At 49.3% G+C, this 70,352-nt stretch overlaps 2 protein-coding genes across 3 annotated transcripts in view; both read right to left on the bottom strand.

Annotated features, from left to right (window-relative positions):
- The window catches only part of SASH3 (SAM and SH3 domain containing 3), a 13,422-nt gene extending 3,726 nt beyond the window's left edge, over nt 1-9,696 (bottom strand). Inside the window, exons 1-7 of one of the 2 annotated variants that reach the window (XM_032330343.1) lie at nt 9,399-9,696; nt 5,411-5,496; nt 5,156-5,299; nt 4,270-4,337; nt 2,494-2,589; nt 1,685-1,831; nt 140-281 (exon numbers count right to left, since the gene is read on the bottom strand). In XM_032330343.1, coding sequence (XP_032186234.1) covers nt 140-281; nt 1,685-1,831; nt 2,494-2,589; nt 4,270-4,337; nt 5,156-5,299; nt 5,411-5,496; nt 9,399-9,433 — 718 coding nt within the window. In that variant the 5' untranslated portion in view covers nt 9,434-9,696. The remainder of the gene's footprint in view (nt 1-139; nt 282-1,684; nt 1,832-2,493; nt 2,590-4,269; nt 4,338-5,155; nt 5,300-5,410; nt 5,497-9,398) is intronic. The other variant, XM_032330344.1, reaches the window with a different exon arrangement.
- Nucleotides 9,697-18,100: 8,404 nt separating this feature from the next.
- Nucleotides 18,101-45,112, bottom strand: XPNPEP2 (X-prolyl aminopeptidase 2). Its single transcript, XM_032330342.1, has 21 exons — nt 44,822-45,112; nt 42,487-42,563; nt 40,927-41,037; nt 39,737-39,800; nt 38,696-38,800; nt 38,360-38,446; nt 37,297-37,443; nt 34,346-34,447; nt 33,616-33,697; nt 33,128-33,323; nt 32,295-32,384; nt 30,986-31,095; nt 30,151-30,228; nt 28,961-29,032; nt 26,874-26,934; nt 25,487-25,556; nt 24,939-25,043; nt 24,438-24,497; nt 23,887-23,963; nt 20,034-20,123; nt 18,101-19,470 (listed from the first exon to the last, which is right to left on the bottom strand). Exons 1-21 carry the CDS (start codon nt 44,868-44,870, stop codon nt 19,276-19,278), a joined length of 2,028 nt encoding a protein of 675 aa, XP_032186233.1. The 5' UTR covers nt 44,871-45,112; the 3' UTR covers nt 18,101-19,275.
- Nucleotides 45,113-70,352: the final 25,240 nt, after the last annotated feature.

Below are 70,352 nucleotides of genomic sequence, written 5' to 3'. Positions count from 1 at the left end.
GAAGAGGGCTGGAAAGTTCCGAGAAGGCAAACTGTGAAGGTCCCTTTCTCTTAGCTCCCTCCCAGACAGCCCCCTGCCTCGCCTTCGCCCAGTCCTTTTCTCCAGACTCAGCAGATGTCCCCTTCTGTCCCCTACTCACCTGTGGATGCCTGGCGGCTAAGTGCTGGGAGTTCACGCTCTTCCTGCTCAGAAAAGGCCAGTGTCATCTTCTCAGGGCTAGGGCTGTCCAGGCTGCAGTCTGGAGATGTCGGGGAGTTTGAGCCCTCCTCCAGAGTGTCTCCCTGCGGGGGGTGGGAGGCAGGGAGCCCTGAGCAGCCTTGGCTGGGATGCCCATGGGGCAGCGCCGAAAGCAGAGGAGATGGGCCTGGACTCTCTGGAGGACTGGGGCCCGGCTCGAGCCCTCGCTCTGCCGCTCCGAGGCTGCCCCACAATCTCTGAGCCCAGGTCCCTGCTTCTGTGAAGTGGGAATGACCGTCCTCAGCCCGCCGATCTCACGCAGTGGGGCTCGAACAGGATGCTGCTTGAATGTGCTCTGTCAGCGTAAAGCACTGATGTCCACGCACAAAGGGCTACCGTGCCAGAGCCTGTACTCAGAGCCGCTGCTAGGGCAGAGTCCAGCTCGCAGGGACGCTGGGACGAACTACCTTCTGCTGCGCTCCTCCGTGCCAGGCACGCCTGTCCGTTCACTGCACCCTCACAGCGATACTTGAAGGTAAGCGCTATGCTCATCCCAAGTTTATAGAGGAGAAGTCATGGAGGAATGTTCCCAAGGCCACACAGGAACCCCAAACCAAGCTGGCCAGACTACAGAGCTCCTCCGCCTCACCACGCACTTCAGGGCGGTGGCCACCCTTTCACAACCTGCTCTCTAGGAATCTACATCGGGCTCTCTGCTCAGCAGGGAGACTGCTTCCCCCTCACTCTCTGCCTGCCTCTCTGCCTACTTGTGATCTCTGTCTGTTAAAAAATAAATAAAATCTTTAAAAAAAAAAGAATCAGGACATTATGGGTTTTGAAGATTGCCTATAGTCTCTTTATTTTCAATAGAATTTATTTAATTCTAAATTTATAGAATGTAATTTTCAGTAATGGTTGGGTTTCACACCTGGCTCACAAAGTTCCTGAAAATTTGACCAATTACTCTCCTCAGCAGGTAGGAGCCAGTACGAGCTGACTCAGTCACAGCACCCCTGGGCAACCTTCCGTAAGAGCCATGAGCACAGCCGACTCACTGTGTGACGTCAGCTACTTGCACGCCTGCCCCACAGCTCTCTCTCTCCCTGGGCCCAAGCCAGCCTTCTCTATTTTCTCTCGTAGGGGCCCCTCTTCCAATCCAGTCTTCCCAATCCCAGAGGCTAGTTCCAAGTGAAACTTTGAGGTGGACGAATTTGCTTCCAGCAATTGCAGCTCCCTTTCAAGCGCCACTGGTCCTCCTCAGGCCTGCCTTCCTCAGAGGCTTCTGTTACCCAGACTTTCATCCCTCCTGAGACCCCACTCCTGCTCCCTTAGGACCATGTCTTGCTGCCAGGTCCATGGTGGAGTGAGCTCTCCTCCCATATGACCTTCCTTCTCATAGTGAATCAGGCCCTCAGGCCCAGGACCCGAGCTGCGGCCGTCAAGGCCATGCTCACACCGGGCCAGAGCCCTGCGTGTCCTCCCGGCCCCCCTAGACCGCAGGCCTCACCATCTCTTCTGACAGCGCCTTCACCATCATCTTGCCCATCTTCCTGTTCATGGTTCGGGAAATCACGGCCCTCCACTTTTTCCCCAGCTTTTTGCCGCTCTTCCCAGCATCTTCTGGGGTAGGGACACCTGACTCATCTTCTGGAATCTGTGACAACAAAGGAGGAGGTCCAGGATTTAGGGGTAGAAGGAGGCCTTCAGGTCCTGGCCGAGGATGGGGGAGGATATGGGAATGAGAGGCCCTCATCTCCTTCCCGCTTAGCCCCCAGTCCCGTATTCAGCCCTATTAATTTGTGATTAATTTGACAATTAGAGCTGACCCTTGAACATGTGCAGGTTAGGGGTGCCAACTATCTCCACCCCGTGCAGATGAAAATCCGTGTATAACATTTGACTCTCCCAAAACCTGATTATTAATAGCCTACTGTTGACCAGAAGGCTTACTGATAACAGTGGATTAATACATATTTTGTATGTATTTGTCTTATATTCTATATTCTTACTACAAAGTAAGCTAGAGAAAAGAAAACATTATTAAGAAAATGATAAGGAGGAGAAAATACATTTCCAGTCCTGTACTGTATTTATTGAAAAAAAAATCCGCGTGTAAGTGGACCCATGCTGTTCAAACCCGTGTTGTTCAAGGGTCAACTGTAATTTGTAATTGAAAATAATGTGGGTGATTTCTCGGGGCCCAGAGTTTTGGCTGGCCTTCTGTGTGTAAGCAGGCTTTCCTCAGCAATGCCCAGATCGCCTCTTCTTCCCACCCAGGGCCGCAGCCAGATCCCCCTGGGAGGCTCTGCAACTCACATTCTCATCCAGATTAAATTCCTTCTCGCTCACCACGGGGGAGCCGGGTTTGGATTTGGCGAAATCCTTGAAGCTGCTGGAGCGCTGGAGGGAGAGCTGGAAAAAGCAGAGGTGGGGCCCTCAGTGGCTGGAGAAGGGCTGGCGGAGCCTGGAGCCTGGAGCCCGGAGCCCTCCTGAGCAGCCCCCCCGGGGCTAGGCAGCACCACGGGTGCCCTGCGGAGCCGGGGCTAAGGAGCTGAAGCGTCAAGGTGTACTCGGAGCCCCCTGGCTTCCTGCTCTTCTTCATCTGAGAGTAGCCCCCACTGTGGGCCCCCAGAGCAAGCTCTGGACCTCAGGAGCCTCCAACGTCAGCTAGGCCTCACACAAAGCCCACACGTCCACCAGCACCTGCACTTTGGTCCCCAGAATTCTGGAGGCAAACACCAGATGAGTCTGAGCAAAAGTGTATCTCCTGCTAGAGACGCACCTCAGCATGACGACAGCGCCACCTTTACCGACAGTGTCACCTTTACGTCACAGAGCAAACCTTCCCCAACCCTGCAGCTGCCTCTTTGCTCTGGCGCTGAAGCAAGAAGAGCAAGGCAATCCCCCCAGAATCAGTAAGACCTGGCATTCTGCTTTCTGGAAACCCTCGGTAGAGGCTTCTTAAGGAAAGGGGCCAACAGATTTCGGACATGGATGATTGGAGCTCATTTAGGAAAAGAATGTTGCTGTTTTTTCTTCCTTCATCTCGGCCTTTAACCTTAGGCACTAACGTGATGATGACTGCTGATGACGTGTGCCAGTGTTTGGACTTTTAAACCCGGCCGATTGTTTGCACTGATGAGACTATTTTCAGGAAACGAGCTTTCTTAACTATCTATGTATGCTCAAGGCAAGATAGCAACCAGAAGCCAGCGCCTGGCAGGTAAGGAGTCGGGCTTTACACACAAGAAGTAAGGCTGAGCCCTGAATCAAGATCAACAGTCAAGACCAGAGACATACACAGGAACCAGGGTTCACAGATGGCCAGGAAGATAGAGCGGGATAGACTGCAGACACCAGAGATAAGGGCTTGAGGAACTGAAGCCCCAAACCCACACAAAGCTGAAAGTTTCACATCCTCTTTCCTATGAAAGGTGGGGGGGGGGGTCCACTGACAATAGCACCTGCCCCCCAACACACACACAATTGGCCCCAACTCCTGGGGACTCCAGTGGGGACTCCTGGGGAGTTTGGTTCTCCTGGTAGTTCTTGACCAAGGCACGTCAGCCATCAGGGTCAGGGGTCACACCTTCCTAGAGGTTGCAGCAAGCTAGTGCACCAGAAACTAGGTCAGCGGCCAGGCCATCAGACACTACCGCCACGAGGGCTGCCTGGATGCGGCACCCACGGCCTCCATCAGAAAGCCTCCTCTGGGGGCGCCTGGGTGGCTCAGTGGGTTAAAGCCTCTGCCTTCAGCTCAGGTCGTGATCCCAGGATCCTGGGATCGAGCCCCGCAACGGGCTCCCTGCTTGGCGGGGGGCCTGTTTCCCCCTCTCTTTCTCTCTGCCTGCCCCTCTGCCTACTTGTGATCTCTGTCTGTCAAATAAATAAAATCTTAAAAAAAAAAAAAAAAGAAAGCCTCTTCTGTGCTACACTGGGGAGTTGGGAAGGGGGCGGCCACCGCATAGGCAGGGGACGGCATGACCATGACCACTCGGGTTCCCAGGCATCTCCTCCTTCCTCCTTCCTTGGTTTCACCCACCCACTGTTCTTTCCTCTTTTTCCCCCTTTCTTTCCCCCTCTGTCCTCCACCTTTTGTTTATTTCCTCCTCTTGAATGGCTAGGATGCAGCTGCCTGGATAACTTCCTCCTCTTATTGCCTGGAAAAGAGGGAACAGAGAGAGAGGGTGGGCACCAGGCTGGCCTGGGCCCAAGCAGGGCAGGCTGGGCTGCTATTTATAGATCGATGGGCCCTGTTACGGCCTTCCCTTCACTGCCCCTCAGTTTGGTCTGCAGACCGGGAGGCTGAGAGTCGCCCCAGAAGCCCCAGGGACTGCGAGCCTGGAAAGCATGACAGAGGGCAGGCCCAGCGACGGAAGTGGGCTTTGTTGGGGAGAGAAAACTCACCACCGGGCCCCAGTTCTTTCCTTTTCCTGTCATTAATCTGCAGTCTGGGGGCTGGGAGGGGGGCCTGTGGCCCCCGGAGACCTTATGTCAGGGCACCTCTGTCCCAGGTTTAGCTCAAAGCAGGAGGAAACAATCCAAAAGTGCCATGGGGGTGGCGCTGGGACTTGGGCCCTGCTGGCCACTCCTCAGCCCAGGGACACGGGCTCCAGGTACTCCAGGTGACTAAGGGTGAGGTTCTGCCAGGGTGGTCTTTTGCTCAGCCTACCTCCAACCTTGGGGCCAACCCCACATATCCTGAAAGTCTCTGGTGACCCTGAAATGGTCCCCTTCCCGAGTATGAGGTAAAATTCTTGAGTGCCCTTGGATTTTTCCACCTGGTTTCCCTTTGGGGCGAGGCCTTCTTGGGGGTCCTGTGCCAGGCAGGAGGTAGTGCCCTACACTGGTGGCCCCTTTTCCACGTCGGAGGGGAGTATTGTGGGCCTCTTGGAAAAAGCTACTTTTCTGGCATAAGACGTTGGTGAGTTCAACTCTGAGATGTTATTTTATTAATGAATTATTTAAGCTCTCCGACCCTCAATGGCTCTGAGCTGGCAGGTCGTCACATCTTGGTTCTGCCGTTGACCAGCTGTGTAAAGCAGGGGTTTTTCTTCCACTTCTCTGGGCTTCCGTGTCCTTGTGAGTAAAATGAAGACAAGAGCGCCTGCCTGGTTGGTTGCTGTGAGGATAGAAGGTGTGACTGCTAACACAGCAAGCCCTCAGCAAATGTCCACATGTGCTTAGCCTTTCCTCTGACCCCCTCCACACTCTCACCCAGGGCGTGCCCCACCTGGAACCTTCCATCCTTCTCCGTCAGCCAGTTTCTCCCTTCCTTCAAAATCCAGTGAGACTGGAAACAGCCCACATGCCCACCAACTGTAGAACGGATACAGGAATTGTAGCAGTCATCAAAGGGAATGGTACATAGCGATGAGCCAGGTACAGCTCTCCCTAACAATACGGATACACTGTAGAGCAGAAGGGGCCAGCCACCAGAGCACTTTATATGGTTCCTAGAAACCATAGAAAGTTCAAAACCTGGCAAAACTAAGCTAGTCATTGGAAGTCAGGATAGTGGCTACCCTTAGGGAAAGGGAGCATGTAGTGACTGGCAGGGACATGAGAAAAGCTTCTGGAGTGTTGGAAGCACTTTTTGTTTGTTTTAAGTAAGATCTATGTCCAAGTGGGGCTTGCACTCACCACCCCAAGATCAGGAGTTGCATTCTCTACCGACGGAACCAGCCAGGTGCCCTGAAAGTTCTTTGTTTCTTCATCTGGGTGCTACCTATGAGGGAATGTTCACCTTATGGAAGTTCATTGAGTCCAACACTTGTAATTTATACACTTCTTTGGACAGATATTATACATCCAGAGAAAGGTTTTCCAAATCAAGTTTCAAAGGCGCTGCCCTCTGTAGGAAGACTCCTCTGACCACCCCCTCAGAACTTCACACTGCTCCCCATCAGCATCTTCTACCCTTGCTTCCTGAGCGAGCTTGTCTTTCACCAGGTGTCTCGGCAACTAGCCCGTCAGCCCTTCAGCGTACCAGTCACATACCCGGCACCCTCTGGGCTCCAGACTCTGGCCTGTGCATGTGTGGGAATCCGGTAAGAAAGGGGCTAAACACCTCCAACTTGCCCTGCACCCTGTTCAGCCCTTCCTGTGTGCCGGCTCACTCCAGGCTTACCACAGCCCCATTTTAACATCCCTACTGCCCAGCCAAGGAGATGGAGACTCAGAAATGAAGTGTCCAAGGCAGAGTTACACAGAGGACAGCAGCAAGAACAGGTGTTTGAACCCTGGTCCGTGACTCTGGAAGCTGTGTGTGTTGCTGTGTTCAGAGCCCAGTAAGTTACCTCCTGGTATAGAAATGCATTGAGTGTAATGGAAACTGTCGGTGGTGTTTGGAGGGAGCTTCCAGGACAGATGGAGGAGGAAGGGTTCAGGAGGGCTTCAAGGAGGAGGAGGCATATTTAAGCTGGGCCATGCAAGGGAGCCAGGATTTCTCCAGGAGGAACTGGGAAGGGTTTAAAGAAGAATGATAGAAACATTCTGAGCATAGCTGACTTAGTGGGACGTGGAGCAGAAAAGGCCATGGAAGGCCCCAGCAAGCTATGCCAAGGAACTGGGGCATTAGCCTGAAGTCAACGAGGAATCACTGGAAATGCAACGTGTATGCTGGTGGGGGTGTCACATAGAGGTGTGCTTTCCTACTCAGGGGTAGAGTCTCTTACACTCTTCAGATTCTTCTAGTGCTTCTGGGATCAGTAGGGGGATAAGAGAGTAAAGGGAGAAGGGATTAAGACTCTGGAGACTGACAAGTTTTGGCTTAGATCCCTGCTCTGCAGTTTATGAGCTGTGTGAACTTGGGTAAGTCACTTTATCTCTCTGAGACTTGGGCATAAAATCGAGATAGGGGTAACATCTGCCCCTGCTTCACAAGGTTCTCATGAAGAGCCAATGAGCTAAGATACAGGCAGAGTGCCTGACACCTGGCGCCTGGTGAGTCCTCCCCCAGTGCAGGCTCTGAGTGCTTTTAAGTCTTGTTTCCTCCACTTCAGGGCTGGGATGGAAGCTTGGTCTTCTCTGCAGTGCGCACCCTGCGCCCCAGCCACGCCGGCAGTGTGCACTCTGTCGTGTGCACACGCGTGTCCATGAGACAGCGCTCCCTCATTTATTGTCCCAGGCCCTCTATACAGCCTCCTGAGATGTGCAGATCAAGAGCTCACCTGCTTTTCCAAGGTGAAGGAACCGTGGCCCGAAGAAGGTCAATGAACTGTCCAAGGTCCTACAGCTAGGACCTGATGGAATTCAACTCCACTTTCTGGCCCCCTGCCTAGCGCATTCCCTTCTGGCAGGCCTGAGAGGAGGAGCAGGGACAGGAGAGAGAGGCCTCACTTGCCTTTGTGCTTTCCCCTCCACCGTGTCACCTCAGCCACTAAGAAGAAGGGACTTGCCCAAGGTCCCAGTGCTGGAGCTGGGCTGCTGTCTCTGAGCACGGGGAAGATGCTTTCTCTACCTTCTAGAGACTTGGCGTCTCCAAGGCCATTTCCATGGTATTGAGGCTTGGAGAATGGCTCTTGAGGCTGGCCCAGTCTCAGACAGGGGTGAGGCAGGGTTTGCTTTGATGATTTTCCCTAGAGGGATATATATACCTCAGAGTGCCACATGGGCCTTGCTTCTTCTGGGAGAAGCCACCAAATACAGAACCCGGATAATGGAAGCCAGAGAAGAAGACAGGGACTTCCGGCTTCTGTGTGTCCCTGGGCACCTCTGTCTGAGATGGCACAGGGTCCCAGTGTCAAAGTGTCAGCTCTTTCTCAGGCTGTTTCCCCCAGCTCAGCTCCCCTGTGGTTTGGGGCCCAGCATTGTCTACAGCGGTCTCTGCTTCTCACCCCCGTCAGCCAGAGAGCAAGGGGAAGTGGGACCTGCTCACCCAGGAGCGGCAGCCAATGGTAAATCTGCTGGGCCTAGCGCCAAGCAGGGCTCGGATGGGGGTGACGGAGCCTGTGTGAAGACTTGTGAATCTCTACCCACCCCCTCTGCCTACCTCCACTGCAACTTAGAGAAGCACCTGGGGTGGGGAGAGTACAGCCGGAAGTGGCAGCCACCCCAGGACCTGAGATGGGGCAGGATATACACCCCAGTGCCCAGGAGCACAGTCCTTCAGCTGGCTTGGTCTCCACTTGGGAGATGCTCCACTGACAAGGGGGCTCCCCCATTGGGCACCTGGGCTGAGCTCCTGGGGAAAACAGCTGGACACAATCGGGGCCTGGAGGCCTTCCGAGTGGGCTCTGGGGCTAGGCCTAGATCTCTTGGACCTGGTTCAGGCCTGCTTGGGGATGGTCCTAGGATCCCACAGGATGTGTGGAATGTACCTGCTGGTTGCTTGGGAGAGTCCTATAACCAATAAGTCTAGCAATCCTCAAATCCAACAAGAAAAATCTAGATCTGGCAGTCTTCAAGGAACCTTCTGGTCTGGCCTCTGCTCCAAGAAGAGGAATATTTCAACTTTCCACAACAGCTGCTTTTCCTCTTGGCCTTTAGAATCCCGCCACTGAATTTTTCCTCCTCAGCCCCTACTTCTATCTCACCAGCTTCATTTCTCATTCTTCACAATAACTTCTTCCCGCCTAGGAAGAACCTGTCGAACCCCTGTATCCACTGCAGGTTTGGAGAGCCTTTTCCTGAGTCTAGAAATCACCTTGGGCCCCCTCTCCAGGTTGGCATCTTCTCCTGTGGGCCTGGGGAGCTGCAACCCAGCCGAAACAAGTGGGCAGAGTCCGGCTATGGCCAGAGGGCAGGGGCCCCAGGAGCATCATGGCGCCTCTCGGGGTGGCCCAGCAGGGCCCTTTGAGCGAGATGGCTCCTGAGAGGCCAGGCTTGGGCAGAAGCAGCGCCAAGACCAGCGTAGGGGAGAGAGAATTGGGTACAGTCTAAGGATGTAACTCGAGAAGTGAATTTTATGAAATCTAGTCTAGACTTTTGGCCCCTGATTTTAGATCTCTATTTTAGATCTCTATCCCATGATTGTAGGGTCGAATTCTGTAACTCTAGACTTCTAAGGGTCTGTAACCCTGATTCTCTAGATTTTGAAAGTCTCTTCTGTACTTGTGTTACTCTAGTAACCTTTGGGCCCCTGTACTGTTGTCCTTGGGAGAATGACCCTTGCTGACAGACACAACGTCTGGCCTTTGGTGCTTCCCACTTCTAGGAGTCCCAGAGGGCTGAGAGAGCAGAGGGAAGGAAGAAGCAAGCTCCCGGAGGTGCCTCCTCACCTTTCTCTTCTGAGTGGGCTCCTTATCGCTGGCATTGGAGGGTTTGCGGCGCAACATGGTCCTCTACCTTGGTGACGCTCCGTCCCTGCGATCCTAGATGTCGAGATGCCGAGGCCTCTTGCTCAGCCTCGCGAGCACCGTTCAGGGTGCACGGCATGGACTGAGCCTCTGGCCGCCACTCTGAGTGCTGTGGTGGCAGCTTGGGGGTGCGGGCCATGGACACCCGGCGGCAGCATACAGGAAGCTCTGCCACGTGACCTGCTCTTACAGCAATCGCGGCCCCTGCCGGCCCCTAGGGAGGAAGGAAGTCCCAACTTCGGTCTCCAGAGATTCTGATACAGACTGCTCTTAGGTTGAACAAGCAGAGAAAAGTCCCTACCCTGCCATCTCACATCAGTCATCACCCGTCCTGCTCTATCTCCTTGGAGGTGACCAATCAGCTTGACATGACATGGCCTCCTCAAGCCGCTGATCCCGCGGACCAGAAGCCAGAGCCAGGAGTGGGGCCATCTCTGTCTGCCCGTTAGGCCGATGCTTCTGGTCACCTTGCATCACCAAGGTCATCACTATTACCACTACTGACCCCACAACCATGACCCTACAGTCATCCCCACCGTCATCAGCACACCGACAGCCATCATCTCTCTAACAAGCACCTTCCGGCCAGCACCCTCTGCTGTCACCCCCACAGTCATCACTGCTTTAGCACCCTCACTGTCATCAGCCTCCTGGCTGTCACCCTTATGGACATCCCAGCTAGTCACCGACAGTGATTGGACCCCTACAACCATCAGCCCTATAGCCATCACCTTTATGGCTGTCAAGACATCCCCAGGGGTCACGGTGGCAGACATCCCCACTGCCATCAACCACCACTTGCTAGAGCAGCCACCCTTCCTATCAACACCGCTCAGCTGTCTGCCTCTCTCTGCCCCACCACTGCTGTCCTGGTCACGGCCATCTCCCTATAGCATTCATCCCCGCTGCCACCAGCACAGCTAGAGCCATCCTCACCAGAGCAGTCATGCTTGGAGTCAAAACACCTTGGCTCCCCTGCCCCCACCCTGTCTATCATCACAACAGCCAGCACCATGAAAAAGACAGGCTTCTGCAAGCAGCTTCAGACCATCAGCAAATGTCCCGGGTGAGAGGTATTTCTTAAATGCGTGTGGGGTTTAGAATTTTCACTTTGTGGGTTATCTGTGGCAGGTATTTTAATAACTTCAATGATCTTACAGAAGCGATTCATATTCATCACATATAATTTAGCAAACACAAATATACAAAAAGAAGAACATTTAAAATTTTTCCATAATTACAATGTTTGGATAAATATCGTTTTCTTTTTTTGAGCATTTAACTACCCCCCCCCCCATTTTACAAAAATGATACTTCACAGAAAGCCCATCTGTGGTTTAAGGGGATATGGAGAGGAGGGAGAGGTCAGAGAGAGCACAAGGACCCTTTTGGGGGTGATAGATATATTCACTATCTTGGTTGCCATGGTGGTTTCATGGGTGTATATGTATGTCAAAACAAATCATACATTTTAAAAACGTGCAGATTCTTGCAGGCCAATTATACCTAAACAGAACCATTTTTATATTTTTAAAAATTAAAAGAGGTCACACTTCACAAACAGTGTTGATATCTGCTTGTCCAACTGAATACAGTATCACTGAGATTTTCTCAAGCTATGAGATATTCTTCAACTCTGCCATTCGTAATGGCTGCCAAGCAGCGCATCGTATGCATGTACCATGATTATTTCAACACCCCATGGATGAACTTAGGTTGGCTTCATTTTTTTTTTTTTTCTTACTCTTCGCGGTACATCCTTAAGGTAAATATTCACATCCACAATTTTTCCTTTGGATAGATTTCCAGAAGGGGAATCCTGGGGTAACAGGTGCGCATCTTTTTAAGGCTTTCCTTTCTGTGGCATTTGTGAAATCCTGGGCTGCCCCCCCTCCCCGGTTCCCAAGATCTTCTTGTGACTTCCTCCCCGCTGTCCCCCAGCTTGCCCCACGCCCTTTGACCATCGTTCCTTCGGGGTGAGCTCAGTGAAGACAATCCTTCTCCCCCAAGTTGAAACCATACTTCTTTGGCTCCTTCCTGCTCAGCACCCCAGTTCGCTCCCCAACGGGCCACGCTCCCCTCGCTGGGAGCCAGAGGGTGCTAGCGCTCCCACCGCCCGGGTTAGAGGCCTTGGAAGGAACGCGTCCACATAGGGGACCTAGCCGGAGCTGGGGCTGGGAGGGTGACCCCGTGAGTCGGGGGCCGGACACAGGACTGCAGGGGCTCTGGGCGCTCGGAGCTGGCTGCGCGAGCCGTCGGAGGCGGAGCCCACCGCAGAACCTTCAGGGCCTGCGTGCGTCCGCGGACCGGCGTGCAGGATGTGCCCTGCTTCCTGTTTGCTCAGCCCCAGCGGCGAGCCGAGCTCACACACTAACCGCAGAGCCTTCAAAGACAGCCAGCTAACCAGGGTTCTAGGCGGCCACCTCGCCTAGGCCTGGGAAAAGGCGGGGTGGTGGTGGTGGCGGTAGTGGTGGAGGGGAACCTCTAGCTTGTGAAGTACAGAGAGGCCACCAACACCCCCCCCACTCCCCCCAACCCCGGGACAGAAGGGGGCGAGTGTGTTCTGTCTACGCTGCCCTTCTGTCTCCTTTTCAGATGTGCCTCTTCTGGTCAGCAGCTCCTCCCCACCCCCTCTCTGGGGACCCAGGGCTCCCCTATTTGGACTCGCCTTCCCCCAACGTTTCCCTCCCAGTACATTGCCCTGGCCCTAACACATTGCCCAGTCCCCAACTGGCTAATGGGCCCTAAACACCTTTTAAACAGGTTTCCCTTCTGGGCAACACATTACCATTGTATAGGTCACTTCGCCAGGTACACAGATCCCTCAGCTAAAGAGGTGGTCTAGATCCGTAGGGCAGTGAACAAGGCCGCCTCAGTCTTGATAATGGGCTGTCAACAGGACCTAGGACTAGTTCTGGGCAGAGAATTGTACTGAGCACTGTGAAGAGATGCAAAATAAATAGTTGTCCAAGTCCCTTGCACCTGGGAACTTCCATCTAGGCCGGGAGGCAAGCTCGCATTTGCCCAGCACTTGCTCTCCGCCAAGCACTATGTTAAACCCAACACAACCCCTGAGGTAAGCAGTTTAAATTGGAATTACTAAAAAAAATAAAAAAATAAAAAAAACTGGGATTACTATGGCAAAAATGTGCCCAGTATAAATGTGGGGTGGGAAAGCCCTGATTTAGCAGCAATATTGCTATTGTGTGTTTTGGGGTAGGCGGTGGCACAGATAAGTGAGATGCGTCTGAACCCTCAGAGGGTAGACAATAGGGCTATGAAGACACGATGGTTATGGTCAGCTGCGTTCACGTAGCGCAGCCCACCCCCCACCTACACTCCTGAAGAGATTCTAATTTGGTAGAAGATCATGGGAGGGATATTGAGGGCAGTTGGGACCCCGGTATGTGTGAAAGCGTCCCTCCCTCGAGCTCCTAACGGGTACAATCCTGGTTTGAGAGAGTAAGGGTTTGGGTATGGAAGGATATCTATATTTGGATAAACCTCCCAAATGATTCTTATTCTCACCTCTCCCGGCCACACACGCACATCCGGTGGAAAAGAATACTCTGTGGCAGGCGGTGGGAGTGAAGAGAAAGGGGAGGGCATCTGGAAGTCTGATCCTGTGCACAAAAGCTGAATAGTTAGGGCCGTGTATGTGTGTGTGTGTGTGGGGGGTATCTATAGGGGAGTCCCATCAACCTGGGGGGTACTCAACACCTGTAATATTTGGCTTAGAGGTTTGGAGTGGAGAAGCAAGTTGACTTCGAACAGCTGTCATGTAGAGGAAAGGATCTATTCTGGGTGGCCAGGAATGGTTGGAAACATAAATGGAAGGTTTGGGTTTCTTCCCAGGAAGACGTTTTCGGGGTGTGTGTGTGTATGTGTGTGCGTGTGTATGTGTTTAGAAAGGGAGACAGTGAGTGGGAGGGGAAGAGGCAGAGGGAGGTAGAGAGAATCTTAAGCAGGCTCCAGTGTGGAGCCCCACACAGGGCTCAACGCATGGCTCGACCTGGCGCTTATTCTCACAAACCTGAGATCGTGACCTGAGCCCGTAGCGAGAGTCAGAGGCTTAACTGACTGAGCCAGGCAGGCGCCCAGACATTTTCAATATTTAGATGGTACTAGTTCAGCCCTGGTTAAGTAGTAGAGCTTCCCATCTCTGGAAATGTTCAAGCAGAGACTACATAGTTGCCTGGAAATACTTGGACATTTCCAAGGTGAAGTCCACTTTGGAAAGCCCAGCCCATTAGCAGATTTCATGGTGGTAATCTTAGGCAAGGAGGAGGGCAAGAGCCTGGACAGGAAGCATCCATTCCTCGGGCACATACACAGTACATGCAGAGTGTACAGCTCTAGGAGTGTTCGGGAGTCCCTGGTAGCAGGGGCTGATGGGAGGGAAAGTCATCTCTGAATCTCTGAGCCCATGATAAGTCTTGGTTTAAAACAAAGAACACCTGCAGGCAGCTGTGGCTATGACCGCAAAGAAGAGGCTGGGTTTTTTGTTTTTTCTTTTTTCATTTATTTGAGAGAGAGAGAGAGTGAAAGAGAGCATGAGAGGGGAGAAGTTCAGAGGGAGAAGCAGACTCCCCACGGAGCTGGGAGCCCAATGTGGGACTCGATTCCCAGACTCCAGGATCATGACCCGAGAAAGGCAGTTGCTTAACCAACTGAGCCACCCGGGTGCCCAAGGCTGAGCTTTGGTGCTCTGATAAAAACACACTCACTACTCACTGTAGGGCCTTTCTATGGGAGACTGGGATGAACAGGCTACTCTGCCTAGGACTGTGTCCTGAGGTTACAAGGACGAAAGTTGCTGAGCTGTCTATGGGACAATTATCTAGGGAAGAGGAAGAGCAGGAGACACCTCCCAGAAATGGGGTCCGGTAGGACTGGATTCAGATTGCCATATATCACAGGTTGCGTGATCTTGGGCAAATGACCTTGGGCAATGCGGTGACAACAGTGACAATGTGGGCCTTGTTTGGGGAGTGTGTATATATGTGTGTGTGTGTAAATAACCAGAGTTACCCAGATGACATATTAGAGAGAATGCTGTCAGTCCAGTGCACAGCTCATGCAAAATGCTTGGTACTTGGGGGCGAGGGACTCTCTCAGTTCACTCCAGGCTCCACCCACAGTGTCTCCTCTTGCCTTGGCACCTGCTTCTACATCTCATCTGGACCCCATCTGAGTCTCTGCTACTGAGACTCTGGCCCATATCCTGTGTGTCTCCACCTTGCCAAGGGCAGGGTCCCTCAGCCCAAGTTAGTCTAGGACACAGAAGGTGTGACAAGCAAGAGAATCTAGAACTACTCAGGACCACTGGGAGGGAAATTAAGGCCTTGGCTATGGACCCCTGGGGTTTTCTCAACCACCCATCCTACCCTGCTTGAGCTGCCAGCTCAGTTCCTGTTTCACGAAGAAACAAGGAAGTGCGGAGGTGGGCCAGCCTGAGGGCCAGGGCTGGCTGGGCGTGGTCAGGGAGCACCTCCTACTTCCAGCTTAGAGAGCCCTGGAGGGCAGGGATGGACATGGAGGAAACAGTCGCTATCGAGTCTTTCATATTTCCGCGTATTTTTTGGCACCAAGAGCACCCAGCCACTGATTTGAGGAAGTGCGTGGTGAGTTGGTAAAATTCGCTGCTGACGTGGTTTAGCCGAGTGAAGGCAGTCAGCTCCACCCCTTCTGTGGTCCCTGCTCACGAAGCACTGGAGCCAGCTGGCTGGCAAATGAGAGAGGATTGGCTTTATTATTATTTTAAAAATGAACCATTTAGATTCTTTGTGTATATACATAAGTAAGTATGTATGTATGATCTCACCCAAGTTCTTTCCTATTCCAAAAAAGTTTTAAAGCATCAAAAAATGTAACTCAGGCCCATCATCACGCATGTGTGACCGGCAATTAACTGGTCTCCTTTGGCCTCAGTTTGCTCCTTAGAGGCAACAGGGAGTGGCAGAAGGACACACTGAAAGTCCGAGAGGAGCGAGCACAGTTGAGTCAGGATGCTGGGGATTAATCCTCGCTTGGGCCCCAGTGGGCTGTGTGACCTTGGGCAAGTCCCTCCTTTTTCTGGGCTGCTGTTGCATTTCCCCATCTCTACATCAAAGTGATGAAACCCGCTTTTTCTTAGTTTTATTTGGTTTGTTTGGTTTGGTTTGGTTTTGGTCATGGAGCTCCCAGTCCAGGCTGGCTGTGGGATTTGTGGGACCTGGTAAAAGTGAAAATGGAGGGCCCCTTGTTCAGACATTTTTTAAAAAAGATTTTACTTATTTATTTGAGAGAGAGACAGTGAGAGAAAGCAAGAGAGGGGAGGTCAGAGGGCGAAGCAGACTCCCCTTGGAGCTGGGAGCCTGTGGGACTCGATCCCGGGATTCCAGAATCATGACCTGAGCCAAAGGCAGTTGTTTAACCAACTGAGCCACCCAGGTGCCCTGTTCAGACATTTAAAAAAAATCTCAAAATGATGACAGCAGAGCACAGGGCTCTCCTTTAAAAAAAAAAAATCTATTTATTTATTAGAGAGAGCACGAGCAGTGGGAGAGGGGCAAAGGGAGAGGGAAAAGGAGATACCCCACTGAGCAGGGAGCCCAACATGGGGCTTGATTCCAGGACCCTGGGATCATGACCTGAGCTAAAGGCAGATGTTTAGCCAACTGAGCCTCCCAGGCGCCCCTATACAGGGCTCTTCTAAGCACACGGCCCTACATGATTGCACAGGTCCATCGCCCAGAAGTTACCCCTGCAACTACTTCCAATACAATTTTAAGGGCAGCCCATGCAGGCTGCTTTTGGCTGGAGCTCTGCTTTTTGTGGCAGTCCCTGTGGCATTTCTAAGGAACCTCGGGCTCTTAGGAAGCATCGCTGGAAAAACACAAATTAGATACTTGGTCGAAAGCCTGTGTAGTTTCGATGATGTAGGTATAAAATTTGGATCCCCAGTTTTTTCCTTACCTACCTCCGAAGGTGAGGCAAGAGTTGAAGTTGTGCTGAGCGCGTAATAGCATTATCATCTCCCGTCTGTGTGGCTTCCTGGCTCACAGAGTGCAGTCACATCTGGGTCCTATGAGCCTCTCACTGTAACCTCATGTGGAAGGTGGTATAGGTAGTTTACGGAAGAGAGAACTGAAGACCAGAGAGGTGAAGTGACTTGCCTATAGATACACAGCAGGCCCAGCTAGAACTAGAACCCTAGAATCTGAACTCCTAAGTAAAGGGGCTTTTCCAAGGGGGCATTTCTTTCTCTTCAGTTCCTAATGATGTCTTAACTGCTCCTGCGTGGGTCGGCCTTGCTGTGTATGCTTGAGTGTTGCCCTGTCTGGTGCAGCGTGAAGCCCTTCAAGCAGGCTGCTCAGTGTGCTGACAATCCGGGCCCCAAGGAGGGATGAGCTGGGGTAGCAGCAGCCGCCCGCCCCCCGCCCCCGCCGCCGACCCAGCCATACTTCTGCTGCGCTCCACCCCACCCCACGTTGGTGGCTTGGAAGGGGTAGGTCAGGGAAGCGGTGAGGCAGAGCCCCGGGTCCTGCACTGAAGGGACGAGGAGAAGCACGTGAGCTGCCCTGGGCCGAGAGGCCTGTGAGCAGGTCCCTGTCAGGCTTCCCAGGCCCGCCTGCTGCCTGTCAGAACCCCAGGAGCAACGTCAGGGATCAAAGGGAAAGATCTGGGGAAGCGGGATGGTGCGGAGAACAGCAGCTGAGTCATCTGACTGGTTTGGGTCCTGCTTTGATCATGTCCTTGAGGAGTGACCTTGAGCAAGTCGGTTAATCTCTATGAACCTCACTCGTTTTCTTCTCTTGTAAAACAGGAACAATAAAAGGACCTTCTCAGAGGTTGTGGACATTGAGAAAATGAGATAATGTATGGTGCACTTGAAAATATATGAAAGGGTAGATCTCGTGTTTACCATTCCTATCACAGTAAAATAAAAAATATTTTTAAAGTGCATATAAAGCACAGTGCCTCAAATATACAAAACACTCAGTGAATGGTAGTGTTGATGACGACGGTGTTAACTTTAATTTTATTAGTAGTAGCTGTCTTTGTGGGGTGACCTGGTGAGAGAGTAAATGAATCAGCAAGTTGAGGCCCGCTGTTGGGTGCCGTAGGCTTGCAGTGAGGATGGCTGCGGCCTCTGGATGCGAGCCTCAGTGGTGATAACTGTCACAGGTCATCATCACTCAGTAAAATAGGCCTGGTGGTCCCAGGCGGGGGGATGACTCTGCCTGGTGCCTTTGCCCAGCACTCGGTCCCGGAGACCTGGTTCTCTCCCCGCGCAACCCTGCTCAGCGGAGCACAGGCATTGCTTCCAGCTTTCCTGGACCGCATTTGCCAAGCCCTGCAGCATGGGGCTCCCTTCCATCCTCTCCAGAAGGCTGTGACCTTTGGCACAGGCAGTGGTTGACTGGACATGGCATGCCTGCGAATACGTGAATGGTCACACACGTACGTGCACGCAAGCTCACATGCCCATCTCAAGCCCGTGTGCTCCCCAGCGGAGCCTCTGAGAGCCTCACATCCCTCCCCGCCCCTCTCCCCCTCCCCTTCCTCCCCCACCACAAAAGCCACAGGTGACAGCAGTCCCCAGCAACACAGAAGACACAATGTAAAACCCAGAGGCAGGCTTCGTTGCCATGCTGTTTTAAGTATCTAGCAGGATGTGAGCCCAGGTGGCTAACGGCAGGGCTGACCAAAGAAAACTCCCTCCCTCCCCTCCGCCCTGCCCCCAGCAGCAGGCTCAGTGAACTTGGAAGGGGCTGGGAGGTATGCTAAGGGATTTTACACGGTGCCAAAGGGCAAAATAGCTGGACTGCGGGCCCATTCTGACTCCTCCATGTCCCAACCAAACACTGTATCCTTGGAGAGGTCCCCCGTGTCCGGAAGTCAGTTTTCCTATCTGTAAAATGGGAAAAGCAGAGTCCCACAAGTTGAGCCGGCCCACACAAGTTAAAGACCATCTGAGGATGCTGGAGGATTTGTTGGCATTGTCATCGTAGCTGCATTTTGGAAGGTTAAAATGGCCACACACGTGCTGGGGAGTCTGGGAGACTGATTGGGCACTGCTGCTGAGGCTGTTCCCAACTTTGGGTAGGGTCATACTCCAAAATGCACCCCACATTCCCTCCTACCCCACGGCCCAGTTCCTATGGCTGAACTCCCTGTCTTGTGCCTTGGCATGGAATCCACCCAGGGTTTAGAAGTGACAATCTCACGTTGGGGGCAGGCTGGTGTACGGACGTGCCCCTTTCTGGCTGGCCTCCCTGGTTGCAGAAGACTCAGCCTCCTTCCCTTCCTCTCCCTTCACAGGTTCAGCAGGGACCCTAGGCCGGAAGGGCGCTATAGGGCCAGGGGCGGGTTGGGGATGGTCAGAAGCAGCTTCAAGGGTGTGGAAAGACCAAGTCAGGAGCCAGTGGGGGTGGAAAGATCTCCGAGTATATCCAGCAGGGGGCTATAGGGTGGGGCTCTGGGGGGGTGGCATGGAGACCCTGGGGATAGGGTACTGCCTTACACTGGTTTTTGCGGGGGTGGCGGTTATAGGTTAGGCCTACTGGGCTCACAAGAGGAAAGGTGCCAGCGGACTCTCCTATCCCAGGGCTAGGGGTTGGGAGCCTAGGGTGAGGTGGACAGGCCCACCGGGGACATGCCAGGGCCAAGAAGCCCTGGGTCGCTGGGGTTTAGTCCTGGAGAAGAAAGCTGAGGGCAGTGGTTTCCGGGCAATGGGCTGGCGGGGGCTCTGGGAGCGCGGGTGGTGCAGGGTGAGGGGCGATGAGCTAGAGCGTTGGCCAGGGAGTCTGCGCGTCTAGACGCTCCAGCTGAGGATGGAAAGAGAGGAGACTGCCAGCAGAGAGGCCAAGGAGGCAGTACACGGGGCCCTGGCGGACAGGGGCTCTGTGTGCCGCTGCAGCCACTCGAACTCCTCTAGCAGCAAGCGCTGCTGCAGCGCTGGGCCCACCTTCTCGCGGATGGTCTGGTAGTAGCGGTTCAGGTACTGGAGCTGCAAAGGGAAGGAGGGCTGAGGGCCTCCGCAGGCCAAGTGCCACGAGAGGAGGTCTTTGTGCCAGCCAGTCCACTCGACGGTATTCCGGCTGCCTACCCTGGCGCCCAGCCACCATCAGGCCACAGACATTCTCTGGGGGCTTTTCAGAGGCAGTTTGCTACAGTGACCATTTAGTGTCACGGTGACTTTCTTGGGGAGGGTGGGGGATGGGAGTGGAATGAACGTTGGGCAAACATTATTATCCCCATTTTATAGAAGAAGAGACTGAGGCTTATATTAGGATTTCAGGTGGCAGAGTCCAGAGACTCAGTCTCAGACTCCCCAGGAATTCACTACCTAGGGTTGGGCAGGTTGGGCTGACCAGAGAGTTCTAGAAGCTTTGGATTCTCTGGGGATCCCCCAGTGTGTGCCTACAAGCCAACAGTGTGGACTGTCCCAGGGGAGGGGAAGTGGCAGAGGGTCTTGGGGTAGGGAAAGCAGAGGTGAGAGAGGCCCAGGGTTAGGAAGAAGGCAGTCATGGTTCATGGGCTGAAAGACGGACAGTGCTGAGGGTCACTTACGTGTTCGGGAGACAACAGGCTGACGTCAATGAGGTTCCGGTCATAGGGTACCAAGGACACCACTTCAAAGGTCAGGTAGGACCCTGGGTACTGGAATGTCAGAGGAAGGGAGGAAAGCAGGAGAATGAGTGAGTAGGAGGGGCTTGGCTGAGGGGCCCCACACAGAAGCCATGGGTGCAGGGAATGGGCCCCCGTCAAGCCCGAGACTCAAGGTAGGCTGGACGTCCTACAGCCCCCATGTCCAGCCCCCACACCCAGTCTGCACTCAGCACCTCATCTTTGGTGCTTATCAGATCTGTATTTCTCTCTTTTTAAAAAAAGATTTTATTTATTTATTTGACAGACAGAGATCACAAGTAGGCAGAGAGGCAGGCAGAGAGAGGGAGAAGCAGGCTCCCTGCTGAGCAGAGAGCCTGATGCGGGGCCTGATCCCGGGACCCTGAGACCATGACCCGAGCTGAAGGCAGAGGTTTTAACTCACTGAGCCACCCAGGTGCCCGAGATCTCTATTTCTCAAAGTGTGTGCTCTATGACACCGCGGGGGCCTTGTTTAATATGTAGATTCCCAGGTCCACCCCCAGACCACTGGAGTGAGAACTTCTTGCACAGGGCTGGGAACTCACATTTAAATAATTTTAAGGTAAGTTATTAGGTTTTTATATCTATCTATCTAATATATATCTTTATATATTTCTATCTCTATCTAAATCTCTTTGCATCTCTTGATTGACCTACCTATAGAAATAGGCATAAAAAAGACAAAATAGTCCATAATTCCCATTTCCCAGAGATCCCTTGCATGGATGTGCTTAGAAAATTCAAGCTACCATAAGATACACAATAAAAATGGAAAGTCTCCTCCCTGCCCAGTTCCCTTCCTGAAAACATTTAAGACATATACAGTAATTAATCCATTAATTAATTATTTTAGTCCACACAAAATGGATCCTACCACATGCTTTTCTGCACCTTCTCAACACCCTGTGGATGGTAAATGTAGGCAAGCGCTGCATATTAACACGAGGATATCTATCTCCCTCTTTTCTAAGGGCTATGTAAGGGTCCACAGTATGCATGACGATATACTTAACCAGTGGCGGATACTTAGGCTGTTTCCACTTCTTTTTTTACTATGACTATCGATGCTACAACCCACATCAATGTACAAAACATCTTGGTGACCTTGTGGGATTAGATCCAGAAGACACATATCTGGGAGAGGGATTGCCGAGACAAAAGGTATAGGCATTTTATTTTATGTTATTTTATTTTATTTTTAAAAAGCTTTTATTTATTTATTTGAGAGTGTGTGTGTGTGTGTGTGTGTGTGTGTGTGTGTGTGTGTGAGTGAGAGAGAGAGAGAGAAGGAGCAGGGGGAGGGGCAGAGAGAGAAGGAGAAGCAGACCTCCCACTGAGCAGGGAACCCAGATGTGGGGCTTGTGGCTTCATCCCCAAGACGCCGGGATCATGACCTGATCGGAAGGCAGATGCTTAACTAACTGAGCCACCCAGGCGCCCCAAGGCATTTTAAATAGATATTTTTATTGATATTGTCAAACTGTCCTCTAGAAAGATTGTATCAATTTGTGCTTCCTCCAGCAGTGTGTGAGAGGGCCCATTTCCTCATAGAGTCACTGTGAGTCAATCTGGATATCATTGAAATCACTCACTGTTTGCCAATCAGATAGGTGAAACATGGTAATCTATTGTTATTTTGATTTGTGTTCCTTTAAGAGTAAAGTCGAGCATCTTTGCCTGCTTATGGATCATTTGTGTTTATCATAGAGAGTTGCCTCTTCATGTCCCTTGCCTCTTTTCCTGATTTTTGTCTTAATGATTTGTAAAAAGCTCATGGCAAAAGAAGGAAACGCATGCTTTCCCTGTGGTACCTACTCTATTTGTCATACATATTTTGACTTTGTTTATGATATTGTTTCTGTACATACAGGGTTTTTCTTTTTAAAGATTTTACTTATTTGAGTGAGAGAGAGAGAGAGAGAGAGAGAGAGAGGGAAAGAAAGCATGAGCAGGGGGGAGGGGCAGAGGGAGAGGCAGACCCCCCACTGAGCAGGGAGCCTGCTGTGGGGCTCAATCCCGGGACCCCGGGATCATGACCTGAGCTGAAGGCAGACACCCAGCCGACTGAGCCACCCAGGCGGCCCTCCATATAGACAGTTTTACATTTAATTTATCTATCTTTTTCTTCCCGGCTTTTGGGTATCTTGCATAGAAAGGCCCATTTCCACCCTCCGATTATAAATGAATTTATATAGATTTCTTCCAGATCTTTTATGGTTTAACCTTTAAATCTTGATCCATTCAGAATTTTATTTTGGGGTAACAGTAAGGTTCTTCACTTAAATAGCCCCCCAAATGACTAGCCATTTCCCCCTGCCCATTTATTAAATCTCTCTTGTCTTTACTGTTTCGAAACCCCAGTTTTATTATAAATTAAGTTCCCATTTTGTTTACAGAACTTAGAAGGGCACCTGGGTGGCTCAGCTAGTAAAGCATCCGAGTCTTGATTTGGGCTCAGGTCGTGATCTCAGGGTTGTGAGATTGAGCCCCATGTCAGGCTCTACCCCCAGTGTGGTACCTGCTTAAGATTCTCTCTCTCTCCTTCTGTTCCACCCCAAACCCCAAGAAAAAAAGGAAATTAGAGGGTATATTTCTGGATTAGTTGTTTTGTTCCACTGTGACATCTGTCTCTCCCATCTGTGGTGCCATACTGTTTTCATTACAGTAACTTCATTGTATGTGTTAATATCTGAAAGGCCGGTTTACCTTATTGCTCTTCTTTTCCAGAAATTTCCTGGCTACCTAGTTATTTTTGCATGTTAATTTTTTTTATTTTTTAAAAGATTTTTATTTATTTACTTGGCAGATCACAAGTAGGCAGAGAGGCAGGCAGAGAGAGAGAGCGAGGAGGAAGCAGGCTCCCCACTGAGCAGAGAGCCCGATGCAGGGCTCGATCCCAAGACCCTGGGATCATGACCTGAGCCTAAGGCAGAGGCTTTAACCCACTGAGCCACCCAGGTGCCCCCATGCATGTTAATTCTACAAACAAACAGTACTATCATTTTGTGAAGTTACAAAAGCATCCCGCTAACACTGAAATTGAGGTGGTCCTGAATTTATAAATTGATTTTGGGAAAAATGACATCTCCATAATATTGAGGCTTCTTTCCAGAGAGCACCATTTACTTAAATCTTTTTTATGGCCCTCAGTAGAGATTTTCTCTGTATAAGTCTTTTTATGTTTATATGTAGGTATTTTATCCTGTCGGTTGCTATTATAGGGAATCTTCGTATCTAACAAGCTCCCCTGGTGATTATTATAGGCATCGAAGTCCAATAATTTAGGACAGGGATACTGATTCATTTGGTCTAGAGTGGGACCTGGGCATCAGCATTTTTTAAAACTACAGGTGATCTTTTTGTTAGTTTGTTTTAAATATTTTATTTATTTATTTGACAGACAGAGATCACAAGTAGGCAGAGACGCAGGCAGAGAGGGAGAAGCCGGCTCCCCTCCAAGCAGAGAGCCTGATGTGGGACTCGATCCTAGGACCCTGGGATCATGACCCGAGCCAAAGGCAGAGGCTTAACCCACTGAGCCACCCAGGTGCCCCTGGGCATCAGCATTAAAACCAAAAGGCTCTTCTGGTGATGCTGATATTCTAATGTGCAAACAGGCCTGAGAAATTCTGAGCTATTATGGAATGTTTCTGGAGCACAGGAAAACTCCAGATCAATTCATGTCCACCTATTAAATGTCCTTCCTTATACGCCATGGAGCCCAAAGTTCCTGCCATGCTGTCTGCAGCTCTAACCCGTCCCAGCAGCACTTTACCTTGGTCTTTGCTTCTACCACGAGGGCCACATCTTCAAGACGTATCCCAAATTCTCCATCCTGATAGTAACCAGGCTCTAGGAAACACAGAGATGCTGGTGGTATTAAGCAGGAGAAGGACCCAAGTCCGTGTTTCCTGTACCAATCGAGGAGTGGCTGGAGGCCCAGCTGCCTGGCTGCTCCAGGCTCAGGCAGACCCACCGCTGACCATAGGGGAGGCCAGGCCTTATGGCCCAGCAGGGAAGACCTAAGAGCTCACTTGGATCCTGGAGGCACTCCTATCTCCTGGCGTGCTACTGTCCTGTTACCCCAGCATTTGACTGGAGACTCCAGAGTTTGGATGTACAACCAGGAACCAACTCCCAAGCACAAAAGGAAGGTTTGAGCTGAAGGGATTTAGGATTAGGATGGGACAATGCACTTGGGGCTGGGAGTGCTAGAGCCCAGAGGGCCTGTGCCTGGCATGCTCTCTGAAGGCTGGAGCTCCCTCAACTGCAGTCATACGCTGGTCTTAGGGTAGGAAGCGGGGTGGAAGAGCCCAAGAGCCATACCGATGGACGTGAACATGCCCTTGGCCATGGGGAGGTTGCCAGACTGGAATCCCACTGGCCCTGGAAAAGGAGATGTAGGCATGATGTCAACTCTCCCATACTCACCAGCTTGGAAACTAGCAGGCTCTAGGGAGGAGCAGATAACTGGGGACTGCTGGGGGTTCTCTAGCAGCACTTGTCCACCACATCACTGTCTACCTAGGGCTGGTATGGAGACCAGACTGGCTCTGCTTTTCATTACTCTGACATTGATGCCAGCCAGCTGCTAGGCCTTGACCTGCCACTCTTCTCTCTGAACCCTTCCCCAATGCCAAGCAGGCAGCAGGAAGGGCCAGTTCCTACCATTTCTCACTTACCTTGTGGAGCATCACCTCCCACCAGCTGGGTAACCCTGGGTGGGTCACTGCATCCCTGTGGGTCTTAGTCGTTTCCATACCTGTGAAATGCTCTAACTCCTTCATAAGACGGGGGACCCCAGGGAAGTGTAAAATAGACACTTACACTCGTGCACGCACAGGAAGTTGCCAATGCCATGGCCTGTCCCGTGACCATAATTGAGCCCAACATCCCACAAGGCTCTTCGGGCAAAGACCTCCATCACTCGCCCTGGAAGAGAGATGGCTCCAATCAATGGGCTGGACCCCGGACGCTCTGATTCACCCCATGCTGCTTTCTTGTCCCGGGGCCAACTCCCAAGATGGTACCCGTGGAGAGTTGCTCTTGAGAGGAAGCTTAGCTAGCACGCACTTTCCCCAGCACGTTTCACATCGTACCTATGACTGCTATAACCCACAGAGACCTCACCCTCCCAATGGACATATAGTATTGAATTAGGAGGCAGGAGGCCTGGGTTCAAGGCTTCCTCCCCCAGTAACCTTCTGTGTGACCTTGGACAAGTTGCTTTCACTCTCTGGGTGGGATCTATACAATCTATACAATGGATGGGATGAGGATATAATCCGTGCCCCACTAGCTTCCCAGGGTGGCCATCTGGGTCCAGTGAAATCAGGGCCTGAGTCTCTGGGCCCAGCCTGCTTTCCAAAACCCACCTGATGTACTAGCAGGAAAGACGAGTCTGGACAGATCGATATTTCCAATCAACACGCGGGTATATGCCTCCTGATGGGGAGAGGAAGAGGTAACATGCTGAGTAAGAGGAGGGTCTTGATAGTTTTCAGGTGCTCAGCCTGGGCCCACACAGGTGTGTGGGTCCAGGCCTGCAGGGGGGCTTAGTTGGGGGGAAGGTGTGTGCTCACGTGTGGTCACTCAGGTTCTGGAAAATGGTCAGGGGCAGCTGAGGGGACCTGTTGAAACCTGGAGCTTGGTCCATGTGGTTCTCTTTGGCTGGCCCACAAAGGACATTTATACACGGTGGCGGGCTGAGGCCTGACAGTAGGGAGTCGGGAGGCAAGCTCCCTGAGCTAGAATCCCAAGCTGGCCACTCACAAACTCTGAGACCTTGGGCAAGCAACTTTAACCACTCGGTGCCTCAGTTTCATCCTTTGTATTGGAATGATCAGAGCACTAGCTCAGAAGGCTGTTGGGAGGAGTAGGTAGACTCCCACACATAAGGTGCTTCAAACAGTAAATGTTCAAGTAGAAGTCAATGCCCTTATTACTGTTATGCTCATCCTTCAGTTTTCTTAAGGCCTTGGGTTCGGGTTGGGGCCCCATAATCTGGGAGGTCAGCTTTGCTTGGGTGGGCTGGTCACCTTGTGGATAAAGGGAGGGAGACAGGCTGACAGAAACCTCTTTATTCCTTGTGACAATGTGGTAGGTTCCTTTCATCATACACACACACACACACAGGCTTGTCATCTTGTGCAGGACAGCCTGTGGACTCAACCCATGAAACTGTGAGCTCCTAGAGGCCTGGCCAGCTTTTGATTTTTTCTCTCTTTCCAGCACCATGCCTGAGTCATGGTCTGCTTGCCGAATGCATCAATGCAACCCCCACCCCCAACCCCGCCGCTTCCCACCCATTCAGAGGCGCTCAGTGCATGCAGGGGAAGTCCTCGCTTCTGCTCCAGGTGGACCAGCCCTCGCTCCTTTCTGGAAACCTCCAGCTCCTTTCTACCTCACCTCTGAGACTGCCTGTGCTATTTCTCTCTGCCTAGAATGCTTTTTTCCTTCCTTCCTGCCGCACACAGGTTTAGGGACACAGACAGCACCAAGTAAATATTTGTTCACTGATTTCCTGAAAAGGGATGATGAAGAGCTTCAGCTGAGGTCCTGTTGGAAGCTGAAATATCTTTGGGGAAATAGCCAGGAGCATTCAGTTTTCTAGTTCTACCTTGCTGTGTGACCCTGGGCAAACTGCTTAACTTCTCTGGGCCTCAGTTTTAGCCTCTGTAAAATGAAGGGCTCTTGCTGGAGTGATTGCTTGGATGTCTCTTGGGTAAAGGTGGGTAGGGGAATTCTGGGTCCAATGCTTACCTTTTGGAAAGCAGAGGGGGTACCCCAGTGGATTGTTCTGGTGATGTCTGTGGTTCCATCCCTGTGGACAAGGAAAATCAACATATACAGTTCTGCTGAGTACCTGGGAGTAGGGATCGTGGCTGTGTGCTTCCCGTGTGCTTTCCACTCGGGTTTGAGCAGCAGGAATGGGGTGGGGCTGAGGTGGCTTAGGAGTAAAGGAAGAACACAGATGCTATTTTTTCCCATTTTCAGCATCTGTGCATAAAGGGATTCTGCCAAGCTGTTGAGTTCAAAATCGCTAGGTTGTGTGACAATCCTGATGCCCCACATACATACCCTCACCCCCATATCGCCTATTTTGGCTGTTTTATAAACATGAATTTCTTGGGTCAGCTTGGCTTTCAAAGCAGAGTTTCTTCCAGGCTCTCAGGGAGGCCGGAGAGGGGAAATATCCCATTTTTACCAGTGGAGAAACTGAGGTTCAGAGAGATCGTCGCACTCTTACACATTCACATAGCTATTTCCCATTTCTAGAACACTTTTGCAGCTCCCTTGGAGAGGTAGCAGAAGAGGCCACACTATCCTCATTTCCCATTACCCTCATTCCCCAATTGAGGCCATGAGCTATCTCCCTTTCTGAGCCTCATTGAAGCCAGGCCTGGAGCAAATGCTGACTCTGCACAGTCCTCTCCTTGTAAACATGGATCTGACCCAAGGACTTGCTCAGAGTTCCAGGGAACTGAAGCCAGGAGCCAAAATGACTGACTCCCAACCACCAGCGGCAGCTGTGCCCCCAGATGGCCCCTGTGGCCACCACCAGGGAGGGGGAGGGGAGAAATGGTCCCAGGGCCCTGGGGATTCCTCCCTGGGAGCAGGTCACAGGGCGTGGCTGACTTCTTCAAGAAGGAGAGAAGAGGAAGTGAGGTGACCATTTCCCTGGCCTCACCCTGCTCAGAGCGTGCCCCAGTCCAGCAACGCCCTACAAATCCACTTCCTCTTTACACACTGGCTGTCTCAAGTACACAGTACACACAACGCCAAAGTGGGGACGAGCAAAGTCTGCTAGGCTAAGCTCTCGTGTTAGCTTCCAGAGCTGCGCTTGGAACAAGCGAAGAGCCATTGTCATTAGCACGTTCATCATTTCCACGGGACAGAGAATGGGAAACGGTTTGAAACTCCTTGCTCCTCCATCAGTTCAGCACACCCCTTGCTCCCCCCAACCAGCCCCACCCAAGCTTTCCACAATCCACTTGCTTCCTAGATGAGAAAGGAGGAAAAACCTACTGGCTCATCTCAACTTCTGTGTGAATGATGGGTCACACATTTGGAAAAATTGGGTCAGCCTATTCTGCACATCTGTCCTGACTAGGTGTTCAGACTGTGCACTGTACAAGGGTAGCACGGCTAAAGGGGTACCAGGCACTTCGTGGTTATATAGGAATGCCAATGAGAGCACACAGGTAGACAGACACACGGATCGTGGAGTCTTGGAGCAGGGGACAGGGCCCTCCTACAGAACGCAACATGGCCACGCACACACTCACGCATATCTACTCACAGACACATACCCGTGCTGACAGGTGTGCCCAGTTCCAACTGGGCTCCAGGCATCCCCCGAGACTGCTTTTCTTACCTGCCTGCTGCTCTCGGAGGCCTGATCTTGCCCCCTACTCCAACCTGACATGGGTACCTCGTCTGCAGTGTGGGGGGAACTTGTGCTGCTGGTGGCGTGGGGACCATGTCTTGGGTACACACAAGTAGATGAGACCATGGGCACGGTGTCTGTGCGGCCAGGCAGGGCTGCTCAGACTGTGTCATGATATGTGAGCTTCAGGAACGTTTCACTTGAGCAAGGAGAGATGATCCCTGATTCTCACTGAGGTGCTGCACAGGCAGCCCCACTCTTGAGGTTTTTGTGTGTTTTCCACCGAGCAGGGGTCCCCAGGTGTGCAAATGGGCAGGATGCTCAGGCTCATTCCATCCAGGGCTCTCCTTTCTCAGACAGAGGATTCACACCCAGGAAGGGGAGAGCTGTGGTCTGCTCTTGGGAAGCCCTGGATGTCTGAGCTGAGGTAGTCGGCCGGGGCAGGGTGGGGGATACTTACCAGTATTGCCCCCCAGAATCCAGCAAGTACATCTCATCTGAAGACAGCTTCCGGTGCTGCTCCTTGGTTGGACTAGGAAGGGGAGAGCCACTGAGAAGGGCACGGCCTAAGCCTGCACTGGGCAGGGTGGGGGTCCTGAATGGAAGCAGGGGACCCCCTCACCCCTTATATCCCCAAGAGCCCTGGGCAAGTAGTCGGCTGATGCCATGAATGTCATCAGTGCACTCCTGTTGATCTTGTACCTCACCGAGCAAGGCTTCCAGGAAGGGAGAGAGATAGGAGCCTGGAAGGCGGGAGCCTGGAGAGCCTCAGAGAGCATCCAGGGCCACCATCTCCTCCTGCATAGGGAGATGCAGGCCAGCAGAGGCTCGGTGGCTTGTGGGAAGCTGTGTGGTAAAGCTGGGAAGGAGCTGGGCCTGGACGCAGACGCTCAGTCCCGTGCCCCCTCTAACTTTCTATGACCTCTGAGAGCTGAGGGCTCCGAGAAGCCAAGACACAGGAAGGGGGGGAGGTCCTTGAGGGTGAGGCTGGAAAGCAGGAGTCGGTAAGGCCAAGGAGCTCCTCTCCTGCTACTCTCTAGTGGGGAGAAGGCCAAGGCAGCTGCAGGCTTGGGAGGTTCCAGGGGAGGGAATTCTGGAGTAGGACAGACTGGCCCTTGGAGGGCCTTTGATCTGCTCTTGCTGAGCCTGCGCCGGGCTGAGGCCTTCTGATCAGCTTGGGCCCCCAAATTCCATCAGGCAGGCCTGTAGGTGTTTGTTTTCTACGGAGCCAAACATCTGGTTAGCTCACCTGTGGGCCCACCTTCATCGGCCCAGGCTGAGTAAATAGGCTTTTCTCCCTGTGTATTCGATCGTGAGCTTCAAGAATTAGCTAATATAAATAACTCACAGGAAGCCAAGGAAAAGCATCCAAAAGCAGCCCTCCCTCCCTTCCAGATCCCTCAGCCCTGTGTGCTCACAAAGTCTCAGCCTTTCGTGGCAGAAAACTGCTTGGGCCTTTTCATTTCAAGAAGACTCCAGACCCCTGACTGAGGTCCACTGCCCACCCGTAGCCCCCACAGTACTAAAGTCCTCAAACCTTAATGTGGACTTGGGTCCCAGAGCCACCACCGCCCCCCACCCCCTACCCCCACCACATACATCAGGATCTCCACGCCCTGGGGCCCTAGAAAATTTCTTCTCCTGAAGTACCTGTAGTGGGCTAAGGCGGCGTTCAGGCCACTGGCAGAGATGGTTTCGAAACTGGGTCCAGAGGAGAACGCTTCCTCTCTGGAAATCACATGGCAGAAATGGTCAACAGACGACTCAGAAGCTAGGCAGGGCCCAGGATATCTAACCAGGGCAAATGAAGGTCACGGCTGCCTCTACCTCAGCCAGACTCCACTGGGCCCTCCCAGCCCCACCTCCGGGCGCCATCTTCCCAGGCTTCAGTCTGTCAGCTACAGAGCCTTCCAGGTCAGAGAAGGAGGGACTGTAGACACTAATTACTCCCCTCCACCTCCATTTTACAGATGGGAAAACCAAGGCCCATGGTCCCACAGCAAGTGTGTGGTAAAGCAAGAGTAAAGAATCCTAGCTCCTTGTGTCTGAAAGCTTCCCCAGGCCCAGGGCAGCAGCCTGCACCTCAAGCCTGCTTACGGCCTGAGTCAGACGTGCTCTCAGGGAAGGTCGCTCCCAACTTGGTATTTTCAAGCTGTTCCAGGAGCCCCACCTGGCCTGACCCAGCCTCCCCACCGCCCTCCCTGCAGGGGAGAGAGGGTCTGTGCCTGAAGCAGACACTAGGGGGCACTGATGGGTTGTGGCCCTTCAAGTTGGCCTGCTTTCAGCAGGGGGCCGGGGACTGTCATGGAAGATGCCCTGCCGAGTCTCCTACTACCCACGGACCTGTTACTCCTTGTTCCACAGAGGCCCCCCAGTAGGAGGAGGGCCTTCCTTCCTGCTGAAGTAAAGAGGCCAAGTCTCCCTCCCTGCCCCCACCCCCAGACTTAAAGATAGCCCGTTCCAAAGGCGGGCGGCGGTTCTTCACCTGCGGAACTGGTCTAGCCACTGGGCCCCTGAGAACTCATCCACCGTGCCTTTGGGCACGTTCTTCTCCAGCCACACCAAGTAGCGGATCACAGCCACGGCGTCCCGCACCTGGAGCGGGCGAGCAGAGCAGGGGGCCGGCTGAGCTCGCAGCCCCGACTCTGGGACCAGGGAGATCAGACAGCTGCCCCCGGAGCTGAGCTCCCCGCACTCGAGGGCTTCCCTGACTGTTTGATGATATTAAGGGATTCTTGTCCAAGTTTATATATGATCATCGTGTGATTATGTTTTGAAAAGAGTTCTTATCTTTCAGAGATACTGACTGAAGTGCTATCTTTTAGAGATACTAAAGTTTTCACAGGAGAAACCGGATGATAGCTGGGATTTGCTTTAAAACCATCCCTGGGCAGAGGATGGGCATGCAGGCAAGGACCGTGGCCTTTCAGACCAAAGGGCCACAAGCTGCCTAGTGCTGAAGCTGCGGGAGGGTGCGGGGTAATCGTTAGGCTAGTTCTTCTACTTTTGTATATGTTTAGACTTTTCTATAAGAAAAAGTTTGGTAAAATGAGGCGATTTCTTCTCGTCTGGACAGGAATATCCAAAAAAGCAAGCCATCCTCTTGCAAGGGTGGGGAAATCAGGACAGCAAACACGTGGAATGTGCCAGACAGTGATCAAAGCAATATATATATATATATATATATATATATATATATATATATATAAATTCAATATAATTGTATTTATATAATTATGTAATTCTGTTTATATATGTAATTATATATTTATAAACTCATTATATATTTATCTAAGTGCATATTTCTATTTATATGTATCTACTTATTTCTATGTAATTGTATAAGACACATGTATATGTGATTATATATTACAATTAAATATTAATTAAATATTACTTGTAATTTTATAGCTATCATATATTATATAACACATGTTTATTTATCTATTTAATCCTCACCACAACCCTATGCTGTAGATTCCTGTTACGATATGCATTTCACGTATCTAAAGTAACGGAGGCCCAGAGAGATGAAGCAACTGGCCCAAAGTCACCCAGCTTGGAGGCGGGTAGAGGAGCTGAGATTTGAATTCAGACACTCTAGCTCTGGGGCTCAGGCTCTAGACCATGGTACCAGGCTGGGGATAAGAGGACGAAGCTCAAGTGGGTGCCCAGGAGTCTGGGGTTCACTTCACTGTTTCCACTGAACTTCTTCGGGTTCCTTGGCAGGCTCTCCTTTCTAACTCATCAGACCAGGAGTTCCCAACAGGCTAGGCTGCTTTCTCGTGACTTACGTGGCTGGCCCTGAGGAGGGCCTGCTCCTTGTTGTTTTTCACCGCCTTGGTCACCATCACTGGGGAGTAGGTGTCTTCTATAAGTTTTTCCTGTCATGGACAGAGAGGAAGAGGTCAGAGAGCGTCGCCAGGGCAAAGTGGGATTTGGAAAGGATTGGCAGGAAGTCCCAGCTAAACCGAGACTTGCCATTCCCTATAGCGACAATGGCCTTTCCGTCCAGGGTTTTCTGGCTGCCTAGGTCTCCCCCTGTCTTCCATGTCCAGCTGAATCTTACCTCCCTCCCTGCCCCCGAATCTGGGATTCTCTGGGATGGATCAGAGCTTAGCCCCTGCTGCTCCGTGGGCTGTCTAACAACGTGGGTTTCCCCGCACTATCATATCATCACAGGTAGCATTTATGGAGTGCTTGCTGTGTGCCAGGCACAGGGCCTCACATGTACTATCGCCTCTAATCTCTTCAGAGCAACTCCTCTGAGGTCGGGACTCTTACTGCCATTTTGCAGGTGAGGAAACAGAGGTCCAGACTGGCTAAGTCACTTGTCCAAGGTCATTACACGGTCAGTTCAAGGTAGAACCAGGACTCAGACTCAGGTTTGGCTACCTCAGAGCCTCTGCCCTACCAGGCTGTGCTCCCTCTGGTCTGCTTGACAACCTCCGGGCTCTCTGCAGATGGACACCCGCTTCCTCTTTTTCTATCTCTTCACAGGGAGGCCTAGAAGGGAACTGACCAACTGTCTGAAGGGCTGAGGGGCTGTGGCCTAACTTTAGGTCGAGACTTATCAGGGCTGAGCTGGGGGTGATGCCTGGCCCAGGCGGGGGTCTGGCAAACCTACCACAGGTATCACTTCATAGAGCCCGTATGTCGTGTAGCTGGTCCCGATCCAGATCTTCACGTCTCCGGAGGCATAGGTCTGGACGGTGCCACGGACCTGGCTGTAATCCTCGAGCTGCACACACATGGAGCCCGTGCAGCTAGAGTTCAGGTACTTCCGGGTCTCAGAGTCAAGGCAATCCTTGTTTACAAATAACCTGGGTCAGAAGGGAAGGTCAGGAGGGTCCTGAGGGTCTCTCAGGACAACACAAAGACAAGGATCTCTTCATTTCTAGAGGTCAGAGGAGCCCCACCAAGGAGCCAAGCAGACCAGATTTGCAGTAGGTGGGAACAGAGGTTGAGGGTCAGGAAAAGCTGACTGGAGGCTTCCTAGTGGGCCCTCTTGGGAGCAGGCAGCAGGATCCCGGGAAGGCTGCATATTAGGGCAGGGTAAGTGGTGGGGTGGGCGCGGCGCAGAAGTTGGGGGAAGTCCCAGAGAGTAAGCTGTACCTGATAGAGGAGTCTGTGAGCAGTGTGTAGGAATAGAAGAAGGGGTTATAAGGGATGTCACTGCCTCGAAGGTTGAAGAGCCCTGGGGAAGAGAATTGATGGGGACTTTTTGAGGCTGATCGGCCTGAGGCAAGTCCATATCTCACCTTTGCCCCACCGTTTGCTCTGCCCAACCAAAGAGTCCCAGCCATATGCCTGCACATCTGCCTCTGAATGTTTTTCAGGGGTTTTCTTGGGGGGGGGTCTTTCAGGCACTGATGAGAGCTATGTCCCCTTCCTCCCAGTAAAACGAAGATGCCCAGCCAGCAGTCAGCGTAGTTTTGGGGTGTTCCCAGCCAATCTGAAGCCCAGTGCTGGGACAGAATCAGGCAGCACGTGGTGCTAAAGCGGGGAGTGTGAATGCCCCAGGCTGGTGGCCGGGCCGATGGCAGGTGTTAGCTGGGCCCTTTCCCTTCCTGAGACAGCCTTTGCCGCTGTGGTCAGCCCATTCCTCTGATGGCCCATAGGCTGGCTCCAGCTTGCTCTGGACCTCCCGGTTTTCTTATTCAGCCGCCATGATCTCCTGCCCCCTAGCTTTCTCAGTTCCCAAAGGCCATGGCCATGGACTTCACGGAACCCATGGTTATAAGGTGATTGGTGGAGGAATCCAGTGCTGCAGGGCCCAGGAGGCATGGGCATGGGGGTTGGGGGGGCCCAGGTGCTCGCCCCGTGTCCACAAGTCCATACTCACAGGCCGTCTCATCGAGTGCCGACAGAAGGACTGCAGTTGGGCCTTTGCGATGCTTCTGCATCTGGCTGCGGATGTCAGCTACCTTCTCCTGCCAGGTGCTCCCTAGAAGCAAGGGTGCCCAGAGAAAGCATAAGCGACATACTTTCCCTTTGGCACACTGTTTCTGAGAGGGCTCCCTTAGGGCAATCATTTTCCACGGCTTTCGAAGCAATAGAAACCTTTCTCCAAACAAACTCTCGCTAGTGTAGTTGTTAAGGACATGGACCCTGGACCAACTGTCTGCGTTCAAATCCTGGCCCTGCCATTACTAATCGTGTGACCTTGGACAAATTCCTTAACCCCTCTGGGTCTTATCCTGCATACCTGTAAAATGAGAATGGATTATCATGATAGTATCTAATCAATAGGGTTATGGGGCTCAGATGAATTAATATTTGTAATGCACACAGAGTGGTGCCTTGGTGTATGGTAAGCCTGATATAGCTTACTGATCAATAAATAAGCATGCAGAAAGAGATCAAGAGAGCAGCCTTAGTTGAAGGGTGAAGGGATCAGACTAGGTCATGTTCAAGGCTCTTTTCTGAAATGACCTGGTGCCCATTTAGCCATGAGTCCCTGAAAATTGTTTTAATCCCTCTTTGACCCATTTTACAGATTTTATAGAGACTTCAAGGAGGAAGAGTGACTTGTCTAGGGATTCATAGCTAGCAAGGGGGTAGAGTTGAGTTTCCAGGTAGGTCTGTTTGACTACATGACCCACCTTCTTACTCTATATGGACACTGGACTGTCTTGCTAACATTGTCCTTAAACTCTGTGTCCCAGAGCTGTCCTTTCTAGGATGCTTGTACCCTGGTTTTAGTTCTCATCTTTTATTCCTACTCTCTGCAATGTAGATGAAGAGTCTGCCCCTAGGCAGGGCTCATAATTTGCTGGCAGAAGGTCGTAAACATTAAGGTCCCAGTTGGGCTCAGAGATTAGGCATAAGTAACTTAATGCCATTTAAAAAAAACTTTATGCAAATGGGTAAAAAGTATTCAACAAAAGCCAGAGTTTTGGGTGATACTTTTTAAGGATTATCTTATTTTGTTGGGTAAAATATACATACAGTAAAATTTATCATTTTAACCATTTTAAAGAGCACAATTCAGTGGCTTTAAGAACATTCACATAATTGGGGCACCTGGGTGGCTCGATTGTTAAGTATCTGCCTTTGCCTTAGGTCATGATCCCAGGGTCCCAGGATGGAGCCACATCTGGCTCCTTGCTCAGCAAGAAGCCTGCTTTCTCCCTGTGTTCCCTCTCTCCTGTGTCCCTCTCTGTCAAATAAATAAATAAAATCTTAAAAAAAAGAACATTCACATGATTGTGCAACCACCACCCCTATCTAATTCCAGAACATTTTTATCATCCCAAAAGGAAACCCTGCAGCCATAAGCAGTCACTCCCCGTTCCCCTTCTCACTCAGCCCCTGGAAACCATTCACCAGCCTTCCATGTCTATGGATTTACCTGTACTGGATATTTCATACAAATGGAATCATACACTATGAGGCCTTCTCTGGCTTCTTTGTTTAGAATTATGTTATCAAGTTTCATGAATGTGTGACAACAAATGAAGGCAAATTTAAATTGTCTGATGCATACAGGTATCTTTGAAGAATTAACTTTTCACAGTCTTCTCTTTTCCCTTTGCCCCCTTTAAAGCCTATCAGTTGCTAGAGAGAAAGTCTCGCTTGCCTCTGTAAGCTTATAGATGCAAGAACTCTGTGCTTGGGCTTCTGGGCCCAGTTCCGGCTCTGGATGGCTTTTCCTTGAGGACTAGCAGTCTGTGAAGACTCAGGATTACCGTCACTTGTGGGCAGTGACAAATCCCGTATGAATTCTCCGTCTATCCTTGGAAGGCTTTCCCCTTTTATCCCCTCCCTTTCCTGACATAACTTCACCCTTCTTTATCTGAAAGGGATGAGTTTTACTTAACGATTACACAGTCTTGGCTAGCAAATTTCTGTAAAAACTTTTTCGAGATACAGAATGATTCTGCAAATTATATCAGAACAGATAAAGAAAATGGGACACCATTTTAGCTTGTGTCATCATCTTTGCTATTTTGAAATTTCCCTCCTGCTTTCTTGACTCCTTTTCAAACAAGGAATGTACACGGACCTGCATGAAGACAGGGACCTCTCGGATTGCCCAACATTCCTAGGAATCCACATCCATGTGCTCTTTTGGAATTCCTGGGGAGGTAGGGGTTGGTGGTGGCCAAGACAGTGATTCATCATCTGTAGCCTGGTCCTGGTCAGGATTTTAGTTAACTACTTACCAGAATCATCGAGCATGCCGTTCTTTTAGGACATATTTAGATGGTATCAATGAGGTCAAAGTGAAGATTAGCTATGTTAGAATTTGGGGGGATCACTTCACTTTCCTTTTGCTCTGGCCAAAACCTGAACCGTAATTTGTGCCGTGGATTGTCCCTGAGCTTAGCTATATACTTCCTTTGTCAGCCAACCCCTAGACATCTTACTCCAGGAGGGCTGGAAGGCAGGGTTTGAATGAATCAATACAAGCCAATATCCACTACTGGACAAGCAGCTCATATCATGTTTTTTTCTCTCTTCAAAGGGGTAGGGTTCTTTTTTTATATATATATATATCTTGCTCTGACTCCCTTGCTTACTCCTTTCCTGTTCCTTCTTGCTTCAGATCTTCACACTATTTATTCCAGCATTTTCTATATATGGTGTGAGGACCTTTTGATTCAGACGGAGATCTTTGAGATGAGAGGGCCCAGACGTCTGCTTTTTCAATAAGCATCCCAGGCAACTCGGGTGCACAAGAAAGTTTGAGAACCTTTGCTTTGGTAATTCCCAGGACAACATTTTCGGCCAAAGGAGCAGCAGTAGGGACCGTGTTGTTTCAAGCTGGGAAGAACATGCTTAGAGAATCACCTGTGAATGCGTCCTGCAGGGCATAAATGGGCTGGCTTGGAAACAGAGGCTTCTCTGATCCCCATGCCAGGTCCACAAGGTTGGCTGTGGTGGACGCCAGTTTTATGTTAGAGTTTTTGAGGGCCAGGTCGTAACTCTCCCAGGAACCTGCAGAGACAGAAATCCGTCACTCGTCCCCTGCCTGTTTACACCTCAGGAAAAACCGTGACTCAGGCAAAATTAGTCCTTGTCTGCTCTGCCTCCCACTCCACTCCTGCTGCCTCAGAGGCCCAGAGCAGGTCCAATCAGTCTGGTCCTCCTGGGGTATGTCCTCCCAGCCCCCTCTTTCTGCTTTCAAAGCCCCATTGCCTGGGGCCCACTCCAACGCTGCCCACAGCCTACTGGCTAGGTTTATCTTTCTAAGCGCCAGTGGCAGTGGGGCCTTCTCAGTACTATCCATTTTAACAGCACATCTGTGCCCCTGCCCAAAGGAACGGTGATGTTCACACCATCAACATCGGAAAGGCTGACAAAGAAGCCAGCTCTGAAGGGGGAGCCTTTAGATACACATACATGAAGACTTTGCCCTTGGGGGGCAGTCTGGCCAGCTGGCTGGGGTCCCAGAGCTGAGGGAGCTGTATTTCTGGGAGGAGGGGAGTATGCGCCTTTGCTCAGAAACCCACTGAACTCCTTTGACCTTCCAAGCTGCCTTCTAGAAGAGGGCTACCAAATGATTCTAGTGCCATAACTGGTAGAGCTCCAGAGCATAGAGGATGGCTCTGGGTTCAAGAACATCCTGGCCTACTGTCTGCTAGAACTTGATGACTCCTCAAGTCTTCTAGGTTGGGTCTCTGTACTCGTGACTTTGAAAAAAAAAAAATCTGCATTCATTCTTTTAAATATACTTTCATTTCGCAATCCATGAATAAATCTTTGTTGCAAAATATTCTGCAACTACAACTTCAGACACTATCTTTGGAGTCATCCTGTCCCTCCTTCTACCAAGGAATGCTTCTTTACATCCCAGAACGGCTGAGTCACCCTTTTTGGTGGGGACAAATGCAGGAGTGAGGGACGAACATACCGATGGAGAAGAGAAAGGGGTCGAAGCCCACACTGCCTCCGGCAGGAACCTCAGTGAGGAGCCAGGTGACGATGGAAGTTATGTCAACTGAGAGGAAGACAGGAAAGAATGTAGTGTCACCTCCAGGGCAGCACCCAGGCTTTCCTGTCAGACTTCTGTCTGTGACCGGCCTGCCATATCTGTCTTCCTCCATGTTAGCCTCAAAGCTTAGGGACGGCTTCAGATTTCCAGAGTCTCCCATAGAGGCCCATCATGGCTTTGCATGCATTTTCTTATCTGTGCCTTCTTGAACCTCGTCCAGGTTTCAGAGTTTGGGGGACATGCGACCCCTTTTACCTTCTTTATGTAGCTCCCAGTTGCAGTCCATCTGCCGCTCAGCCTGGGTCCAGTAGCGACTGTCGGTCCAGAGACCTGCTTTCCCCATGGTCACCACTGCCGTTCCTGGGGCAGAGCAGAGAACCTTGGAGGTGAGGATGAAGGTGGGGACGGTGGCCTTGGGTAATGCCTGGGCAGGATGGTGCTGGGCAGGATGGTGCTGGCTCTGAGTATGTCACAGGGGCCTCTGGAAAGAACTTCTCTCCTCCGTTGCAAGGAAATGAGGCAGGAGACAGTGAGGAAAGCATTAGGGGAAGCCAGCCTGGGCATACCTGCTTGGTGTTGAGGGCCTCGCCTAAGGAGGGATGAGTGGGTTCTGTTTCTCACAGTCCCACAGACTCAATGCTACATGTAGATGCTCTCAGGAAAGACGGTATGGTAGCTAGTCTCAAGACCCAGTGACTGATAAGGACACTAAGCCAGGGGCTTAGCTGAAGACAGGCAGAGGAGCCAAACCCAGAGATCTTGGCAAGGGAGTGTGAAGCCCAGGGGAAGAATGTTTAAGGATCAGCAAGGGAAGCTTGGATGTCATTCGAGGGGCCAAGATCAGGGTAGGAGGTCCCTTCAGAAACTGGGACCCCATAAAGGGCCTCTGTGTTTGCGTCTCATTTGGCTACAGGAGGTGTTGTCCAGAGAAACGACCGGCCAGGTAAAACTGTCCCCGAGTGAGACACATGTGAAGGGAATCAGTGGGCCCCTAGTGGCTGGATGTGGCCATAGCAGCTGTTCTTGAAAGGGAGCCCAGGGTGTGCTAAGCTAGGCCTGGCTGTAGCAGGGCAGCAAGCACAGGAGCAAAGCCAGGACAGTCACCTGCCTCAAGCAGATGTGTACCTGGTGAGCTATGATGTGTGCCCTGGCGACCCTTTTCAGAGTGGTGGAGGGGAGGCGGAGCCTCTGACACTAGGTCCTGGGGTCCTGGCTTCTGAGAACTGGCCACATCAGAGCCTCTGGGACCACGTGTGGGTCTACCAACAGAAGCAATAAGGGCTGAATGGCTCTCACCTGCCGACCCTGTAAAGCCTGTAATCCATGCACGCCTCTTATCACGATTGCCGATGTACTCACTCTAGGAAATCAATAACATCATCATTAGCCTTTTTCATGGAGTTAGACCCCTACCCCCCATGGAAGACCCCCCAACCGCTTCCCAGTTCTTTCTGTCTGGTCAGATTCTACCAGTTCTACAAGCCCAGGCACACTGGGCACCTCTTCCAGGAAGTCCTCTGCCACTCCTCCAGATCTCAGGATCTCCTCTTCCTTCGGACAGCTGTGTTTCTCGGAGTCTAAATCCCATAGTCCAGCACTGGGCAGAACAGCCTAAGAAATCTCATCTCCCTGGCCAGAATGCAAATTCTGTGCAGTCTGGGATCATGTCTTTTGGTCCTTCTGGGTTCTTCCCTCCAGCTGTCCTGCCCTTCCCCAGTACATCAAGAACTTCTGCAGGGGGCTTCACACATTATTGTATTTTGATCGTCATCATCCTTCAAGACAGATCTCAATATTTCCATTTTGCAGAAGAGGAGACTGAGGCTCAGAGAAGTTGAGACACTTACCCAAAGTAAAAAAAAAACAAATTCAAGCAATCTCATTGATACTGAAAGTGGCTTCTTTTCCGAACAGCTAGTGCTGGGAAGGTGAATGGGTTGGAGGTGGGACCAGTGGTGGGGGAAAGGATGGGTTGGGTGCATAGGGTTGTGGCTTTGGGAAAAGCAGTTCTTACTCAGACAATCTTGTTTCCTGTCTGCTCCCCTCCCCCAACCTACACCTCAAACTTGTGTAGCCCAGGCCTCTGGATCATTCCAGTGCTCCATCCATCGGGTTATGGGAAGGTTAGAGTTCCTCCAGTCCAATTCCTAGCCCATACTCTAACCTCCTAGGACCAGAGTACCCTAAACATTCATTCTGGATCTGCCATCTGAGAATGATCGAAATAGGTTCTGAACTTATTAATAGTTTCACTGCCTGAAGTCAAGGAGCTCTAGCAGTGTCTTCTCTCCTATGCAAAGAAATACATTCTCTCTGCTTCCCTAAAACTCCCATGTCTAAGCCCCCTACTTCCTTCCCTTTGCCTTTTGAATCCTTTCTCTGCCTTCATCTTCTGAGCCTTAACGGCCTCTGGTTTGTGGCTGGTTCTCACTGGCGGTCGACCCAGGATAGCGGAGGGCACGGGTGGGGGAGAAGCTGTCCCTCACCATGTGGGCATCCGTTTCAGGGATGATGTAGGCGGAGAGATTCTTGATGTGCATCTGCTGGCGGAGGGCTGTGAGCCGTGCCGTGGTATTGACCGCAGTAACTGGAAGGTACTGACAGGTGACAGGAAGACACCAAGAGACACACTGCTTAAGAGAGGATGATGCCTGGGCCCAGTGTCAGGAGGCGCCGCCACCCTCTCCTTAGGTGTTGGGAGTGGTTAGGCTGGGCCAGCCTGGAGAGGAATGGGGTGGCAGCCGATGGTATGGGTTAGTCTTGATTAAGGGGCCTGGGCTAAGCGGAGATGGAGGTGTTGATGAACTTGGAGAGGAACTCCTTGTGACCGTAACGGGACCTGGGTTTGGGATGGGGGCATGAGTGAGAACGGCATGAAACTGAGCCCTGGCCCTGGGCCAGGCTGGAGGGACCGTCTTTCTCCGGATACCTTGGAGGCGGAGTTGCCAATTTAGCAAATCAAAATACAGGATATCCATCCAGTCACATTTGAATTTCAGATAAGCCACATACAATGTTTTAGTATAAGTATGACCCATGCACTATTTGGGGCATACTTATACTAAGACACATATTTATTATTTGAAATTCAGATGTCATTGGGCACCCTATATTTCATCTGGCAATCCTTACCTTGGGGACTTTTTCGAGTTTCTACTCAAATGGCAGAGGAGAGTGAATGAGTACCCCCAGCAATTTGGAGCATTATCCAGAAAGATCCCCTCTAAGCCAGACATTTCTTTAAAGGCTGTTTTATCTTTAAAATGAAAAGTACGGGTTTTTGTTTTGTTTTACCTTCTGCTCAATGACATATCCATGTTTGTTTTCCTGTAGAGGCCTACCCACCAGCCTGCCCCAGTGGTCTCATAGTTGAGACTGGAAACCCCATGGGCCCGGAGGCTTCAGGAACTGCTAGCAGGCCACCAGCTTTCACCTCTGTCTTGCCCCTGCCTGAGGAAGCTCCTTCGCCATACTCTGGTAGTGGGAAGAATCTTCTGGTCTCCAGCTAGGAAGCTGCTTACCTCTCACCTCCAATATGTCAGACCTTCTCCCCAGTCACACCCCAGACCCCCCTCTTGTCCTTTCTGTTGGCATTTCTAGTTCTCTGTCTTCCCCCGTCCTCTTTGTGGGCCTCCCTCTGCGCAGTTCGTTCCTTTAGAACTTTTGTTTTCTCTCCGCTCACCCTCCTGCTTGCCTCTGCCTAGCCTCAGCCAAAGGCTGGCTAGGGGCCTCCACCCTCCTTCCCACCCTCCCCGATTTAGGGGAGCGGCCCAGGCCGGGGACCGAAGTAGATAACCTGCTGTGGGATGGGTGGGCAGGAGGGAGCGATGCGGGGGGTGTCAGACACCTGAGAACGTGAGGCCCGCCCTGAGAGATGTTAATCAGAAACAGGGGCCCCAGAGTCCGGAAGTCAGGAGAAAGGCTGGGAGAGGAGGGAAAGGCTAGCAACTGAGCCGGTGGGGGGATGGGGAGGAGATGGGGGATGGGGAGGAGATGGGGGCTAGGGGGCAGGTCCGGGGCGGGGCAAGTCCGGGGCCGGGCCTTACCGGAGGGCTGATGGAACAGTTTCTCACATCCTCTCCTCTCAGGTCCACTGGTTTAGGGCGGCCCCAGGCACCCAAAGCTAGAAACGGGCGGAGGGGAGAGGTGGGGAATTAGGGTCACTTGGAGACCAGTTAGCTTCTAGAGAGCACAGGTACTTGGTCCCCCAAATCGCACTCCCTATCCCCCCCTGGCCTCGGTCCTTTGAAACAAGCGGTGCTGTCCAACTCGGGGATAAAAATAATCACATTTCATGGGAAATTTGGGTGGAATGGGAGGGCACCCTGGGTCACAATCAAAGAAACCTGTTTCATCGACAAGTGATTGCCACTTTTGCAGGGGTTTTAGTGCTCATTAAATCAATTTTTCCCTTCTAATCTAATTGGGTCTTTTCAGGGTTTACTGAACTGTTGTGTGCAAATTAAATTTTTGTAATCAAATTTTCTTTGAAATGCTCTAGAGGATCTCGCTAAATAATCACCCCACCTTCATTCTACCCTTCTATAAATCTAATTTTATATATATTGGGTTTACTTAAGTTCAAGGCCCGCTTGTGCCATTTATTATAGTCCAAATCTCTGGCTCTGATTCCAGGCCCATTTTAAATACATAAAACAGTCAATCCCAGTCTCACATCGTCGCCTGGTGGGGAAAGGTAGGTTAGCATTTAAAGATCTTCTACTATGTGCCAGATGCTGAGCTCAGTAATTTATCTGTAGTATCTTTCTCTATACTTGCAACCAGCCTGTGAGCTGGGTATTACTGTCTATTTTCTACAGCGGAGGAAGCTGAAGCCCGGATAGGTTTGGTAACTCGTCCAAATTTTGCCGCAGTGAGTCAGTGGTAAGCAGGGATTTGAACCTGGGCCATCTGAGAACAAAAAGTTAACCACAGAAGGGTGGGGACACAGAAAGGACAGAGTATATGAAGTCTTAGTTTCCAATTTGGGCTTTGCCCCAAATTTGGTGTGACTTAAGGAGAGTCACCCAGTATTCACTGGGCAAACATTTCCTAAGTACCTACTGTGTGCCAGATCCTGGGCTAAGTCCTACCGTCTCGGGCTTTCCAGCCCCAAAAATCCAGTGGTCTCTGATAGTCCCTTCCCTCCAGCCCTGGCCTTTACGGGGTGTCCTCAGAGGGTAATGGGGGCCTGGGTAGAGGGAGACACTATACTTTTATCTCCTGAGTGGATTGAGCTACAGATAGGAGGGCGGCTGGCATCTAACTCCATCAACCGCTTGCCCGGCTGTCTTGGTCTCCTAAACTCAAGGGGGAGATGAGACCCATGCTGTTGGTCTAAGAAAATGATCCCATTTCTGTAGGAATAGATTGTTGGCAAAATGGTATCGCTGAGATGCCAATATAAGAAGGAAGACTCAGCCAGCCTGGGTCCCTCTGGACACCCAGATTGTTGTTCTCTGAGGCAGGGGCTGTGGCTCCCAAGGGCAGGCTCTCTCTCTGTGTTTCCTGACACAGGGCCTGAACTTGGGGCAGTGCTCAGGAATTGGGTGCTGACTGAGCGAGCGGGGTCTTGTGGACAGAAAGGGGAGGGAAGGGAGGCATCCCTAAGGCTGGGGATGGAGTACACCTGGAGAGCATTGAGCTGGGCATCGAGTTGTGACCAAAGAGGAAAACAGAGCACCAGAGGAGTGACCAAGATGGAACTTTAGGCTCTTTCAAGCCACTTTACTTGGATTTGACTTTGTCTATGTCCATCCTGTCCTTGCTGGGTCTGCATCACCCAGTTCTCAATAAGAATCTTGCTAAGCCCGTTTAGAGACGAGCCCCCACCCTTAATATCTGATCCCCTTTGCTATCTGATCAAATTCCTCATCCTTCACCCTTCATATCTCTTCACCCTGGCCTGCCTCCAGCAAGAATCCTATAAAGTTGGCTCAGCAAGAACCCCCCCACCCCTGATGTCTCCTCTTAGTAATTTTCCATCCACTGTCCCCCTCACTCTGTTCATTGGCTCTAAATCCTCAGCCATCTTGGCTGTATTCAAGGTTGAGCCCGATCTGTCTCCCCTATTGCAATACCCTTATTGCAATAGCTTTGAATAAAGTCTGCCTTGCTCTTAACAAGTGCCAGAATCATCTTTTCTTTAACAGGCAGGAATGGAAAGGTGCCAAACCAGACTTGATGTGAGTCTGGAAGGCCCCAAGGACTGACCCCGGGGTTCTTCTTTCGCAAGACAGAGAGGAGGACCAGGAGAGAAAGAGAAAACCTGGGCCCCCGCCCTTACTCCAACCCTTTCGAGCCCAGAGGGGAGAGGCCAGAGCTGCTCTCCAGCTGGACCTGCCCTCCCAGTGTGGGAGGGTGGGACCAGGATGCACATACCACAGAAGAGGACAAGCCAGGGGCAGCAGCCCCAGCGAGCCCAGGCCATGGGGTCTCCAGATGCTGGTGCTGGGTGGATGGAGGGACGGGGGAGAAGGGGCAGGCTCTTTCCCTGGCCTCTTCCTCCAGGCCTTTCCAGGGCAGGAGCAGCCCGGGGGTTGGGGCTGGCGACGGGGAGGAGGCGTCCGGCCGGTGGATGGAGAGTTCCCCTCTGGTCTCTTGCATCTGAGGACTCCGGGAGTCAGGAGTGGGGAGTACGGGTGGGTGGGGAAGATTGGGCTCTCTGAGCCCGCCCAGTGCAGAGTCCAAAGATCTCCTGGGCAGAGGAGCAGCAGCTGGTCTCAATCAGCCTGCTCCCCCCCCCCCCCCCGCCGCCCCGCCGCCCCTTTAGCAGCTCGCCTCAGTCGTTCCTGATTACTGTCCCCCAGCAAGCTGTTTCCCATTAGCTCCCCCACCCCCGGCTCTGGCTCCAAGATGAATGTTTATCCTTCCTCCTCCTCTGAGCTGGCCTATCTCAAACAAAGCCAGTGTCCTCTCTCCCTAGTGTTTGGGAAGCCCCACTGCACCCCTCGGGGAAGTTGGTTACAGCTGGAGAGCTACTTTCTTCAGCTGGGGTTCGTCCCTTCAGGAGAGCCCACTCTGTAAAAAGTGCCGCCAGCCACTGGCAGAACTGCCCTTCTCCTGGGATGGCGGGGACAGTGGGGTCCCACTCACTATTCAGCCATTGGAGCCATTCTTGGAACCCTTCCTGTGTGGGAGGGAGTGAAGGCCTTGTTTGGAGGGATCAGAGGATGTCACTGAAGAGAGAAAAAGACTCAAAAAGGGGAGTTCGGGGGCTCCCAGAAGACACATTTGGTGAACTGGACATGACCTTTCTGTCATAGCTTCTAGAACAAGGCTTTGGTTCCCCCGGAGTAAGGATCACTCCTAACCAGCATGAGTCCCTACAGGGGAAGTGGGGAACACAGGCCCAGCCTCGTCTCCACACCTGTGGCCTCAGTGGGCAACTCGCTGCACCGGCGCCTAGAAAGCTCCCAGGAAATGCCCTCTAGAATGCGTGGCCAGAAAGCAATACTTCCAAGAGACAGACAGACCCAAAGGACAGGTGTTTACCTAGTCTAGAAGGCCCCAGAGGTAAACTTTTGATTTTATTTTTAATGTATTTATACTCTGCTTACATCCACAAGTTTAAGATGGCTTTCAAATCATCCATTCAAATACAATAAAAAAGACTCATTGAGGAGAGCAAAAGGGGGTCTTCATGGGACTCCCTGAAGAAGGGGAATTAAAATGAGTGAGGAGGTTCAGTGAACTCCACCTCCAGGAGTAAAGGCAGAGGGCAGAGCCAACGGCCCCAGAGGATAGATTAGCCAGGGATGAGGACTGTGAGAACCTTGAGTGGCTCTGGGACCCCTGGTCCCCTTCTGTCTTTTCCATGTCCCCCACCCCGTATTCCAGGACTGGGAATGACATGATTCCTAGAGACCAGAGGACGGGGGACTTGTCCCCACAAAGGCCCTTTCCTCCCCTGTGCACTGTACTAGCCATCCTGAAGGGCAAGCAGGTAGACTTGACCAGGCCATGCAGAGGAGGGACCCCAAAGACAGACTTTTAGGACAGACAGCCCCACCTTTCCCAGTGGAGCCAGACTTCTTTGAGTTTCCTACCTGTGAAATACAATAATAATAGGACTAACTTCTTAGCAGGGTGATGAGGACTAAATGAGTTCATGTTTGTGAAGCTCTCAGAACGTGCTTGGCATAAAGGGTCAATGCGATATGAGTGTTTGTGAAGTCAAATATGTAACTACAACAAAAACCGGTGTTGTCTGTACCTTGTTCTCTCTGCCCCTGGCATCCAGCACTGCTGAAATGGCAGTTAATATTATAGCAGAGATTAGCTGGGCGGAAGCGTCAACCCTGGAAGCAAATAAACCAAGCAGGCCCCCTCCCCCCATCTTCTGGACTCTGCTCCAGGGATGGTCTTGGAGGCTACCGAGGCCAAACATAGTACTCAGCCCTGCGGTCCTGTCCCCGGTCTCCCTGTCTTGGCTCCGATGGCAGTGATGACCTCACCTGCTTTCACGCTCAGTTTATCTCATCTCAAGAGCAATGTCTTTACTCATCAGTTGGGGAAACTTGAACCCAAGTTTGCAAAAGGCGTGGAGTGGGAAGAAATGATTGAGAGTGGGGAGGGTGAATGACCAAGAGTCCTTGTATGGAAGTGGTTTAGAAGCACCGTAGGGAAGTCCCTGGAGCCTCAGTGTGGCCCGCACGAGCAGCCTGCCTCCGTTGGTCTCACTCCAAGGCCCAGGCCTAGCTGAAAGCCCAAGTTCTGAAGGCAGAAACATTGTTTTGTCTCCCTCCTGTCCATGCCTCTCGTTTTGCACCCTGAGCCCCCCTCAGGCTGGTCACAATGTCTTTTGACGTGGGTCTGCCCTCCCTGGGCAATGGTGTCTACCTAACTTCCAACAGAATGCACCTACCTGACCTGCATGTTTTCCCGCTTAGAGACAGAAGGTGTCCCAAGTCAAGGGCAGATCACAGGAATGACATGTTCCCTGCATGTGGCAGAAAATCCATGGAAAGCGACTGGTGTGTGGGGAGCCCTAGCACCGGGGCTAGGTCTGCTGTGGTTCCCTCTGGAAGAGTGGAACCAGAGGAAGGCCTGGGAAGGGAGGTGAGAACCAGCAGGCCAGAGGAGCAGAGGACGTCCTGGCAGTCTTGGGGAGAGGCAGTAGGGCGACCACTGACAGGAGAGGCACAGAAGTGACACCACAGGCAGCAGTCATGGGCTGGGTGAGCAGGGAGCAGATTGGTGGTAATGACATCAACAGTAGGTTGAGAGAGCCTGGAACAGCCCCCGAGTTGCAGAAAGTCAGAGACCCACGGGCGGGGTGCGGGAGTGGCTCTGAGCATGGCCAAGCACCCTGCTGGGGATATCTCAAGATACTACTGAGGATGAAACCTTCGAAGGGGAGTCCCATGGTTACAAAGGTGGGAAGGGGAGTTCAAACCTAACAGTTGATATGACCTCGGAGGCTGAGAGACTGGGTGCCCTTGGCCAGGTGGACATAGCCCCTTCCCAGCCTTCCATCAGGCTTGTCAGCCATGCTGGGCGACAAGTGGTGTCCTTACCTGCAGAAGAGGAGACCGGCTGGAGAAGAATAGTGGCTTAGCCCAGGTTCCAGCTGATCGGTGGCAGGGCATGTTAGAGCCTTTGTTCCCTCCACTGAGCTTCCTCGATGCTCCCGTCTGAGGTTCCTCCACGGCTCCCAGTCCTCAGGACAGAATTCAGTCTCTCCGGTTCGTTGGCCATGGCCTTCCTCCCTGAAACATCCCATCGCCCATCTCTCCTCAGGCGCATTTTCTCCATCCATCAGAGTCTAGTTCAGAAGTCACCTCATTCACCATATCCTGACCTCCACCTCAAATTCCTCCCTCCATAATGGGGGTTCCCATAACATTTTGTTTGAACCCCTATTTAAAAAGCTTTGTGTTGGGCTGCCTGGTTGGCTCAGTTGGTTGAGCCACTGCCTTTGGCTCAGGTCGTGATCCTGGGATCCTGAGATTAAGCCCCACATTGAGCCCCCCATCAGGGTCCTTGCTCTGGGGGGAGTCTGCTTCTCCCTCCCCCTTTATCCCTCTCCCCACTCGTGTGCAAGCTCTCTCTTAAATAAATAAATAAAATCTTAAGAAAAAAAAAAAGCGTTGTGTTAGCCCTTTGCTTTCTTGATTCTGCCCTTCTAGGTCACCCATCCCTGAGGGGAAGGAGCCTGCTTTTATAAATTACTGGATGTACCAAAGCATCCGGGACAGAGTCCGGCGAAGAGTGGTCTCAATAAAAGTTTGGTGACTTGATGACAAACAATCAGCCCCAACAATGTGTGGTCTAGCCTCCCATCCTGAACCCAAAAGGAATGCCCTTGAACCCCCAGAAGGCTGCCACAGTGTTGTGGGTGGCCCTTCTATCACATATGCCCTGTTTTTTTTTAAGATTTTATTTATTCATTTAAGAGAGAGAGAGACAGCGAGACAGAGAGAACACAAGCAGAGAGAGGCAGAGGGAAAAGCAGACTCCCCACTGAGCTGGAAGAACCCAATGTGGAGCTCGATCCCAGGACCTGGAAATCATGACCTGAGCCAAAGGTAGATGCATAACCATCTGAGCCACCCAGACGCTCCCAAATATGCCCAGTTTTGACAAAAAGGCAGCACTGCCTGAGTTGTGTGTGTGTGTACATGCATGTGTATAAATATGGGGGCGGTCCCAGAGGGTGGAGGCATGAGTCAGTTTCATAGAAGCAGGTCTTTGCTGTGATGAGACCCGGAACCTCACCCCCCAGCCAGCCAGGCAGCAGGAAGGGGGTTTATCAGCAGGAAAGGGTTTATCCCCTCAGAGCGAGGGTTGGGCTTTCCCTCTGCTGTGATTAGAGGATGCAGCGGGCAGCTCCCTTCCAGCAGGAGGCCCCTTCTCCTCATGAAATAAGTTGGTAGTTATGGTCCAAGAACTTTGTTAGCGAGGTACAGTGCACCTGGCTGGAGCCCTTGTGAGTCAGTTAGCTTGGTTCAGTTTTGTGGGCACAGACTGAGTCACATCCTGAGCCCTGGCTGCGTGCTAAGCTCAGTAAGTCATGGTACAAGCCTATGCTGCCCCCCTCAGAGGCCTTGCACTACATGTGGTCAGAGCACCAGTGTGGCTCTCCAAGGTTACAGTCAACTCCATGTAAGCCTCTCTTTGGGGTCCTTGGGCATTGTCCCAACTATCTCTCTTTGGTAACCTGATCCCTTTCAACTTCTCTGTCAGCTTATGCCTTTCTCCTCACTATGTCCGTGCCAACCACACCGCCCTTCTGTCAGTCTCGAATACTTGACATGCCCCGTCTAGCCACAGGGCCTTTGCTTGTTCTTTTTTCACCACCTGGAATGCCCTTCCTTCCTCTCTTGCCCTGTGAACTCCTTCTCCTTCAAGTCTCACCTCAAGTATCACTTCAGGTCAGCTTGCCCTGACCCCCTTGGTAAGTCGAATTTCCCTGTTAGTCCTCTTACTGCCTTTGTCACAGTTCCCACCATCTGCCTCCCAACACTTCCCCAGACATGGAGCGGATCATGGCTCATGGCTGTCTCTCCCCCTCACATCTGCTGTTACTCTGGGTGACAGCAAGGTTCCTTTCAACAATCTAACTGATTAAAAAAAAAAATCAAACTACCTGATGTCCTAGTTCTTTAAGTTCAAGCCCCTCCACTCAAAGTCTTTTTCCTCCACTTCTCTTCAACTTCCCACACCAGAAGGAGCACCTTGGGCTTTGTCATTGCTTGGGATTGCCGTCCTCTGATCTAGTGAACTCCAGCTTCCCATTCTCTGGCCACATCCTCTTATACTTCTGTCAATAGTCCTCTCTCCCTTACTCTTATTATACCTGCTTTTTTACCTCAGCAAAATTTCCTGTTCCTTACTGTGTCCTACCTACCGCTTACCTTACTCCATCCATTTATCAGCATTCCTAGTCTCACTTCCCTCCCTATTTGGTCCAGGTAACATAACCCATCACCTCAACTTCCCTTTTATTAGCATATTTAACTTTTCTGTACCTCTGTCCTTCCACTACATCCATCCTGCCAATCTCCGTCTTCAAGTAAAGCACAGGGCCTTTGCACACTCTGGTCCCACTAATAGGAAGGCTTTTTTTCCAGGTATCGACATGGCTCACTTTACTTCCTCAGACCTCTATTCAAATGTCACCTCTACAGAAAGACCTTCCCTGATCTTATTTGAACAGTGCCTCTGTCATTCTTTATCCTCTTACTCTGCTTTATTTACCTTCCGACCATTAACCTGACAATATATTATTATCTGTTTGCCTATTTTTGTCCATCTCTCTCACTAATAATCAAGTTCCATGAAAGTTGGGGCTATTTATTTTGTTCTCTGCTGTATCCCAGAGCCTAGAAATATGGCTTGGCACTTAATAGGGACTTATAAATATTTGTTGAATGAATGAATAAACCCCAGGGCATTTGAACTATCTGTCTTCTTCATAGGAGAAAATATCACACCTCTGTGGGGGTGGAGTCACTCCAGATTCATGGTGCCCCATGATGCTACCTGGCAATCCTTTTACTTGTCCTGGGTCAGCTCCCTTTCCTGCTGCTATTGTAGGTGATTCTAGGCTTTTATCCTGGTCCTCAGACCCCTAACCTGCCTGCATCCCATGATGGATGGACCTTCTGGTTGTTTCTGACTTGCATTATTTCAAACAAGTGCACTAAAAATCATTGCACACGTAGAAAGATTTCTATAGGAGCTATGTCTAGAAGTAGAAAGTATGCTTTTCTCATGTCAGTAGATTTTGCCAAACTGCCATCCAAGAAAAGCTATACCAGGTCACACTCATACTAACAGGGTATGAAAATAACTGTTTCTACAACCTAATCAACACAGATATCATTAATTTAAAAAACTTTTTTCCAATTTGATGGGTGAAAATTGGTTTCTCATTGCTTTATTTGTATTTACCCTATTGTTACTAAAGGATGACTATGTTTCCGTATGTTTTATTTGTCTTTTATTTTTTCATCTCTGAACACCTGTTCCTTTTCTTGGTCCATTTTCCTGTTGGGTTGTTTGTCTTTCTTATTGATATAAAAAGATCTTCATATATTTTACGTATTCCTCTCTTATATGCTTAACTAATTACAACGATTTATATACCACAAGTATTTTCTCCCTTTTAGCTTTGTCTTTTAAAAACTTAGTTTTTTATGTAGTAAAAAAAAATCTATCAAGATATTATTTTATGATTTCTAGGATTTGTGATCTATTTGAAAAGGAAATATCTGACTTATTTTAGAGAGTTTGTGATTTGGGTGTGTGTGTGAGTGAGTGAGAGAGAGAGAGAGAGAAAGAGTGCATGTATATTTAGCTGTATTTCATCTGGAATTTATATTTGGATCTGGTAAGAAGTACAGATCCAAAGGTATTTTGGGTTTCTTTTTCTAATTTGGACAACGAATTGTCCCAACATCACTATTGACTAATATAGCTTTCTCACTGATTTATAATGCCTACACAGGACTGTACTAGACTCTATTCAATAGATTTATTTGTGCCAACATCACACTATTTTAATTATTATAGTCTGTGTTTTTTTTTGAGAGCTGATAGTGCAAGTCTTCTTTCCCCTTCACAAGTACTCCTATTTCAGGGTGTCTGGGTGGCTCAGTCGGTTGAGCATCCAGCTCTTGGTTTTGGCTCAGGTCATGGTCTCAGAGTTATGAGATCGAGCCCCACCTCGGGCTTTGTGTTGAGCCTGCTTCAAGATTTTCTCTCTTTCTTTCTCTCTCTCTCTGACACTCCCTCTCTTTCTCTTAAAAAAAAAAGTTCTCTAGTCATGTTCTAGAAATAAAGAAACGGTAAAAAACAAACAAACAAACAAACAAACAAACAAACCCAAACCAAAACCAAACAAACAAACACCCAAATATTTCTTTGTCATAATTGCAGTTTCTTCTTTAGATGATCTCAATATCAGCTCCTCAAGTCGGACAAAATTCTGTTATCGATTCAAGTTGAGGTTGCATTAATGCATGAATTAATCTGGAGAGAATGTCTATCTTTATAAGACTGGGCCTTTTTATTCTGGAACATACCATGTCTCTTAATTGATTCAGGTATTTTATGCCCTTCTCTCAAGTTTTCCATCTTCACCCTCACCCACTGTGGCCTGATTTCAGCCCCTATGACTCCACCACAGGTGTTCTTGTTAGACTCAGCAATGACCTTTGAGGTGTTCTCCCCTTGGGTGTGGGGGACCATGCCTACTCTCTTTGAAGCTGGGTGGATTTTTGTGGCTGTTTTGACCAATAACATATGGTGAAAGTGACACCATGTGGCTTCTGCGGCTAGATCAGAAAAGTTGGTACAGCTCCTGCCTCGTTTGCTGAAATACTCCTTTGTCTTAAAAAAAATGAGGTGAAATTTACATAACATAAAATCAGTCATTTTAAAGTGAACAATTCAATGGCATTTAGTATATTCACAGTATTCGGCAACCACCGCCCCTATGTAGTTCCAGAACATTTCCATCACTCCACAATGAAACCCCATATTCGTTTCCTCCCCCTTCTCCATGCCTCTGGCAGCTACTAACCTACCTTCTGTCTCTGTAGAATTACCTATTCTAGACATTTCAGAATAGGTGGAATCACCCACTATGTGACCTTTCATTTCTGGCTTCTTTCACCCAGCATAATGTCTTCAAGGTTCATCGATGTTTCAGTATTTCATTCTTTTTATGGTTCAATCATATGCCTTTGTATGGATATATCACAATTTGTTCATCCATTCATCCACTGACTGAAATTTGAGCTGTTTCCCCCGTTTGGCCATTGTGAAGACTGCTGCTATGAACATTCATGTATGAGTTTTTGTTTTAACACCTGTTTTCAATTCTTTGGAGTATATACCTAGAAGTGGAATTGTTGGGTCATAGGGTACTTCTCTGTTTAACTTTTTGAAGAATCACCGAGCCATTTTCCACACCATTCTACGTTCCTAGCAGCAATATACAAGGGCTTCAATTTCTCTACAGCCTTGCTAATGCTTGTTATTTTCCTTTTTTTTTTTTAAAGATAACCGCACTAATAGGTATGAAGTAGTATCTCATGATTATGATTTGCATTTTCCAAAAGATTTTCATGCCCTTTTTGGTCATTTGTTTATCTTCTTTGGAAAAATGTTTATTCAAATCCCTTGCCCATTTTAAAATTGGTTGATTGTTGTTGATTTGTGAGAGTTATTTATATATCCTGGACACTAGGCCTTTATCAGAGACATGGTTTGCAAATATCTTCTCCCTAGGTTATCTGTTCACTTTCATAATAATGCCTTTTGATGAACAAAAGTTTATCATTTTGATGAAATCCAATTTATCTATATTTTCGTTCTTTTGTTGCTCAGTTTTTGGTGTCATATCTAAGACTCCTTTGCCAAATCCAAGGTCATGAAGATTTACCTCCATGCTCTCTTCTAAGGGTTTTATAATTTTTTTTGTCTTATATTTAGGACATTGATTCATTTTGAGTTAATTTTTGTATAATGACCTGAGAACCCTTGTAAGAAATCAGTTGGCCATAAGTGCTAGGGTTTATTTCTGGACTCTCTGTTCTATTCCATTGGCTATTCTGTCTGTCTTTATTCCAGTACCACACTGCTTTGGTTACTGTAGCTTTGTAGTAAGTTTTGAAACCAGAAAGTGTGAGTCCTACAACTTTATTCTTCTTTTCCAAGAGTGTTTTGGCCGTCAACCCCCCTTGTAATTTCACATGAATTTGATACTCAGCTTCCTCTTCTGCACAGAAAGGTTATTGGAATTTTGATAGGAATCGCATTAGAATTTTTTTAAAAGATTTCATTTATTTATTTGACAGAGATACAAGTTTGCAGAGAGGCAGGCAGAGAGACAGGGGGAAGCAGGCTCCCCGCAGAGCAGGAAGCCCGATGCGGGGCTCGATCCCAGGACTCTAGGATCATGACCTGAGCTGAAGGCAGAGGCTTTAACCCACTGAGCCACCCAGGTGCTCCCGCATTTGAATTTTTAACTCACTTTGGACAATACTGTCATCTTCACAATATTAAATCGTCCCGTCCATGAGAAAAAGATGTCTTTCCAAGGACTTCCTTCATTTGTTTTGGTAAGCCGTGTCTTGTACTTTTCAGTATACAATTCCTTGATTATGAATTCATTGATACAGATCTTTTCTTTTGCATGATATTATAAATGAAATTGTTCTGTTAAGTTCTTTAGGACTTGTTTGTTGTTGTCGTATGGAAACATGTGGTCCTCATTTTCAAAGTCATCAGCTGCCATGTAAGCAGTCCATGTACCCTGAGACCTCCAGGCTACTAGGAGGCTCAAAGTAGCCCATTCGAGGGGCACTTTGGAGAGGCCCTGAGACCATATGAAGAGAGAGAGAGATGCTCAGGCAGCTCCCAGCTGCTCCAGCTACCTCTCTCCCCATAGTGTTCCAGTTCTGGCCACTCTGACTTACTACCCTGAGCCAGACTGCTTAGCACCCCAAATTCCTAACCCATAGAAACAATGAGAGATAAAGGGAAAATACACTGATTTTTGTTGTTTGAAGCCAACAAGTTTTAAGGTGATGATTTTTTTTAACATAGTAGTAAATAAACAGAACAATCTTCTAATGACAAATCTAAGGGACCATTTTGAGAGCACTAGACTCTCTGTGGTAGATGATCTGGTAGAACTGTTCCCTCCTTGAAACTTTCTCTTTCATTGACTTCCTGGATAGTTCTTCCTGTTTTTTTTTTTTCCTTCTATCCATGGCTGTTGCTTCTTAGTCCCCTACCTACACTTCTTTTCTTCTACCTTCCCCTCAAATATTGATAATCTGGCCTCGGTCCTCTTTTTTTTCTCTTGCATCTCACTCTCCCTGGAAGATCTCCCATCTACGAGGTGATGCTAGCCTGGACCTCTTTCCCGAGCCCTCAAGTTGTAGCACGAATTGCCCACTGACCACCTCCACCTGGATATCTCACATTCACCGTGGCCAAAATGGATCTCTTCATTTTCTCCACAGCTCATCACATTCCTCACCCAATCGTCTCCAATGTCCCTATCTCAGTGACTGGCATCCCTATCCACCCAGTTGTCCAAGCCAGAATCCTGAGACTTATTTCAGACCCTTCCCACTCTCCGGCCTTCACATGCAATGATCGCTGTATTTTGTCATACCCACCTCATAACTACCTCTAAAGATCATTTGTGGGTGTCTTCCACACCTGCATTCCCCCCTAATCAACACAAATGCACACACAGTCTTTCCAGTTCAGTTCCACCATACCCAGGCCACAGCTGGTGTGGTCACGAGTTTGGAGCTGTTGGCTTCGCTGATAAAGATGGGCTGCTCAAGCCAGCCGGATCTCTCTAACTCCAGAGGCCGTGTCTTCACCACCGGCCACAGTGCGGGGGACTAGTTTTGGAAGAGGAGAACGGAGGCAGACAAACCAGCCGGGGACAACTATCGCATCTCTGCCACTCACTAGCTCTGTGACCTTAGGTAAGACATTCACTTCTCTGAGTCTCATTTCATCTGTAAGATAAGAATAATTTGCAAGGCCATTGCCAGGATTCGGTGAGATAATGCAGGTGCAACACTTAGCATAGTGCCCTGCACACAGCAGATAGTCCATAAACGACTGGGGGCTGTTGAAGAAGGAAACTGAGATTGGCTGGCTCTAGAAACTCACCTTCTTTGCTGAAGATGACAGCTCCACACTCGGGGACCACATCTGCTGTGGTTTCGTTATGTTGGGTCCGAATAGGGCCGACTGTGTGTATGTTTGTGTTGATTAGGGGAGAGTGTGAGTGGTGAGAAGACACTGCATTTTCTCCCTGAGGTCAGGGAGGCAGAATGGGGCTGCAGAAATTGGGAGGTGCACGGAAGGAAGCTGACTTACCCTACCTGGAGCCAGCATATCTGGATCCAGACAGCAGAGGGCAGCAGAGCTTGATGTGACTGCAGGGCCCTGGGTTGGTGTAGGGGTGGGGGAGGTGGGGAAGAGAAACTTAAAGGAAGAACTTAGGGTCCTAATTCCAAATGCAGGGTGGGCTAGGGAAGCTGTCCAGAGTAGAGGAGTACTCTTGGGCTTTCTCTCCCTTGGGGCCTGGGATGAAGATGATTATGGAAGTAGGGTGGCTTGGGAGGGGCAGAAGGGGCTAGAATTTAGGGGTGATTGGTGACTGAGTTGCGATATTTATAAAGTATATTAAAGAAAACACACCTATCCTAGTCTTGTGTGTGTTTGGGCCTTCTCTCTTTTTCGGAGTCCCACTGTCCTTCTAAGGGCAGAATTATCAACTGGGGACCCTAGAGTGTATACACTTCGGTGTGTTAGATGATGAATTTGTAGTACAGGTGAGGAACATGTCTCTAAGGTCCAGATGAGAAAAGCCTCAGGCTCAGGAAGAATCTAAGGCCCAGGAGAGGAGAAATGACTAGTCTAAGGTCATATAGGCAGTATTCAAAGTAAAATCAACACTTACCAAAACCTTACGGGTACTGCTGAACACATTACATACATTACCCCACTCAGTCCTCACAATAACCTTACGAGGCCGAACTGGATGTTGTATCATCACATTTTACAGTGAGGAAACAGCAGCTCAGAAAGGCTAAGCCACTTGTCCAAGGTACACGAGGGTATAAACCCAGCCTGACTCCAGCTCCTATGCTATTAACTGCTGTATTCTCTGCTACTAAACAAGACCCAGGATTAGGTCTTTAGACTCCCAAATCAGGTTTTTTGTTTTTTGTTTTTTGTTTTTTGTTTTAATCATTACCGTACATTGTATTGGATGGAAACACAGTTTCGGTAAGTCAAATCCTGGTCCCAAATTATATATAAGAGCAAGGCAGCTTGCTACTTCAAATGGATTCTCAGTTAATTCTCTTTAAGGTAAATACCCCCATTAAGAAAAGACCTCCTCTTACTCATAATTGACCTGATTTGGGGTGTTCCTGTCTTGTGTGAACTATGTGGGGGATGTGTGGTTGGTGAGTTTCCCACAGAACATTCATGCCTATCTGTGTTCTGGTTTGGGGGTCATCTTTCCCAGCCTGCTCTGGCTCTCTTCTGGGCTGTCTTCCTACCCCAGTGTCACTTCCTACACCAGTGACACTAGCCTGTCAGTGTAGGTCCAGGGACAGTGAAAGAAAGTTAAGGCAATGAGATTTTGAGAGTAGTTCTCTATTTTGTTTTCCTTGCACTATTGCTTGTTGGGGACCGAACAACCATTCTTACTCTTATTCAGTGCTTGCAGCTACTATGTGCCAAACACTGTGCTCGATCCTGGCAGACACAGGGATGAACAAGGTATGCACAGTCCTCGTCTTCATGGAATTTTGATTCCAGAAGGAAATTGCATTGATTGTAAATCATTGCCTCTCAGATGTCCCTTGATGCATTCTCCTGTCTTCTCCATCCCTGTTACTTTAGCTTGAGCTCTCACCATCTGTCCCTTCCTTGGGTCACTGCAGCTGATCTGCCAGTCTCTGCCTCCTCCCAACCCCCCCCCCCCCACAGCCTGCACAGAGCAGACAGCAGCAGACAGACTCCACCTTTGAAAACATCCCTTTCAACATATCACATCCTTCCCCTGCTCAACCTGCTCAAAATCCTTCAATGACTCTCCATTTCCTGTCAAATGCGGTCCAAATTCCTTCGCCATCTGGCTAGAGCCAAGCAGTTCCGTGAGCCCATCCTGCGCTGTCTTCCCCTCCCCACACTTCTCTCTCTCACCTGTCCCCCTGCTCTAGGAAGGAGGGTCTTCTTACTGTTCCTACACACTGCCATCTCATTCCTAATCTGTACTTCAGATCCATCTGCTCATGTCCTACCTGTCCTGCAGAAGATCCAACTAGAATTACCACCTCCTGACGGAAGCTTTCCAGTAAAGACTGCCCCCTTCCTCTGCTCTTCCTCCCTGTAATCGTGGGCCCAAATCCTGGCTGGTGTGAGGATCAAACAAGATGCCATCATGGGCAAATGCTTTGTATCTCGTAATGAGGTTGTCTTCATATCTTCTCATATCTACCATTTACTACCATATCTACCATTACTATCTCTGCCAGATAGTGGGAATCAATGGTTTACAGACATGGAATCCTCATAGCACTCTATGGTATAAATAGTATCTAATATTAGACCCATCATTCAGATGGAGAACGGAGGCTCAGAGAAGTTAGATATCTGGCTCAAGATCACACTTACAGGTAGGTCCATCTGGGGAGCATGTGCTCTTTCAGGAGGTGGGGTCGTTGGACTGAGCTTAGTTGAATCTCAATTCTGCTTTTTTTTTTTTTTTTTTTTAAGCTCCCTGTAGTTCACCTCTACATGGTCGTTGAGGTTTTTTTTTACACTTGAGTTTTAAAAGTCCCATTGATGTTTCTCCTGGTCGTGACTCTCTGTTTTTATTTTGTCATTTCTTCTTGTCGTAAGCCACTTCTAACCTTTTGGGAAATGAGACGAAGTGCACTTCTCCTACCTTCCCTCCGAGTGTGCAAGAGAGAAGTGGGCACCAATGCTGGACAAGCACCACCTAATCCTGAGCTCTGTGAGGCCTTGAGGAAAAAGGCAATCCAAGTCAGAAGCCAAAAACCAATTCTTTCTGTGAAATAGAAGAGAGCAGAGTCTGTGCCAGGTCCTCTAGCGAAATGCCAAGCTGTGGCATGGACTCTATTTCCTGCCATGGTTTTATTTTTATTTTTAAAGAGCCATCAGGTGGTAACAGATGATTCATGCTTTACTTACTCTTCTTGTTTATTTCCCTTCCGCGACCTTCAGATTTTTTTCCCCGTAATGTTTGTTCCGGGTTTTGACAAAACACTGAGGTACTAGACTTGCCTTGGTAACCTTTTTTTTTTTTTTTTTGGTCTAATGTCTTTTTAGCGAAAAAAAAATGAAAGGAAGTGACAGTATTCCAAAACCATCTTTTATTCCATCAGTAGACAGATTGCACCTGCTACATCTAAGGTCACTCTCCGATCGTTTCCTTTTTCAGTAAAGCCTAACTCAGAAGACATTCATGAGTACCACAAGTAGGCTTGGATCCTACCTGGCCCTACTTAGCCCACTTTTGGCAGAAAAAGCCATCTGAATAAATGGACTCCTTGCACTCATAGAATTTCCATACTCTAGGCAGCAAATTTTGTCACTCCTTTGGAAGCACCATTTGCATAAAATTGATTGATGCTGGAAATTCTTTTTTTTTTTTCATTAAGGCAAATCTTGATTAGGCTACAATTTGTTAGCCTACTTGGAGCAACTGTGAATTATTCAAAGCAACAAAGCTTCATTTCTTTAGAAGTAACCTACAATACAAATGGTTCGCTAATTTGAAGGGCTACCTCCATTAGTTTGAGTAAGTGAGGTTGGACTATATTCAGTAAGAATTTATTGATTTCTGTCATCATTCAAATCATTCTCCCTAGGCAAGCATTCTTTTAAACAGCCCTAGCACTCTAGGAAGACTGGAACAGTGGGCTTTCCCTTGGAGACAAAAATGTGCTGGCCCCTCACCTGTCCTGAAGTTGGAACCTTAGTCTTAGGGATCCTTTTGCACTGATATATGCACGTGCTTGCAGTCTGTCTTCTGTGGTTGAAAAACATGGGCTGAAAGTTCATGGTAAGGAGATGGCTGGACTGGAGGATTGTTTCTGTGTGATGCAGTCCAAGTCGCTTTCTCTCTCTAGGTTTCAGTTGCCTCATCCTGCAATCTCATACTGAGCCCGCGAAGAAGGATAAGGACAGTCAGAGGCCAGGGTCAGGGCTCCGACTGGGAATGAAGAACTTTCTAATCCTGACTGCCTTGCCTGCTTATAGGTAGCCCTGTGTTCTGCCCACTGAGCTAAAGACACAAGACACTACACAACTAGAGAAGGCTAGAATTATAATACAAAGACATTGAGGAAGGTGGGGGAAAGATACTGGATAATTCATATTCCCTGCACTTTACTTAGTCACTTTCTGTAAAGAAGGCAGGAAGGAGAAGTTTGCTCCCTTAGTCACTGATGTAACGAGACATTCTCAGATTCCGAATAGATATTTGGAAGGGGTATCTTTCCTTGCTGTGAGTTTTTCTCTGGGAGACTCCGGCCGTGGCACGCGGCTGAGTATGCTTCCGTGAAGTGTCTCTTCTTTCCCTATACCAAGGGTGGGGAGGAAAGGAGATGGGCTGGGCCACCTTGGCCATGTTTGAGTTACCAAATGACAATAGAATTCCTGCTTAGAATGCTAGGGAAATGGGTTTCTCTGATCTCCTGGGAGGAATTGTAATCACAAGATTTGAAAAGCCCAGGGAATCTGTAACTGAAGGCTGTCTTTCATTTGGGACAGGAAGAGACAGACACGGAGGGTGAGACTGATAAGTATAAGGGCGTGAAGCACCACTTCCCCCTGCAGGATGCTGGAGCTGGCCTAGAGGAGAGGAGGTGGTGGTGGGGCTGGGGAAATCTACCCTACTTGATCTAAAGGCTTGCAACCACCCTCTGAGGTCATTATCATTATTATCACTGTGTTACAAGTCAGGAAACTGAGGCACACTGAGAGAGAGAGAGATCACATGGCTAGTGAATTGCAGAGCTGCAATTTGAACCCCAGACTGTCTGACGTCGGAGCCTCCCGTTATGGTTATTTGGAAATACACCTGGAGTAGCAGGGAGAGATGGCGAAGAAGAGGTGAGGATTATGGTAACATGGCCTCTCAAGGGTCCTGAGGTGGCCTCAGTGCCAATGGGTAGCTTAGTGCAGTGGTTAAGACCATACATCAGAGGTTCAACAGTGTAAGTCAACAGTCTGGGTTCAAATCCCAGATCTACGATTTCTTGACTGTGTGTCCTTGGGCCAGTTACTTGACCTTTCCATGCCTCAGCTCTTCATCTGTGAGACAGGGAAATAAGGGTAACCAATGTACCTACTTCGTAGGGTTCTGTGAAGGTTGAATAAATCAATGAAAGAGGATGTTTGCTACCACCCAACATTCAGTGAATGCTACGTAATTATTTAATGTCTAGCGTAGCGACAAAGCGCCCGAGTGGTAGGTCTGTGGTCGCTTGGGAGCTCTGTGAGCCTCAGTTCCTCCTTGAAACCTGCTTGGGGGTTTCCGTGAGACGTTGAGGTGATGCCTAAAGAGAAGAGCACACAGTGAGTACTCGATTCCCACTATTACGTCATCCCCGTGCAACTAGCCCCAGGGTAGAGTCCACATTCTCCTGCTGGCCTAGGATTTAGGAGTTCAGACGTTAAATGAGTGGATAATTGGCAAGGGATGGGGAACACCTTGTGTTGTGCAAGGAATTCCATTTTTAATGCACGTGACCTTAGGTCCTGCTGACAGCTAAAAGGGAAAGAGGCCATGACCTCAGATATCACTGGGCCCAGGTCGAGGGCCTCAAGAATCCAAGCTCTGCAAGGTGGTATCACTGATGAGGAAGAACTCAGCGTCCAGAGCCAGACCTGCTTGGGTCCAATCCCAACTCTAGTACATATTTATGCGACCTTAGGCAAGGCATTTTGTCCCTCCATGCCTCGGTTTCCCCACATGGGAAATGAAGATCATAGTTGTACCTTCTTCACAGTGATGTTATTGGGATTAAGCGTGTGAACACATGTGGAGAGCTCAGAATATTGCCTGGCACGTAAGATGATTATTGTTGATTTATTTCCAGAGAAACCAGGAAGATAAATGAAAAAATGAAGGAAAACTGTGGCACTCCTCCCCACCCTCTCCCCTTCCCCACCGGCTGGAAGACGCTCCCGTCCAAATGGGAAATTGAAGCTAAAATAGCACAATAAAGGAAAGGAAGCAGATGGGCTCCCACTCGCTGTCCTGAGGAATGTGCTGACTGTTCAGGAACAGGCCTTTGGCAGTCACTTAACACAATCACGAAGCAAAAGGACATGATCAAGTCTGTCATCAGGGTCAGTGCCAATTTATTCAAGAAAGTGGCGAGGCTGGAAAAGAGCATGTGGGGAACGGGAGGCCTCATACATTCCTGGAGCTAGTTCACAAAATCCCTGGGGCGGCAGTGCCAGGTGATTATGGTGGAGAAGCATCTGCCTTCCCCCCTTCGTCCTTTCCAATGTCCTCAAACGAGCAGCCTTGACCAGAGGCCGGGACTGGGAACTTTGAGCCCGCCATGATAGGAGGATTGGTGCCCTGCTTGGGGGCAGCGGGGTCCAGGAGGGGCTCTAGTGCTTCCTTTATTCAATTTGGCAAACTTGTAACAACTGCCTTCTCTGCCAGGCAGTGGGCTAGGAGCCATGGGGGATGCTGGGAAGAGTGGTGCAGGTAAGGTCTTTGCCCTGGAAGAAATCCAAGAGGATAGAAACTCTGAAGGGTCAGGGACCAAACTGCTACCCCTTTGCCAGGGAGTTTACATGGAAAAAAGAGAACGTCTGGAAAAGATAATGTTTAACATGAAATAACCTCAATTGGTGGAATTAGCGGGGGTGTTATTTCCTGGGGGGTAGAGTGACCTGACAGACTGTAAATTCATTAAAGGAAAGGGTTCGGCCTCCGTCTGTCCCTTGACCAGTCACTAGCATGGTTTTACTCTTAAAGAGACTTACAGGCAGGACATTTAGAGCTCGGTCCTACCAGCTCTGACTGAGAGCTCGGTGCCAGGCTCGATGCCACGTGCTCGCCCATGCTTGAATGTCACAGAAAATATATCTGAGGGAGATTAACGTAAATATTGAATGATTTGGCATGAATCACAGAGAGGCCTGCAGCTGTAATATGGCCCAGTGGTCCTCACGGTGTGGTCTCTGGACAAGTAACATCAACATCACCTGCGAACTTGTTAGAAATGTAGTTTCTCAGCCCCATTCCACATGCACAAAATCAGAAACCCCGGTGGGGGGGGTGCCCAACAATGTGGCCCTCCAGGGCATGCTGGCGCAGGCTCAAGACAGGACCCGTGTCCTAACTGGGTGATCTCTAAAACCCTTTAAAGTGGAATCAGAGGGAGGTGAACCATGAGAGACCTTGAACTCTAGGACACAAACTGAGGGTGGCTGGAGGAGAGGGGGTAGGGGAATGGGGGAACTGGGTGACGGGCATGAAGGGGGGCCCGTGACGGGATGAGCCCTGGGTGTGATATGAAACTGAGGAATCACTGAAATTAACCTCTGAAACTAATAATATGCTATATGTTAATTCATTGAATTTAATTAAAAAAAAAAAAAACCTTAACATAGTGATCTGAAGTGCCATGAAGGTTCTGGGGAAACCTCTGGGGAGTAAGGGGCTTGAGCAGCTCTGTTTTCATCTGCCTCACAAGCTGAGCTGCCACCTCAGATCTTGTTTCAAGAAAGTTCTGCAGACCGACAAAGTTTGGAAACTATAACTTCGTTCTCCCTCTCCTGCCTCATCACCAATACAGACGGGGACACTGAAGCCCAGAAAGGGGAAGTCTCCAGGAAGCAAGGATGGACTAGAAGCCAGGCCTCCGAACTTTTGGCCCAGGATGCTCTGAGGCATCTCGGCCGGCCCCCACATGAGAGAAGAAACAGGAAGACGAGCCTTTGAGCTATATTTTATGAAGATCCTGGGGGCAGTCTGTTTTTCTTTCTAGTTATGCCAGGAAAGGCTTTTAAGGTCCTTAGAGGTAACCCTTCTGGTTTCCTCTCTCCTCCTATGGCCCAGGACTTGTAGCCCCAGACCACCTCCCAGCCAGCCTGACTCCCCCTACCAACCACCAGCATTCATTTCAAGGTGGAACATCATGGGGGACTGCCTGAACTCCCAGCCTCTGCCTCCATTCCCCAGCCTGGCTGCTCGTGCCAGCCTGATGTCTGAGGCTCTGCCCAAATCTACAGCGCCCTGGTCTCCATCCTTTACCCAACGCCACCCCAGGCCCTGCTCTTGCATTGGTATCACACTTTCCCAGCCCCCAACACCTGCCAAGCCTATGGCTCCAGCAGGCGGCTCACAAGGCACGGGACTGAAGTCTGTACCACACACTGCCAATTCTGCCTAAGGCCCAAAGTCTCAGCTAGCCCGACTTCCCTGACTGCTGCCTATGGTGTCTCAGATGCCCGGTATCACCTTTGACCTCAGACTTGAGCTGCTGCCAACCTCATGTTGTTGTTTTCCCCAGGGCAACAGCACTCAGTCCAGCCATCTCCACATGGTGAGGAAAATGCAGCGGCTTCTCTGGGAGCCAAATGACAGCGCTGAGGCTAGTGGGGGGTCTCCGGAGGCTGAGCCTACGTGAGCAAAGTCAGGGCGACTGTGGTGTGGCGTGTGAGTCAGCTGCTTGGCTCTTCACTTGAGGGTGGGGGGGAGGAGACAGGCAGAGACAGAAAGAGAGAGAGAGAGAGCGAGCGCACGTGCACACACAGGGGAAGAGGTAAATTCTGGAGAACAGAGCGAAGGAAAAGAAATTGAAAACATGACCACTAAAAGGCTAACGTTTGCAGGCCAAGCCAGCTCGCCTTGAATGTCACGCAAAGAACGAAAGAGTGTGTGAAACCCTAGCCAGGCGCCCCCTGTCTGACATCTTGGCCTCCGTGGATTGACACAGCAGGGAGTTCACGGCCGGTGGAAGCGAGCAGTGCGAGGGAAGTAGTCGGGCCTCCGCAGTCAGATGGACATTCACCTCCGGGCTCTGCCACTCACTAGATAGTCAAACGTATGTGAGGGACTTCACCTTGAAATTTGGTTCCCTCAGCTCCAAAAGAGGAATGGCAGTACCAGGTTGAGCCATATGAAAATGCTATTTGGTAAGTTAATAAGGTGGAATATCGCCAATTTGATATTGGCTCAACCCAATAGCATCTTTCTCCCAGAGCTCTTGCGCAGATTAAATGAGGTAATATAAAAAAAGCGTCAGCCCCTGACATGTAACAAGGACCCACTAAAGGATAGATGATGATGACGGTGATGACTGTGGGTATCTAACGAATGCCGGTCATCTCATAAATACAGGTCCTGGACCAAAATGCCACTGACTTCATCTGAGGGGTTAAATACAGGTCCTGGACTAAAAAATGTCACTGACTTCATCTGAGGGGTTAAAATGGACCCTTGGCCAAATATCCCTCCTCTCTGGACTGGGTCAGTCTGTAAAATTTCTTGCTTAGGGGCACCTGAGCGGCTCAGTGGGTTAAAGCCTCTGCCTTCGGCTCAGGTCATGGTCCCAGGGTCCTGGGATCGAGCCCCAAATTGGGCTCTCTGCTCAGCAGGGAATCTGCTTCCCCCACCTTCAGCCTGCCTCTCTGCCCACTTGTGATCTTTGTCTATCAAATAAATAAATAAAAATCTTTTTAAAAAATGTCTTGCTTATAGGTCACTCTTTGCGGTGAAGACACTCTCCCCAAAAGCCTCCCATTAAAGAGTCACAAAAGGGAACAGATTCAATCACTGGCTCATTGACCCACTCAACCATTCAGCAGCTGGCATTGAGAGTCTGTTGTGTGAGAGGCTCTGTGCTAGGTGCTGGGTTGCAGAAGGTATGGTCTGTGCCCTGGAGGGATTTGCAATTTGGTATAGGAAAAAGCCCAAGCCAGGTGCTGAAAGCCCATTGTTGACAAGTGTCACAGTTGTAAAAACTGTGTCCCAAGGCTCGTGGGGGTACGGGGGAGGGATCATCTAGCTTTGTTTGGGTTTAGGGAAGTCTCCACAGAAAAAAGTGACATGCCTGATGGACCTTGAAAGAATTCTTTGGATGGAGGAAACGCAGCTTCTGGTAGAACATTTCAAGCAGGGGCAATCTGATATATAGAGACACAAAATTGCAAAGCCGAATGATTGGGATCAGTCAAAGTTCAGTGACAGAGACTGGTCTGAAGTTCAGTGCGTCTGCAGTATGGAGCAGGAAAAGGAGTATCAGGAGCTGAGGCTGATGGGTAGGTCAGGACGGGGTTAGGAAGAGCATTGTGTGCCAACCTAAGGGGCTTGGACATGATCCTATAGGTAAATGAGAACCAACAGATAAGGGTTTCCCAGAGTATCCAGACAAAAAACAACCTGATTTTATCTGAAGTGGGTCCTGGGAATCTGAGATAGAAGGATTTTTTTTATTGTTAGTAATTATTCTCAGCTTTATTGAGGTATAATTTACATACAATAAAGTGGACCTATTGTTAAGTGTACAGTTCAATGAGTTTTGACAAATACGTATACTTAGGTAATAAGTACCAGCTTCAGACTGGGCAAATGGAGCTCCTGCCCTCTGGCCTACACCTCAGTGTGTGTGTGTGGGGGTGTCCTGTGCTTTGTAACACCTCCCTTAAAATTGTCAAAGTTAGGGGTGCCTGGGTGGCTCGGTGGGTTGGGCCTCTGCCTTCGGCTTGGGTCATGATCTCAAGGTCCTGGGATTGAGCCCCGCATCAGGTTCTCCGCTTGGCGGGGAGCCTGCTTCTCCCTCTCTCTCTGCCTGCCTCTCTGCCTACTTGTAATCTCTCTCTCTCTGTCAAATAAATAAATAAAATCTTTTTAAAAAAATGTCGAAGTTCCCCCTTTAGATCCTGGGAGCAGCCAGGGCCAGCAATATCATCTGAGTGGGCTGCCCATTGTACAGGGTGGGTCCCAGCTTGACATGGGGACATAATCCATGTTTCTTCTCTTCAAGACACTCTTTGAGTCTCTAGACTCCTCCCCCACTGTTCTTGGGGCACACCAGGTGTTCCAAATAACTCCAGGACTCTCACCTTTGGGACTCCTGATTGGTACTTAGTTCCAAGAGGGCAGTGTGGCAATGCAGTATTTCTCTGACACAAATGCATGAGATTGGGTCACTAGAATGATACTGACACACTGATTTTGGATGATTCAAATAGTTCCTATAGACAGGAGCTACCTAAAATGCACTTTCTCAGGTTCTGAGCCCTACAAATGGCTGCGTATATAAGACCACCCGTGCAATCAAGATTTACACCATGTGCATCATGGCAAAAAGTGATCTTGAAGGATAGCCAATTTTACTCCTACTCCCCAACCTTGACTACTACCTTCTTGCTTTCTTTTACTATTAGGTCAGTTTTACCTATTCAAGAATTTCAAATAGGGACGCCTGGGTGGCTCAGTTGGTTAAGCAGCTGCCTTCGGCTCAGGTCATGATCCCAGCGTCCTGGGATCGAGTCCCACATTGGGCTCCTTGCTCAGCAGGGAGCCTGCTTCTCCCTCTGCCTCTGCCTGCCATTCTGTCTGCCTGTGCTCGCTCTCTCCCCCTCTCTCTCGCTGATAAATAAATAAAATCTTAAAAAAAAAAGAATTTCAAATAAATAGAATATTATAGTATCTCACCTTCTATGTCCAGTTTCTCTTAATTAGCATAATGCTTTTGAGGCTCTCCATTTTGTAGTATATTCCTGTTTATTGTAACATACCATAGTATATGTTACATATTGATACAAACTTTATTGTGTATTGATATACAATATTGTATTAATTACCATTGTATTAATATTAATTATATTATTATTGTACATTAATGTATTATGTATTACAATTGTATTAATTGTATTAATATACCATTGTATAATATACATTGTATTAATTGTATTACTATACCATTGGTCCATTAAATGGATATACCACAATTTGTTTATCTATTCATGCATTGTTGGACACCGGGGCTATTTCTAGTTTGGGGTTTTTATAAATAAAACTTCTCTGAATATTTTTGCACAAAGTTTTTGTGGGCATATGTTTTCATTTCTCTTGGGTAAAAATACCTAGGAGTGGAATGACTGGGCCCAAACTTTGGCTTATATTTAATTTTATGAGAAACTAGGCTTGATTTCCACAATGATTGTACCATTTTATACTTCCATCCACAATGTAAAAGAGTTCCTATTGCTTCATATCTACTTGGTATTGTTATTTTTAAAATTTCAGCTATTCTTGTGGGTGTGTACTAGTATCTCATGATAGTTTTAATTTGCATGTCACTAATGAGGTTGAGCATCTTTTCATGTGTTTAGTAGCCATTTGTTATGTCATCCTTTGTGAAGTGTTCATTCTTTGGGTATAATTTACAGATAATAAAATGCACCCATTAAAAGTGTGCACTTCAATGAGTTCAGTCTTTTCAAAGCACCAGCTTTTGGTTTCACTTATTTTCTCTTTCTCTCTCTCTCTCTTTTCTATTTCATTGATTTCTGCTCTTACATTTATTATTCCCTTCCTTATGCTTACTTTGGGCTTAATTTGCTCTTTTTTTCCCTAGCTTCATAAATTTGAACCTGAGTCATTGATCTGAGTCCATTCTTTTCTAATACAGATATTGAGTGCTGTAAGCTTTCCCCTAAGTACTGCTTTAGAGGTATCACGCAAATGCTGATATGTTGTTTTTGCTTTGTCGCATTTAAAAATACTTGCCAAATTCTTTTTTTAAATTTAATTTTATTTTTTCAGTGTTCCAAGATTCATTGTTTATATACCACACCCAGTGCTCCATGCAATACGTGCCCTCTTTAATATCCACCACCAGGCTCACCTATCCCCCCAAATCTTTTTATTCATTTGAGAGAGAGCGAGCTTGAGTGAAGGGACAGTCAGAGGGAGAAGCAGACTTCCCCCTAAGCAGGGAGCTGGACTTGGGTCTCGATCCCAAGATCCCGAGATCCCAAGATCATGACCTGAACTGAAGGCAGATGCTAAACCAACTGGGCCACCCAGGCAACACTTTCCAATTCCCTTTCGATTTATTCTTTGACCCATGGCTTCTTTAGAAGTGTGTCATTTCATTTCCAATTATTTAAGCGTTTTCCAACATCTTTTTGTTATTGATTTCTAATTTAATTCTGTTGAGGTCAGAGAACATATTCTCCATGATTTCAGTCCTTTAAAATTTACTGAGCCTCATTTTATGGCCCAGCATATGGTCTCTCTTGGTGAATATTCCACGTGTGTTTAAGAAAAATGTGTTTTCTGCAGATGTTATGTGTAATGTTCTATTCATGTCAATTAGGTCAAGTTGATTGATAGTACTGTTCAAGTCTCCTATATCTTATTGATTTTCTGTTTACTTGTTTTATCAGTTACTGAGAGAGGACTGTTGAACTCTCTGACTATAATTGTGACTTTGTCTATTTCTTCTTTTAGTTCTGTCAGGTTTGGCTTCATGCATTTTGAACTTATTTTTAGGTACATACACATTTAAGATTTGTTATAGTGTTCTGATGAAGTGACACTTTCATCATTATAAATGCCTTTACTCTTGGTAATAATCAGTGTCTTGAAGCTTACTTTGAAATTAATATAACCATTCCTGGTATACCTTTTTTTTAAAGTTAGTTAGCTTGTTTGTTCATTATAGTAATCTCTGCAGCCAACATGGGGCTTGATCGCATGACTCTGATATGAAGAGTCACATGCTATTCCAACGGAGCCAGCCAGGGGGCCCTTTTCCCTGAAATATCTTTACCCATCATTTTAGTTTTAAACTATCTGTCTTTACAGTTAAAAGATGTTTCTTATAGACAGCAAAAAATATTTGAAGCCAATTTTTTTTTTCATTTAGGATAACCTCTGACTTTTAATTGTACTGCTTAGAGTATATTTACATTTAACATAGTTATTGATGTGGTTGGGTTTATGTCATCCATTTCTCTTTGTATTTTCTATTCTTCCCATCTACACTTCCCAATATTGAGTATTTCCTTAGAAACTTTTTATTTTGAAATAATTTTAGATTTACAGAAGAGTTGCAAAGATAGCACACCTTTTACCCAATTTTCTTTAATGTTAACATCTTATGTAAACATGGCATATTTATCAAAACTAAGAAATTCACATTGTTATAATATGATTAACTAGAGACTTCATTTGGATTTTCCCATTAATGCCTTTTTCTGTTCCAGGGTCTCATCCAGGATACTACGTTTCAATTAGTCATCCTGTCTCCCTAGCTATGACAGTTTCTCAGACTTTTCTGGGTTTTGATGACCTGGACAGTTTTGAGGAATATTAGTCAAGATTTTGTAGAATGTCCCAATT

Source organism: Mustela erminea, chromosome X, assembly GCF_009829155.1.
Source record: "Mustela erminea isolate mMusErm1 chromosome X, mMusErm1.Pri, whole genome shotgun sequence".
In the NCBI taxonomy this organism is placed as follows: domain Eukaryota; kingdom Metazoa; phylum Chordata; class Mammalia; order Carnivora; family Mustelidae; genus Mustela; species Mustela erminea.
The sequence above is the reverse complement of the archived record's forward strand: the minus strand, read 5'-3'. Positions and strand labels throughout refer to the sequence as shown.

Coding starts and splice junctions, on each gene's coding strand:
- XPNPEP2 (XM_032330342.1), bottom strand. CDS start 44,870: ATGGCCTGGGCTCGCTGGGGCTGCTGCCCCTGGCTTGTCCTCTTCTGT. Junction 42,564..44,821: donor CTGGCTTGTCCTCTTCTGTG/GTATGTGCATCC, acceptor GCCCGTTTCTAG/CTTTGGGTGCCTGGGGCCGC. Junction 33,324..33,615: donor CTCACAGACTCCTCTATCAG/GTACAGCTTACT, acceptor CTTCTGACCCAG/GTTATTTGTAAACAAGGATT.